At 43.7% G+C, this 72,089-nt stretch overlaps 1 protein-coding gene across 1 annotated transcript; it reads left to right on the top strand.

The window, feature by feature from the left end:
- The first annotated feature begins 26,321 nt into the window (after positions 1–26,321).
- On the top strand, positions 26,322–64,491 carry LOC138302177 (olfactory protein-like). Its single transcript, XM_069242526.1, has 7 exons — positions 26,322–26,485; positions 28,882–29,021; positions 41,802–41,869; positions 44,244–44,357; positions 47,907–48,008; positions 62,798–62,823; positions 64,313–64,491. Exons 1-6 carry the CDS (start codon positions 26,387–26,389, stop codon positions 62,821–62,823), a joined length of 549 nt encoding a protein of 182 aa, XP_069098627.1. The 5' UTR covers positions 26,322–26,386; the 3' UTR covers positions 64,313–64,491.
- Positions 64,492–72,089: the final 7,598 nt, after the last annotated feature.

Raw genomic sequence — 72,089 nt, 5'->3', positions numbered from 1 at the left:
GGATGATATCGTTATTTATAGCGAGACTTGGGAGGACCATTTGACGCATTTACACAAAATCTTTACAGAATTACGAAGGGCTGGACTGACAGCCAATGCCTCCAAAAGCAGACTGGCATTTAATGATATCTCTTACCTAGGCTATCATATAGGAAAAGGTATACTTAGACCACAAATGAATAAAGTTGAAGCCATCCTACGCATAAATACACCCACAACGAAAAAGGAGGTCCGTTCCTTTTTAGGCTAGTGGGATACTATCGAAGATTAATACCGCATTATTCCACCTTGGCCGCTCCCCTGACTGACCTCCTGAGAAAAGGCCAGGCCAAAAATATTACGAATCTAAACCGGCACAATCCCATAGTTACCATACCTTACAAAGATGTCTCACTACCCAACCGATTTTAAAATGCCCTGAGTTTGATATCCCCTTTCACCTTCAAACTGATGCCTCAGACGTGGGTCTGGGAGCCGTGCTTTTTAAGAAGGATGAAAGCAATATAAGCCATCCAGTGGTCTTTATTAGTCGTAAACTTTTTCACAGGGAACAGAAATATCCCATTATAGAACGTGAATGTCTCGCCATTAAGTGGGCGATTGAAAGCCTTCAATATTACCTCCTAGGGAGATCCTTTCTATTATATACAGATCACGCTCCTCTTACCTGGCTCTCGAGATATAAAGATACCAACAATCTCATTCTGAGATGGTTTATGGAGCTTCAACCTTTCTCCTTCCAGGTTTGCCATCTCCCTGGTGATCTTATGGGACAGGCTGACTATTTGTCCCGGTTCCCGGGACCTTTTGGTCTCGAACAGCCCCATTCGAGGGAGGGGATGTGTAACCGGACGTCTCCCGACGCCGGTTCCCAAGAGTGTACGACGGCCGCAGAAACATACCCCCGGGGCACCCGAGAGGGACTCAGGGGTATGACGTCAGACGCCTTCCGCGTCTGGACGGAAATAGAAAGAAAAGACGGACCCGGAAAAAGAGAAAGGGAAGAGACGGAAAGAAACACTCGGGGAACGCGACCCGGAGAGGAGGAACCACGAACGCCGAGGACCGACAACGAGGAACTCGCAGAAGAGGAGGAGAGCCCAGAGAAAGCGGAAAAGCTCAGGGGACCTTCCGCTCCTGTCAAAGAGAAGCCGGGAGACCACCAGAAAGCCGGCCGCGTCCCCGGAGGGGCGTGGCCACCTCAGGTACGTTCGTACCGCAACTGGGGGTTTGGCTCAGGGTGGTTATTAAGAATAAGTTGGGATAAGGGGAGAAGAGAAAGGTCCTGCAGGGAAGGGGAGATCTTATAAAGGAAAGCCCTAAATAACCCTAAACTCACAGAAAAACCAACAGCCAGAGAAATTTCTCAAAAGGAAGGGAATTTCGGAGAACACACGCGGGGAGAAACACAAACCAAAGAAAAGTTATCCCCTCACCTCCCTTCACTTCTACCTATTTCCCCACCACCCTACTAACCCTATATATATATATATTATATCTTATTCCCCACTTACCTGTTTTGTCCTTCTTCTTATTTTTTTGGGAGAACCTGGGCTGCTGACGTATGGGAAGATCGGATCCCTTTCCAAAGTTGGACCAGACCACACCCGGACTACCACAAGAACCCTGAAAGAGAAAAGGGATTTTATTTTTTGTGACTAAAACCGGACTATCATTGTGAACAAGAGATAAGAGATAAAAACTCCGTCTTAAAACAGAACACAAATAAATTAGTTAACCCCTCAATTCCTACGCCTGTCACGTTATTCCAATATCTCTTTCAATTGGGATAAAGAACCCACTACATTCACCTTTGCAATAAATGTGATGAGAAACTAAGGAAACTGTGTTTATGTGCTCCCCAGAAAACATTTCATTATTTGCATGTATCGACTTGGCTGGGCACCAGTCTAATTGGTGAGCTTGTGCGGAGCCATAATTATCTTTGCCCATGATTTGATGTCCACATATGTCTCATAAATTAAACTTGCATTCAGATTATTTGCAAATTATTCAGATTAAACCTCTGGTTGCTTGGCACAAAGCAGCCAGGCTTAAGTTAGAGGCAATATGTAAAGTAGTTATGCAGCATTTCAAACAGTATTAAGGTGAAAACACATCACAAAATCCCAAACCAATTCAGAAACATTTAGTAAAATGTAATAAATTATTTGATGACAAAACAACAAAAATCAGATCTGTAGAACCGGAGGTATACAATTTCAAAGTTTTAAGTAATAACAGTGCATAGAAGCCCTAAGCACCAACTGTAGTTATCTGATCCAAAGTGAAAAGTTTAGACTGGCCACGATGGAGCCTGTGCCAAATACAGGGCCCCATTTAGGCCTGTTGAACAAGAGTACCTTAAATCCTTGTGGCGGAGCATTGCGAGGTCCCACATCAAGGATGTGCCATGACGCAGTGGGGATGCAAAGTCCTGGTGTGGAAATGTGCCATGGAGTGATGGATCCTGGAAGCTGCAATGCGAGGTCCTGAGTCATCATTGAGGATGCCATCTATGAGAGGCTTTCGATGCAAAGTCCTGCGTTGAAGTTGTGTTGCACACCAGCTGGTTCCTGAGAAGTTGCGGGGCTTGCGATGTGGAGTCTGGCATCGTCGAGGATGCCATGAATAAGAGGGCTTGTAATGTGAAGGCCTCCATCAAGGCTGCGTCATGCAGCATTGGTTCTGATGAAGCTGCGCGTTGTGATGCAAAGTCTTGTCCGAGATGCATCTGGCAACGGTTTCGAATGGGAGGTTTGTGATTCAATATATCATGCTGCTTAGGCTCTGCTGAGACCACAGCTGCGCTGACAGAGCAATTTCAGGCCCACTTCCAAGGATCCAGGACTGGGGTGGCACCACTTTGGAGGGTAGGACTCACAGTAGACAGAGTCCAGGTTCTGGGTTTAAGGTGGTTGGAGCCTTCTGTCCCTAAGGCTCTGGTGAGGAGGCCTGCTAACTAATCTTTGGAGTCACTCCGGTGGTCCTGGATTCAAGCTGCAGGCCCATTCCTTCACTCAGGCAGCAGGACAGCAGAGCAGCACAGCAGTCCTTCTGAGTCTTACACAGGTTCAGAGTGTACTGAAGAGTTGGGTCTGACGGTCCAATATTTATACCTGGTGCTCACTTTGAAGTAAGAGAAGGTTCTGAATGTCTCTACCCCCGGGGCTGTTTGGAACTTACTGTCTCCCTGCCCTGGCCCTAGATTGTCTGGGTCACAATAAACAAGTGTAAAGCCCTTTGTGATGTGTAAGTATGGTAGGTGACATCTCCTCCCACTTATCAAGTCAGAGATGGCCCATCCTCGCAACACCTATTTATCCTTGTTTCAATGTCTGGGAGCAATATAAAAAGGCCAACTGCGAGCTACATCTAGTCATGTGACCCAGGATACAGGCAGCAGACACCAAGTGGTTAGGACAAGAAAATGGCTACTTTCTAAAAGTGACATTTTCAGTGTTGTGACGTAAAACCTGACTTACCACTAAGGGGTGCTTTAAATTACAATATTTTAGGTGCCAAACTTGACATTCTTACCTTCTCCCAATTATTAAATGTAATAATTTAGCCTAATGTTATCCTATGGGACAGACAGGCCTTGCAGTAGTGAAAAACTAATCTAAGAACTTTTCACTACCAGAACATGTGTAAGTTAAACGTACATGTCCAACCTTAAAAATACACTACACCCTGCCCTCTGGGTTGTGTTAGGGCCTACTCTAGGGATGACTTATATGTATTAAAAGGAAGGTTTATGTCTGGCAAAAGGCTTATTTTGCCCGGTTAAACTTGCAAATTAAACCTCACACATAGGCTGCAATGGCTACCTAAGAAGGTGGCACAATCAGTGCTGCAGGCTCACTAGCAGCATTTGATTGAAAGGCCCTTGATACCTGTTGTACCAATTTATCAGGGACTTAGAAGTAAAGTTAAAGTGCCAATTGGTTGTAAGCCAATTTTCAAGTGTTTAAAGGAGAGAGCAATTGCAATTTAGGACTGTTTATCAGTGTTAAGGTGAACAGAGTCTTTCTTAAGGCCCACAAAAACAAAATCAGCAAAAATAGATGAGGAAGTAAAAAGTTTTGGAGACGACCAGCCTAAGTCTGGCAGGCATAACAACATCTCATTGTCAGTGCTAAGATGCTAAGAAAGAGATAATTTATGTACATTTGATGACTGCTAGTTAATATATTGCACAGAGATGGCTACTGATCATAAGTAAATTTGTGATCAACTACCTCGCACACCCAACTCTACTTCATCTTACTAATATTTTACATGTATTTACCCTTTATTTCCCTTGTTAATGAAATGTTAATAAAATGTTATGAGAGAGTATGTTGGTAATGGTTTCTCCTATTTTTTCTATGTATTCTAAATGTTTGTGTAAAATATGTTATACTGTATGTGTACGAAATTGGGTTGTTGGTTGACTGGGGTATGAACCCGGGTCAAGCCACAACCACAGTCCTGGTCAGGGAAGAAGACAACCCTAAATTACCCTGTGCTCAATCCTCTGGTAGCTTGGCACAGAGCTGTCATGCATAGCTTAGAGGCAATGTGTAAAGTATTTGTGCAACACTTCAAACAGTAAAACAGTGAAGACAACCCACAAAAAAAAAATCTCTCACCAAGTAAGTAAAAATCGAGTAAAGTATGATAAATAAAACAAGACCAAAAAGACTGAAATCCAATCAGTAGAACCAGAGGTATGCAATTTTAAAGATTTTAATGAAAAAGAGGGCCTAAATACACGAGCAGCAACTGTGAATATCTGGTCATGCCAGACCGGGTCAAAGTCCTAAGTTCAGGCCTATTGTGTGGAGACCGGAAAGCGTACAGGGGACCCAGCTAGGCCCACTGAACAAAGTACCTTAAAACCTGGTTTGTGGAGCACTCTGAGGATCCATCGATGTGTCGGTTCCTAGATGAGGGGAGGCTGCAATGTGAGGACCAGCATCATTGTCGGGATACGGTAGATGAGACTTGCGATGTGAAGTCCAGCATCGAGGATGCGGCACATGGTCAGGGTGATGCATTGGTTCGAAGAGCTGTTGGGCTGTGACGAGGAGTCTGGCATCATAGAGGCTGTCGTCAACAAGTGATGCAATGGCCTGCACTGAGGATGCCTTGTCGGGGTCACACAGCGGTACCCAAGAGCTGCAATGATATGTGGATCTTTCCGATGGGTCCAATCCATGCAGAAGCAATGTGTCGGTTCTGCTCGGATTTGCGCCTCCCAGCAGAGGAGATGTGTTCGTTCTGCTGGATCTTCTGAGGCTGGTAAGCACCTTAAGCCCACTTCTAAGGCTCCAGGACTGGGGTGGAACCACTTGGCAGGGTAGGCTCAAAAACAGTAGAGTGCATGTATGCCTATCAGGTTGTTGGAAGCCTTTTATGTCTAAGAGTGTTCACAGGTCCAGAAATGTACTGAAGTGGTGGTGTCTGAGATCCAGTATCTATACCCAGTTGTTCCTTTAAGGTGAGATGAAGATTCTAGAGGCATGCCTTTGAAGTGTACAGGAGCCATGCCTTCCTGGCTCCAAACAAACTATAGGGGGTATGTAGCCCTTTGTGTGGAGCCACGACACAGCCAATTCAAGTGCAAGTGGGGCTGGGCCCAGCTCTTCCCTCCCATCCTGCTTGTGACACCCTATCCAGTCACAGCTAAGCTTATCATTGTGTGTGGCTGTCTAAGAGGAAGACACAAAGCTGAACTATCAACTACACCCAGTTATGAGACCCAGAGACAGAGTGCAGGCACTAATTGGATAAGACATGACTTTCTAAATGTGGCATTTTCAGAACTGTAACTTAAAATCCAACTTCACCAAAGTTAGGATTTTAAATTGTGATTCCGGAGACACCAAACATGACCTATTATCCTATACCTATTTGCAAATTACACTTATTATATGTAATAAGGTAATTCCACTATTATCCAACGGGAGAGGTAGGTCTTGCGGTAGCAAAAAAATAAATTTAAGAGTTTTTCACTACCAGGACATTTAAAACCTAAAAGTACATGTCCATCTTTTAAAATGCAAATCGTCCGCCCCCTGGGCTGTTCAGAGCCCACCCTAGGGATGACGTATATGTATTAAAAAGGGAGGTTTGGGCCTGGCATGAGGTTTACTTTGCCAAGTCGAAATGGCACTTTAAAACTCCACACACAGGCTCTGCTACAGAAGTGGGTGGCAAAATCAGTGCTTCAGGCCCAACATTTAATTTACATTTACAGACCCTGGGCACAAGTAGTGCCACTTTACCAGAGATTTATAAGTAAATGAAATATGCCAATTGGGTATAAATTTATCTAACATTTTTGAAGGCGAGTGCACAAGCACTTTAGCACTGGTTAGCAGTGGTAAAGTTCACGGAGTCCGAAGGCCAACAAAAATGGAGAGATGAAGGCAAAAAGTCTAGGAGTGACCCTGCAGAAAAGGACAAGTCCAACAGAATGTTTATGGAAAATATAATTAAAACATTTTTGATTGGTTAACGTGAAAAAGTCAAACAAGAGTATCAGTCTGAATTTTAATATAGTTTTTAGTTTAGCCTTTGTGTATGAAGTTGAATAAACTCTAAAAGTGCTTGTACAAATCATACCATGTATACTTTCAACACAGCTCCACTGATTACTCAGCTATATAAAGACTGTGTCCAAGCAACTTAACATTGTGCGGGAGCGATGTAATTTTATGATTTGGAGCACATTCTTGAGCAGGTAGTGCTTCATTTGTGCTTGTTGTTTCCGGTGCTTATTTTTGAGGGTTGGGGCTTATTTTTCTGCCTCAAGCATTTACTGCCAGCAAAACACGCATATGGGAAAGACGGAGGAAGAGAAAAAGCGTCACAACAGAAGAAAGCAGAAAGCTGCAAGAGTGAGCTGAAGGGGCAGGGAGTGGCTGTAAATGGATTAAAGAGGCCTGAGATGGCTTCAGGATTACGCTGCCTCTGTATTCCGTGTTCGCACTTTAGTTGCAACAGTGGCATGTTTAAGAGGAGCGCTTTGGGCACTGGCACTTTTTTATTTAAAAATTAAGCACTTCCCTATAGGGCATATTTGAAAAAAGTGGTGCTACACACAGTGCTGCGCACTTTTCTTGTGCCATTTAGCACCCCTCCCAATGCCACCATGTGTGCGTCATATTTAAAATAGGGCGCACCATGGTAGTAGTTTGGGGACTAGCGTCAGAATTTTTTATGCTAGTCTGGCGCTTTGCAGGATTAGCATGAAAAATGTTGACACTAAATCTGCAAAACACCCAGAGGCCCATTGTAATCAATGGAAGCCGCATTCTAATGCTTGCTGTGAGCAGGCATTAAAAGTGCTGGAAAAAAATGACGCAAAGACATCTATCAGATTTCTTTGTGCCATATTTTGCCCCCGCCCCCAACGAGGGGATGCTCCCATTGCAAACATTATGGCCTGGTGCAGTCATAATGTAGTGTAAAAGGCTACAAAGTAGCGCAATGCCTGCATTGTGCCACTTTGTAAATATGGTGCAGTGTTTTTGGCCTTTTAACGCCACATTAGCTTAAAAAAAATTACACCAATGTTGCGTTAGAATGGCACTAGGGGCTCTTAAAGATGCCCCTGCAGGACATATTTGAAAAAAGTGGCACTGCACCAACTGCTGCACCACTTTTCTTGCACCCCTTAGCGCTCCCCTAATGCCACCTTGTGTGCGCAGTATTTAAAATATGGCACAACCTGGAGGTAGTTAGGGGACTATTGTCAGAAGTTTTGATGCTAGCCTGGCGCTTTGCAGGATTAGCGTAACAAATGTTGATGTTAATCCTGCAAAGCACCACGAGGCCCATTGTAACCAACAGACGCTCAGAGCAGGCACTAAAAGTGCTGGAAAAAAATGGCGCAGATTTCTTTGCGTTATTTGTTTGGCCCTCCCTAATGGGGGAATGCCACCTTCACATACATTATGCCTGGGAGATCCACAATGTAGTGCAAAGGGGTACAAAGTGGCGCAATGCATGCATTCCGCCACTTTGTAAATATGGCACAGTGGTTTTGGCCTTCTAGCGCCACATTAGCAAAAAAAAATAATGGTGCTAATGTGGCGTTAGAATGGTGCTAGGGGCTCTTAAATATGCCCCTATATTTTATGTGGCTAGCTGAGTGGCTTAGTAAAGCCAGCCTTTACAAGTGCTTTAAAGCACATGAATGTATGTGAAAGGGGAGCGATGGAGAGATGAGGGGCACATTTGCCTGGTGGTAGTGAGTGAAACCGAGGAGGAGGTCATAGGGTGGGGGCGCCACAATAAATTGCAGCACAGGGCGCCACCAGTCCTAAAGCTGGCCTTGTTTGGGCACCTTTTATTTACAAATTAAGCACTGCACACTGGGTATTGGTCTCCAAGGGATTGTGTTTTGATGTAGTTTTACTAATCATAGTCTCTCACCTGGGAGTCACTTTACAACATGCCTTGCACAACAGCACCATAGTGTGCCTTAATCATCGAGGATTACTTGGGACTGTCTGCCACTTCCTGATCCAGTAAGTCTGCAACAGAACAGAAAGAAGCCGCATGATTTATCACTGCTAAGCACTCCACTGATAGGCAAAGAGAATGCCATTTCTTCATGGCTAATTGAATGACACGAAACGGTTGAAGAGCACATGAACGTCGTTGTAACCTTTTATTTGTCATTTCTTCGTGGCTAATTGAATGACACAAAACCGGCGAGGAGCACAAGAACGTTTTTGTAAACTTTTGTGCCTGCACCAGTGTAGCAAGATGTGTGCTAAGTCCTCAGCAGATCCTTATTCACAAATCAAAATCCGGGGTCGAAAGGAATTAATTGTCTGGTGTCTTAACTTCCAGAACTACCCCCCCTCAGCAAAAAAAAAAAAAAAATGTGAATCCTGATGCCACTGTGTGTAGGGGAGCATCATTTTCAATAAAATGAGAGTTTTTTGTTGGAGAAAAAAAAGTGGATGAATAAATTAGAGAAACGTATTTTTGCCTTGATAAAGGGATAGTCCCTGAAACACGTGCAGGCTGGCTGTACCGGTTGAGAATTTGTGGATGCAATTAAGTACACCTATGAAGAATAATTTATATAAAAACAAGACTAAAGAATTTAAGCTAAGATTGGAGTATGTTTGGATATATGAAGTCTGAGAAATCATTACATTACCTGCTGTAGGACACTAGGGGTGACATGTAGCAAACTTTTGCGAGTCGCAAATTGCCCAATTCGCAATTTGCGACCCCGCAAAATCGGAAATGGGATGCAAAAATCGGCCATTACCGACTCGCTAAATTTGCAACCCCATTTTGCGACCCGCAAATAGGAAGTCGCAATTTGCGAGTCGCAAACCATATGCAATAGCAACTCGCAAATTGCGACTAGTCGCAAAAAGCCCATTTTGCACTTCCAATTTACCACTAACTCAGAGCAGGTGGTAACCATTACCAAAGTATAAAAGGAGACCTGGGTTACTCAAGATGGCGGAGATATATGTGATAGCAGTGAGGAGGAGAGCCCACGCCGCCCAGCAGAGGAGGAGGAGGAGCCAGAGACAGTAGAAGATATACAGAACAAGGCAGACACTTTTCCAACAAACTGAGGAGGAGATTTATGATAAATATAGACTCAGCAGCGCAACTATACTAGATTTAATAGAATTACTCAAACCACAGCTACAGCGCCAGACTGTGCGCGGCTGCGCCATCCCTACGCATGTGCAAGTGCTATGCTCACTGCACCTCTTGGCCTCGGGTAGCTATCAGGGGGTCATTGCTGTGGCAGGTTCTTTAGGGCATTCCTAGACGCCTTTCTCACACACATGTCCAGTTACATATACCTACCCAGGAATGAGGCAGAAATCAACAGCACCAAGTTGGAATTCTACAGGATTGCCAACTTCCCCCATGTCATAGGGTGTGTAGACGGGACACATATACAAATATGCCCTCCTGCAAACCTGGAATATCTGTTCCGCAATAGGAAGTGTACCCACTCACTCAATATTCAGGTGGTATGTGACGCCCATTATGTCATCACTGACATGGTTGCTAAATTTCCAGGCAGTACTCATGACTCCTACATTTTTAGGCACAGTGGGATACACCAACGCCTAGAACGTGGGGAGTTTGGAGACGGATACCTCCTAGGTAGAGCTGATAACACCTTGCAGACATACACACAGGTCAATGTGGAAACCACCCATGCCCAGCTTACATTGTACTTTTTGTGCCAAACAGGTGACAGTGCATATGCACTACGACCATGGATACTAACTCCGTACTTAACACCCAGCAATGAGTCAGAGAGGCGATACAACAGTGCACATAAGAGGACCCGGAATATCATCGAACGTACCTTCGGACTGCTGAAAGCAAGGTTCAGATGCCTCCACCGAAGTGGAGGTGCCCTCCAGTATACCCCAATAACAGCTTTCAAAATCGTTGTCGCTTGCGCTATACTGCACAACATTGCCACCAGACGTGGGCTACCTCTCACCCCTGAAGCCCCAGATTCTGAGGATAAAGAGCAAGAGCTACCACATCGCCATCATGGGGATAGGAGCATCGCAAATCAAGGCAGACTGAGACGGGAACACATTGCAAACCAATACTTTGGAAGGTACATGCTAACTTTTACCATACTCACCAATGTAACACACAAAGAGTCCATGTGTTAAGTGGAAAGAACAAGTGATTTAATAAGTGCAAACACAAAAACTATTTACAATTGGAACAGTTCAGGGGCTTCAATAGTCCACCTGGCATGGGACACATTGATGTCATGTGCCCCAACCCCAGGACTGTGTGGAGCTCAAACCCTACGGCAGGCTCGGCCAGCATGGCTGGTACTAGGGGGGTCAGCAGTGCCCTGCCTTGTGCTTCCACTGCGAAGCACCTTGGTGTCACCGGCAGAGACACTGCTGACAGTGGAGCCCTCCTCACTATCCTGTGGCGTGTCGCCTGTGCCCCTGGCCACCTGGCGTGCCTCCATTAAGTCTACAGCGTGGCTGAGACGGCCCAGTCCACGTGCCACGTCACTGGCAAAGTGGCCCATGTCCACCTGGAGGCTGACCGTGCGCCTAGACAGATCTGTTGTGTTCACGGCCAGCCTTAGAATTGAGGATGACATCCTGTCTAGGTGGTTCAGCAGCTGGCGGTCCCGACGCCGTGCACTCTCTGTCTGCGTTAGCAGTCCTGCCACTAGTTGGCGCATGGAGAGTGGAAGGTCGCCCATGTGTGAACTGATCAGTTGCAACTCTGTATGTACCAGCTGCATGCTGTTTCCATGATTGCGCTCCATGCGCCGCAATGCCCCGGTAATCCTCCTGATTTCCTGTGTCTGCAGGCGCTGACCCCGTATGAGTGCGGCCTCAGTATGTGATATGGAGGCATTCCCTGACTCTGCCTGCCGCTGTGAGGATGGAGTTCCACGTCGCCTGCGAAGCGGTGGAGGCCCTGTGACGTCTCCTGTGTCACTTTGGCTGGTACCTGGTGCAGGCTCACACACCACTACTGCAACAGGTGTTTCATGAGGGGACATGGTGTCGGTGGTGCAGGTCGCAGTGGTGGCTGGTCCTGTTCCCTTGTGTGGCTGCTGGCTGACCAGTGGCCCCTGGCTGCATGGGCTGGTGGGGGTGTCTTGTGAGAGACCTGTGGGACATAGGGAACACACTGTCAGTATCTACTATCTGTTATCTGTTATCAACTTCCTAATAAACTGTTGCCTATGAACTGCCTACTTGACTACATTGCCCATAATGCACCATTCTGGTGTTTGATACTCTGAAATGGAACTATTTTGGTTGTGCATGCTCCTGTGTACAAGGTGGGTGGGGGTATGGCATTAATGAGGGTACATGCATGTCAAATGGTACTCACCGGTTGATGGTCCTGGCTCAGATGTGTCCAGATCTCCCATCCCGCATACAGCCTCAGGCTCAAGGGTCTATTCTACCCTTTCCTCCAGGGGTGTGGGTGGTGGTACTGTTGATGGTCCCCCTCCTGTGCCTCTCACTCTGCCACCCTCTCCTTGGTCCGGGAGCGCAGGTCGTACCACCTTTTCTTGAGTTCCTCAATACTAGGGAGTTTACTTTTTCCTGGATCTCCATCCACAGTCTCCTTTTCTCTGGCACGGTGAGGGCTGCCCTGCCAAACAACTGGTCATGGTGCTGACAACACTCCTCAGTCAACACCTCCAACTCTTTTTCTGCAAACTTCAGTTTCCTCTTCCTTGGGTTCTCTTCCATGGTTGCTGGAGCTCTGTGTGTTTGCAGTGCTGCAGTTGAAATGGGTGTGGTCCTCCCTCCTCCCAGGTGTCTTTGTAAACTTCCTGGCTGTGATGTCATCATCATGTGCCAGGAAGTGTTTTCCAGAGTGTTCTGCAGCACCTGCATTCAATTTTCGGCACAGTTGCAATTTGCGACACCCACTCGCAAATTGCGTGTCCGTTTTTTGCGCGGTCGCAAAAAGCGACCTCCCAAACAGCGGACTCGCTATCTGCGGTGCGACTCCATTTGCGAGTCGCAAATTGTCCTCGCACTTTCTTCCTGCATTGCAGTTAGCGAGTCGGAAATTGCGAGTCGCTAATTTTTCCCTACCTACATCTGGCCCTAATTTCCTAATTGATGCTACACATGTTACACTGCAGAGTGCCCATTGTGTATATTTGATTTCTGTGTCTAGTATGCTAGACCAGTCAAAGACAAACTAGAGCCTCCTCCTTGGATGGCTTACTGTTACTATGAACTTCTGAATGTCTGCCTGGTAATTAAAGATTTTCCTCCAGTGTTTCACCTTGAGCTGCACAATGCATTCCTACATTCCTGCTATTCCGCAAATTATGTGTAGTACGTTTTAATGAAGCTAATCCTTTTCTGAGGGTAAGTATCTACTAAAGCTTCCCTCCAGCATTTGTCAATTAGGAAATCAGTTGGGGTGGAATTCTTATAGTGACATAGTTTAGTAACTTCATGTTTGCCTCCAAGGTGATGAAGACTGTGTGAGGCTCCAAAACGGAAGGTAGAAATACCTGATGCAGCTGTAACAATTTTTGTACCAGCTTATATGACACTGTTTCAGATGTATCGCTGCTCATGGCAAGGTCCAGACTGGCAACATAATTTCAGAAAGCTGGAATATCCTCTCACCCACCCATTCTTCTAAAACCATTGTTTTGCTTTCTAAGGGCTGGAAATATCTGTTGTTGTTGATTTTACAGCCTAAGGCATGATTTCTTGAGAGAGGAATATCCCATTTCTTCTTCTCCAGGATAAGTGTCTTTCCAACCTGACATGCCTTTAATTGCTCATACTGCTAACAAGACATTTGTAAAATGTCTTCCTCAAACCTGCTTATTTAGTAAGGTCTGAGCAGGAGTTAGGTTTCAAGAAATGTCCCATTATGTCACAATGTATGCGTTGTACTGCCTACTTATTTTGCTCAAATGAGTCATAGTTTCTACTCCATTATGACCTCCAAAGAAATGTGGTTGATGTAGGACCAAACCAGATGACAAGAATCCCCAAATCAGCAGGGCATCTGTGAGATGTTGTGGTCATCATTGACCGGGGAACTAAAGTTAGAAAAAAGGATTAAATCTCCCTTCAATCCCTGATCTATTTGGGAGTTGAAGGTGTACTCTATTTGCCCTACCTTCATTGCTCTCTGGAGGCTTCCTTTCCCTCAAAACACTTAGAATGGAATGTAAATGTAGCGATACTTTTAAAAAATCTCTTTAAGTGTTCACAAACAGTGGGAGTGATTATTAAAGAAAAAAAACTCTATTTTTAGTGTCTCCTTTAAAGTGTTAATACTTTGTGTGGCAACACCATAGAATTGATTGTGAATCCCCTTTTTGGAAACATCTATGAGGGTTGTGGAGACCCCGAATATATTTATGCTGATTACACTCTTTAGGAATTAATGTTCTTAACTGTCATAGGTTATTAATGCTCACTACAGCAGGGGGTTATTGATGCTCATTAACATCTAGACCCTTTCATGGTCACTACACTCTGGGGACACTGGTCTTTGTTATTGCCATTGGCCAATAATGTTCTGTAATGCTGAGGTCAATGATGCTTCTTAATGCTGCTCTCATTAGCACTCATTACTAGTAGCCAGTGATGCTGCTGCCATTGGCACTCATTTCTTGTAGTCAGTGATGCTTATTACTGATCTAGGCCTTTCATATAATGGCTGGGACTATTGGCCCTTGTCAATGAGTGGAAAGATATACATGGCTACGACCCATATTAATGTTTCATGTTGGCATATCACATGCTTAGTCATTATTGCTTATGCATGCATGAGAACACTATGGATCATTCCTAAGGGATTGTTAAATTAGCACAGTGGAGTTCTCTTTTTAGGCACAAAAAACCAACACAATTAACTGGAAAAATGTTTGTGAAGGTTTATTTGAGTTTGACAGAAGGTAATTAATGCCTACAGGACATACCCTCAAAATAAAGGTGGTAAGTTGACTTTAATTCTCACTAATGCTGTTAAATCAGAAAAATATAAAGCAAGTGGCAATAAAAATCTGAGGGGGCATTTAAGTACAAGAAATTAGCCTGCATAAATACCCAATTGACGGTCTCTGTGACTGTCATCCCCTATTGAAGGACTTCTTGCTACACCTAGAGTTCTGTGCCAGCCTTGAAGGAATTTCTATTCTGAAGATGAATGGCAAACCGAGGTATAACAAATATGATTCTGGGGTGCTGCCATAATTAGGGCAAATGCTCGAATGCATAAATGATGGTGACTCTGTGGCAGATGGGTCATCACCTTTGATTGGCATTAGCTCTAGCAGTAGTCAATGGGTGGTTACCATGATCTAAAGGAGGAGTGGTTGGGAACCGTGAATTTGATGGGCTGGGAGAGTTGCTGATTTACTCCTGATTTGCTCCTTTAGTAATTCATTCATGAAATTGGTGGAATCACAAATTAACCAAATTGGTAACTACACAATTGCATGCCTATGGGGGGTACAAATGTTATTTTCCAAAAATATCTCATATTGACAAAATTATTCACATGTTTCTTGCTGTGCTCGTGAAATCTCATCCTTTGTTTAAATTACTTTTTATAGATGCTGGTATGCATTTATTTTGGGTACTGCAGGCTTGTGTTCAACGTTTTATTAATTTCTGAATGTGATTCTTTTTATTTGTGAAGATTAGTTTACACAGTTTATGGGTGTTATAATGTTGGAGGAAATGTAAATAGTATGGCCAGTTTCTGGATGTAAAAAATAATAAATAGCTGGAACAGAAGAACATTCAATCACTACTAAGTTTGAACAGATTAATATAATTGTATCATAACAATTCAACAGCACACTCAATGGGGTAATAATCAAAGTTCAAATATCCAGTAACTTGCTTTGACAGAGGTGTTTCTTGCAGGGGTGTAGCTATCATTTTAAAGCAGGTGTGGCAGCACAATTGAAATGGCATCACAGCACCCCCAATACTACTTTTGGTGTCGTGTGAGTGTGAATGACGAACCTTTTTGGCGCCTAAAGAACTCCGTAGAGCTGTGAAGTAAGTGTTAGAAAGTGACTGACTGAATACAGGTTTAGAATGTTGAGTTTGCCGTTACAATCAGAAAAAAAGAAGTGTAATACATAGCTCTGTGAGTGGCATATTCATTGGCGGGTATCCATGCTGGGGAGGATGGTACAACTGGCAATGAGATAGGGGGTAAGTAACCCGAAGTTTGACAGCACTCTTCCAGAGAGTTTGCTGTGGTCCAAGCAAACTGCTTGTGTGTGCCTCCGTCGAAGTGCAGAATCAATGTTTGGCGTGTGTGAGGTCAAAGCTCAACTCCAGTCGGTGTGAAGCGTTTGAAGAAAAAGAAAGCTTCACTGAGAAGTCTACGGTGGCCAAGAACCTACTAACAAGGTGTCAACATCAGGACAGTGCGCCCTCTACGGGTGACAAAAATGCAAAAACCCAGCCTTTATGCAAGAGCATAATTCATGCATTGTGTTTATATGCAGTATGTTAACCTTTTGCATTGCAGACTTTAACCTTGAAAAACACTATTCATGATGTTTGCAATAACTGTTCATTTGCAAGGTATTTCTGCAGACTTACTGAGTGTGTTAGGGTGTGGTCCCTTTCTAGGACCTTCTAGAAGCTTTCTCTGCAGCATGACTGGGTGTGGTTTGTGGGATGGGCCAGACTGTATATAAGGGAGCCAGCCCAGCTCCACGTGCTCACTATTCAGAGGTCCTGGTGCAGAGCAGCAGCAATTTCCTGAGCTCCTGTTCCGGAGGCCTACCTTGACGTTCCAGACCTGCCTGCAGTATCTTGGTGATCCTTGAGCAGGGTGGTAAGACGAGGTCGGGCTGGGCCCCCGACCCCGTTCTAAAAGACTCTTGAGTTTTGGGCCTACTCGTGAAACTTTCAGAGTACGCAAATCATTGCTCTAATGTAAAACTTGGTGTTCAGATCGGCAACAGCATGCGCGATCATTTCATGGCATTTGCATATTCTTGTTCGAATCGACAGTGTGCGCGATTCATTTACCGCATGTAAAACCTGGTGTTCAGATCGGCAACGGCTTGCGTGATCATTTCATGGCATTTACATATTCTTGTTAGAATGGGCAGTGTGTGCGATTCATTTACCGCATGTAAAACCTGGTGTTCAGATCGCAACGGCTTGCGCGATCATTTCATGGCATTTGCATATTCTTGTTAGAATCGACAGTGTGCGTGAATCATTTCCAGCATGTAAAACTTGATATTCAGATCGGAAACAGTGTGCGCGATCATTTCATGGCAATTAAAAACTTTGATGTGTAATGTTTGTTGAAGTGCACACATTTGGATTTTCAGTGAAGATGCAAAATTCTAAATTTGACTTTCTTTGTGCATATTAAGCCCCTAGTACAATTCCTATTGTTTTCCAGGGAATGTTTCAGATTGTCTTTTGTCCTCATGCTAAAGATGCAGTGTTTGTTCTGAAACATTATTCTAGAATGTTCTTGTATTTCTAGACACTTTGTGACATTTTATGAAAAGCTCATATGAAACATTGCATTAATCATTCTTGATTTTTTCCAGGTACCCAGAGTTCTTGAGGTCTAGTTAAAGTCACTTCTTAGGTTATCCATGGTTACAATAAGACAACGCTTAGAACCATAGTCTAGTGATAGTCAATGTGATTATATCTTGATATTGTGTTGTTTAACCTTTTGCTTCCTACAGGTCTCCTTCCCAGCTGTTCCCTACCTAATCTCCTTTTCCCCCACTCGGACTCTCTCAAGCTCTGTGATATTTCTATCAGAGTTTTGGAGCTGTCTAGTGGTGGACATGTTGGGAACGTGCGCAGGCCCCGAGGATCTGGTCTCCCTGAAACAAGGGTCCTACAGAGCGGTACAGCACTGCTACACAATATTAAGCTATACAGTGAACAGAGTGATAACTCTAAAGGTGACCACAAACACATACAGAAAATAGTGTTAGCTGACAGAACAGTTGATAACAAAGCATACTGTTGTAACACTTACCAGAGCCTCAAGCAGAAGAGCTCTACGACCTCAGTGGCGGGCGAAGAGACCCAAGAAGAAGCACAAAGCTTGTGCTCACTGAGCTGTTCAATGCCGGAAGCACCAAACTACCAAAACTGCTGGGTGGTAGCTCATCACAAATCTACAGAAAGTGAAGAGCTCCAATGGAGACCAAGAGAGAGAGGTCAGAGTTCTACCGACTTTCCAAGATGACAGAGATGTCAGCACATCAAAAGGCCTCAGAGATGGTGCGCATGAACAAATTCACCAAGATCAGCACGCGGAGTTAGAGAGAACTCCAATCCCGTTAACAGTTAGACTGCCACCGCCTTCCTGAAACAACCACCACCATTTGATACCACCAAAAAGCTAAATACTGGTGATAGAAGGGCTGCTTGGATAGAGACATTTGACAATTTAATACTTGTGCTAGAAGAAACAGATAACAAAAAGAATATCAGATACCTGAAGAATCGTGCTTGTAATGGTGTAAAAGAGGTAATAATGAAAATGTTGTGAGCTAATGGAGTTGCGTACTGTCAAATTAAGGAAGCCTTGAATTTCAAGTTCAATCCAATGCCGAATGTGGATTACAAAAGGTACATTCTCAGTCTAGAATAACAAAGAGTTGCTGGAACCATAGACTCATTTGTTGAGAGACTGGATGCGCTCATCAAACACTGTAAGTTCAATTAATTTAATGATGTGGAAGCAATATGTCTCAGAGGTATTGATGGATGTCTGTCAGATTTCTTCAGGCGACGAATGCTGAGAGAAACTCTCAGTCTGAAGCAAGTTCTCATGGCTGCCAGAGCTTCAGAACACGTGATTCGACAAGCTGATGACATGGAGGCCGGATGTGCACAAAGTCAGTCATGAGCATGAAAAGCAAGCAGAAACATAAAGCTGAAGGACACTAGGTAATATCTCAAAGGAAAAAAAGAAATTTTGTTTCAGGTGTGGATTGTCCTTTCTACATGAAGGTAAATGACCGGCTATTGGACAGCTATGCAAAGGCCGTGGAAAAGCAAACCATTTTGCAAAGGTTTACAAGGAGAAGGAAAAAGTAAGTGTGTCACAATGAGAAAACAAAATTGCCGACCAATTGTCTCAGAAGCAACATTCAGTGCAAGCCCACAAGGTAAGGGACAACATCAGTTGAGACAAATAAACAGCCAATGAAGTTCATCTCATCTGAGTCATCATCGAAAAGTTCACCATTATAAACATTAGGGGAAAGTGAATCAGATGGTTGCACAATGTTGATGTTCACTTTGGAAAAATGTGTGCATGCTGTACTGGCTGCATGTGAAGAAAAATACCAGTCAAAGAGAAGTCGGTATGAAAAAAGCACCAAAGTCATTCAAACACTGTGCGAATATTACTCTGAAAATGAACAGCTGTTCAATACCTTTCATTGCCAACAGGGGTGTGCCGATAAAAGTTATGCCTGAGGAGAAATATAATGAAATATCTTCATTGTTACCTTTGACGCCATCAATAACTAAAGCGTACACATAAGCTTCATCGATCCCTTGAAAAGTAAAGGTTTATTCATAGCAGCGATGAAACAGAAGCAAACAAAAGTGCTTCAAAGTATGGCATCAAGTACCTGTCTACTTATTTTCAGCACAGCTATTGATATGGGATGATCTCAGTGAACCATGCATGAATGCTCATCACAAAATAGTAAGTCAGTTCCCTTTGTTGTTTCACGGGTTAGGAAAACTTAAGACTATGAAAGTACAATTGCGTAATATTGAGGATGTCCGCCCTGTTGCTCAAAGGCACCAAAGAACTGCATTTCATTTACAAGAAGCTGTTAAAAGGATCTTGAATAATTACTTAAAGATGACATCTTTGAGCATTCTACTGGTCCAAAGCCATGGGTTTCTCCCATTGTGGTAGTGCCCAAAAAGGACAGTGAAGGACCTGTAAGCATCAGAATGGATATGCGTGAAGAGAACAAGACAGCTGAAAGAGAATGACATCCAGGCCCCCATATTGCCGACATGAATGCCATTAAATGATGCAAAAGTATTTTTTTGCCTACATTCAAATAAAGGATATCATCAGTTGAAACTCAAGGAGAAGTGCAGGTACATTACTACCTTTTCGATAAAAAAGACTAGGTTTCTGTATATCATCAGATGCAGAGATTTTTCAAGATGTTATTCAAAGTATCATACAGCCTGCCATAAATGCTTTCAAGTATAGCGATGACATATTAGTTTTCAGAGCTACACAGAAGGAGCACGATAAAACTCTCCGGCAGGAGTGTGGTTTACTTGTTGATGCAGGTTTTACATTGAATGCTGAGAAATGTGATTTCAATAAGACAAAGTTAAATTATTTGACCATATATTTTCTGATGGGGGCAAAACACTGGATCCAGCTAAAGTGCAAGCATTGCTAACTGCCAGTCTCCCACAAGATGTTCCCATTTTACAATCATTCCTTGGCCTGGCCAGTTACTGTTCCAGATACCTATGAGACTTTGCCTCTGTAAGTGCTCCATTGAAAGACTTGGCAAAAAAATAATTTTTCATTTCACTGGTCACACGAATGTGAGCAAAGGTTTAAGAGATTCAAACAAGCTATTTAAAATGCTACTGAAATGGCACAATTTTGATCTGAAGCCCCACACAGAAGTTGTTGTTGACGCTAGCCCGTTCGGGTTAGGCGCAATCCTACACCCAAATGCTCAACGGTGCACAGTGGACTCCCAAATGCTGAAAGAAGTATTTGGCATATGCAAGCAAATGTTTGCCCCAGACCGAATATCCTTATTCAAAACCTGAAAAAGAGATTTTAGCAGTGGTGTGTGGTTGTGAATATTTCCACATATTCTTTTACTGTAACCCTTTTACACTTGTGATAGATAATCAAGCATTGCTGACTATCCTTGACAATCCAAAGGCCAAGATACCTCCTCTAATTGAACGTTGTGTCCCATTAGTACATGAGTACAACTACACAATTTGACATCATCCAGGGAAGTATCAAAACCCTTCTTTCTCCAGAGTGCCTGTGGAGTGTCAAGGTACTCCTTCTAAGACAGCTGAAGCGTACATAAAGTTTATTGTGAAATCAAACATGCCTCCTACCATTTCATTGGAAGAAATTGTCACTGCCATGAGTCAAGATAGTGACATGTTAAAATGGAAAGACATTATTACACATCAGTCAAGGAATCAACAGACTCGGCAGAGAACACAAGACATTTAAAAATGTCAAAGAGAGGGCAATATCCTGAGGGGAAAAAGAATTGTCCTGAGAGTCTACGACAACAGATAATGGAAGTGCCCCATGAGGACCTTGTGGAATCGGTGCCACAAAACAGGCTCTCCAGGATTGAGTTTGGTTTCCTCATCTCAATGAAAGAGTTGAAAGAGAATTAAAGGCTTGCCATCTATGCAACTACCTGTCATCGAGAATTACTCATCACCACTTGAGCATGTCAGAATTGCCAAAGTATAACTGTGAAATAATTGCTGTTTACTTTTTCTGTTCACTTGACAAAGGACATCCCCGAAAGGTGATTGCGGATGAATACTCCTTTTTTCCATTTGTAGAAGATCTCTCATCTATCACTCAGGAAAGACTAATTGAGAGACCAGATGACATCTTTGCGACATGGGTCATTCATGCGATTTTAAAATCTGACAATGGCCCACTATTCAATAGTCAAGAATTCAGAGATTGTATCAATCTCCTTAATGTGAAGCGTCAGAAGATTACTCCTCTTTGGCCACTGGCTAACAGCCTTGTTGAATGTTCCATGAGCAGATTAAAGAAAGCTGTTCAGTGTGCTGCATTGGAAAAGCTGAACCTCAAGACTGTCTTGAATTCTACCCTACAAGCTTAGTATTCAACTCCTCACCCCACCACAGGTGAAAGCTGTTTAACATTGATGTTTGGGAGAGAAATGAAAACCAAGATACTTCAATGGACCAACACAAGACCAAGAACTGAGGAAGAAACTCATAGAAAAGACTTGGGTTGTAAAAAGAAAATTAAAGCCTATGCAGACAAGAGGCTACATGCAAAAGACATTGTCTTCACAAGGGGATATCGAGTGCTCTTTTATCAGCCGAGATAATGTAAATCCAATGCTCCATTTGATGCTGAGCCATTCCATGTGATAACCAGCAAAGGACACAAGGTGATTGCCTAACGTACTTAAAAATCCATTACGTGAGCTTCTTTGCATTTCATACATGTGAATCACCACTCGTCAGATGCTTGTGTCAATGTAGGGACTGGTTCAGAACAGACAATTGGAATCCCTATACTGCTGTTTTCCCTACATCACAAATACAGATCACAGACACTCCTGTTGCTGATTCACTGCTTCCTAAGACACGATTGCGACGAGTAATCAGAGCACCAAGAAGGTTCATTGAATTGCTATGATTGTGTATATTCTTATAATTTTCTTATTTTTTTTATTTAACAGAGGGGGAGATGTAGTGTTGTGGGAGTGTGAATGATGGAACCCTTTTAGCTCGTTAATAACTCCGTAGAGCTGTGATGTAAGTATTAGAACGTAGTGAAGTGAATGGAGGTTTAGAATGTTGAGTTCATCGTTACAGGCAGAAGAATAAAGACGTGCAATACATAGCTCTGTGAGTGGTATATTCATTGGCAGGTTAATAGGCTGGGGAGAACACTACACTACTGTCTTTTACTACTGAATAGGCAGTTGTGGTCCAATTTTCCTTCTTTGCATAAGGGCCCAAGGCTCCCTTGCTACACCAGTGGCTTTCAGCACCTATGGGATGACACCTCTTGGAAGAAGTACTGGTTTTTACTAGATTGAGCACATGTAAGGCAAGTTCAAATGCAATCTCAGGCTCAGACAAGGCTCAAGATTGGGCGTTGTTATGTCTGAACATGCAATGCATCCAGAGCAACCTTCCACACCAGAACTAACAATAAAGTTGTCTGTACTTTTGTTTTCCAATGTATACCCCTCTCCCCCCACCACCACCTCTCATCTGATCTGTGTTAACTGGTAGATGGACCAAGTAAAGATGGCGCCACAAGTTAAACTTCTTCCTATCTTTATTAGATTAGAAGTGTATTATCTCTAGAGAATAGCTGATCAAACCAACTTGAATGTCATTTCTCCCAGAACATCCCATGAAAGTTTTGGTGTGATAATCTGGAATTACATCTGAGAAGGCCAAGAGGCAGACTCTGTATCAGGCAATGAACAAGGGAAGGCCTGTGCCCCTGCCAGCAACTGGCAGTTATCAGATATGGCTAAGAAGAGCTGGATTACAATGTAGACACCAGGTAAAGAGATGTCCTCTGCTTCCTTGTGTATAACCCATACTGTAATGCTTTTAAAGGTATCTAATATCGATGATTGGGCTGGTCTCCAAAAGAGCTGAGCAAAATGCTTCTACTTAATAATGCTTTAACTACAGTAATTGATATTCATTAGAAGAACCTACACCAGCCATGGCTTCTTTGATGCTCTGATGTAGAAAACTATTCCCACCAAGGCCACGAAGACATAACTCCCATCCCCCAAACCCTTCTGAGATTAGACTGACAAATCAGCATAGCAAGTATTTTGGTGGTGGTGTGCCTGATCCCCCTTGGAATAGGAACATTAACAGCAGTACACTTAACAATGCTAGAAAATGTTTGTGGGAAAGGTTCTAATCCAGACGGTCTGTTCTAAACGACTGGTTGCAAAAGGTGGTAGCAAATTGCACACCCAATTTTTGCATTTTTTGCAATTTTGTGATGTGGCCTATGTACTAATAGGTTGCATCACAAAACGTCTGGTCACAGAGGGTCGCAGAATGATCTGCCTAATAAATATTAATTAGTCATATCAATATTTGTGAGCCAATGACACTGAGATAGTGGCTTGCAATGAACAGTAGAAAATCCTCCCTGTCTTTACATTCCCGAACAAGAAACATTATTTTTAAGTATCCATGTTCCTTAAAAGAACTGGTGCTGCTTAAAAAATATCCAGCTAGGGAACACAAATGATGAAGCAGGCATTGGTCGTGCTGACCACTACCTACTTCCCCTGACTGCCCCCAAAGAACGATTCCCAAAGGGTAGGCCACCTAATGGGGACAACTTCACCTTTGCAAATCTCTCACCACGTTATTTGAGGAGAGAGTAACTGCTACAATGATTTCCCACTACAATTGCAGCAAAGAACCAATGATATATAGCATGCAAAATATCACACTAAATGCACCTCCTTAATTATGATTCGGAATAGGTTGCTAAACACATTTTGTAAGTGAGAAATGCCTTTCAACGTGCAAAATTGTTTTCGTAATACCCAAAAGCTGTATGTCTATTTCAAAAGACGTGAATCACTGGGTTTGTGAGCACAACATGGCTTACACACCTGTGCTTGGTTTTCAGTTTCACAGAACATTCACCCTGCTTTTCGGGAGTCTTGCTTACAGCTTGTTCGAACCAGATTGCACTGATAGTTATACCAGGGATGGATAATGTTCGCCCACAAGGTCTGACACCGGGGCACAGTTTCATTAAATCTAACATGAATTCATTTGCCTGACAATTCATGTAAATAGCAATTCTTCAAATAGTCAGTAGATAACCTGAAAATCTAGCACTCTTCAAGCTGTTGTAACCCTAAGCTGGAAATTTGTGCTCCAGTCAAGCCACTTACCTGCTCGTTGGACCAGCAAATACTAAGAAGAAGACAGTGCCACATTACCTAATCAGGGGAAAACTGTGTAGAGGATCATCTAATGGGGGAAAACATTTGTGGGGTCAACAGATGACTGCATAGCTGTCCCTAGCCCACCCCCTTTATTGAGAGGGGAAGTGCATGTGATTCTGCTGAAGGATTGTGTATAATAACACACTGATCATAAGAGTCATGCAGGGGAACCTTGTGTTCAAGATATTTCCTGTTAGGAACCTAGTTTGTGGGATATAGTTCAATAACACCAACTGTGGAGCTCCACCACTTGTCAGGTGAAAATAGAAAAGCTTACTTAGGGAAGATTTGACTTCTATCTAAGGGGAAAATGTGTAGGCATGCCATATTCAATTGGAAGAATTGTAAAGGCCTAGCAGAACTGCTAGATTAAGTGTCAGAATGATGACTTCAGGGCATGGTGCAAAAATCAAAAGGGGCCCTTTTTTAACTGGCAGCAGTGATAGTCCCTTCTATCTCTTTCTCTCTCTCTCTCTCTCTTTCCCCTCTTTTGGAGGCTCCTTGCCTGGGCACCCTACCTGTCCACCGGACCTGAGCATCACATGTAACCTTTGGCCGCTATCAATTGATCAGCTTTCTTTTAAACCACAGATTATCAAACTCGTGCTGACCTGCTTTCCCTGTCGCAGAAGGAGTTATTTAATCCAGACTGATGTATGACAGGCATCCTGTATTGGATACCCAACTACCTTACAGGCCATCTGCAGGTGATCGGGAATGAAGTAATTCGACTCCTGAGTCTGACCTATTAGGAATCTGTTCATTTTCATCTAGCAAACGACAGTGCTCCCTTATTGCCAAAAGTCTGCAGTTGCAGTCTTTGTCTGTGTTATTGTGCCATTCTTAGCATCCTGCCACACTTTTGTCAAACACATTTCTCTTTTTACAGCCCAACATGTGCCCTCCAATCTACCTCATCATGTCCAAAGAATCAGGGGCGTAGCTTCCACCCCACCCCACCCAATAAGTGTATTTTCTGGTAAATAGTTGGGTGTGCTTTCAGTCGGGTATTGTGAGATATCACTTGGAATCTCACTCCTCAAAATATTGTGTTTTCTCTTTTAGTAGCCCTACCAATCCACATTCCTCTCCCTTTCTACTGCCCCTTGGTCACCTCTCATGCACCCTGCTTGTTGTATAATATATTTAAACATTATATGCCAGACTGATTGTCGGAAAATCTGAAGCTCACACCCCCCAATCTTTCTGACCAAGTTACACCCCTGCAAAGAATACTCTGCAAGACGCAAGACTTGCATCATAGATTGCTAATTTTCTTTTCTAGCATCCAGACTTTGTTAAAGTCTTTCTAGCTAGACTAATTAATTTATTTTTCAGAAAAAAAGTAACATGTTGCTTTTTTCTTGAGCCTTTTTCGCTATATATTTGCACTTGGGTCCTGCTGAGTAGTGTGCTGTGATGCCTCCTTTGGTCGATTTTGTGCTCTATAAATTCACATAACACTGCATTACAATGCCTGATGGAAGTGTTAATGCTGAGATGCAAGGGGAAACAGGTGCAGGAGTTTTGATCCAAGGCCCTTTCTAACTTAAATCGGATTGTTATTGTCCTCAATTGACCTTTGCAGTGGTTGCTGGGCCTGGCGAGAGATGCGCTGTGAAGTGAGTGATGGTCTTTTTGAAACTCACACGCTGCTCTCCTATGTTTCTTGCCGCGTATGCATGTGTCTACATTCGGCCGCAAAAATGATATTTACAGATCACAACATGACAATACAGTCAGCTTGCGCTTTACATGCTACCACAATTGGAGCAGACAAGCTGGAATGGCCATGTTTAAAAAGCAATAAAGGAAACTACTTAGCTGTATGACATCTTCTTATCTTAATCAGCGCATGCATCGAGTAAGTAAGCCAGTGTTATCAAGTAGGGTGACATTTCTGACAGCATCAAAGTGACATTAGAGCATCAAGCTATCTCTTGTATCTCCAGTGGTGCAATGTGTTGCATAAGAAAGTCTTGGCAGCACATAACCTTCCTGCTTTACTTCCTGTAGTCAGATGTATAAGTGTGCAGCACACTGCCCAGTAATCACCCGTGCCCCAGGAGACACAGAGCCCTACAGCCACAGGAGACCCAAAGTCACAGACAGTGTGAAACCTTGAAGACCATCATGTCTGTGATGTGGATAAGTCTTGGACTGCTCTTCACAGGCCTGCTTCAGGTGCAGGCTATGGAGATTCCAGTGATGGCCAACTTTGACACTGAGAAGGTGACAGTCATAACTCTGTTAATCTGCTGCACAGAAATCATGAGGCCTGTGAGGAATAATGGCGGTACACAGTATTTACTCTTTAATGTGCAACCTCCAATGCATGTTTAATCGAAATTGCATCACTATGATATTCTAGTGCAGCAATTTAGAACTTTATCTGCAGGGCAAAGCAACCCCACCCTCAGTCACCTTCAATAGTCTACTGTGAGATCTAATACATGTTTCCAATGATTACCACGTTGAGGATGTCAAGTCTAACCTGCACAAAACTTTAAAAAAGCTTCATCTAATTAGGGTCCTTCTAGGCAAGTTCCATGCTGATCCATCAAGTAGGGCCCAAGAAAAAGCAGGGGCTCCAACATTACCATCTGCCATCTTAATTCCCAGACAAAGTTTTGCTCTTTGACGCAGTAAATGCAAACAAATAGAATTCCACCAAATTGTGAACAAAGGTAGAACAAAGGTAGAACTTTATTCAAGGAAATTGCCTTTTTTCTTTTCGTGTAAATCTGTTTAGTAGTTTTTGGGAAATTAGTGCTTTAAGAAGAGCTCAGGATGTTCATGAATGGGTTTAATTTTAGAAGTAGGTAGAGTACATTTGCACATTTAAGGATCTGTGGATATCCCTGGAGCCAAGAATTCAAAAGATAATCCAAGGTTAAAGACCAAATGAGTGGACTCGTTTGGGAAGTCATGAAAAAGTTATGAAAGGGCACATCAGAGGTCAGGGCAAGCACACGCTGACCAAAGACAATGTGCGCTAGATAATTATCTTTATTAGTTATTTATTTATTGCAGAAAATGATAAATGCAGAATCACAAATTGCTGATACTCAGGTGATTTTCTTCATAGTACATATTAAATTGTATATTAAATCAAAACAATATTCTACTTCTCTGCCTACAGATGTTCCGTTTCAGAGACTAAAAGAAGTTTTAACACCTAATCAAAGAGATCTCAAATCAAAAGGAAAATAAAAGAATAGAAACACTCCTGCTCTCATGGATTAAACTTTTTACAGAGAAAAACAACTGGGCCATTAATCCCCCCAGTCCTTTATAAACAAATTTAGATTAACAAAAAATCCATGGCAGCGCTACAATGTCTTATTTACAATACAGGACCTCACTTTCACTTAAGAAGTACTTATAAGTATTTTGGGGAAATCAATTACATCTTTTAGTTTTGCACGTACAGAGGAAAATAGCATAGGATAAACTGTACATGCAGATGCAGAGAGTTTAACATGCAGTTTATTGCCATTGTTTAAGGAAGGGGATATTACAATTCTTGCATCTGCATAAATACTATGTATTGCAAGATTGAGTGTTGTTATTGCACAAAAAGCATTGGTATGACTATCCATATTTCACAAGGAGCTATAAAATATGGAACAAATGTAACCATTTACCAAGAAAAATGGATCTCATCAACATAATGACGGCACTAAACCACTTTTCGGAGCTTTATCATTGTCGTGTCTAGTAGGATTGTGGATCACGGATAATAACATTATTTGGCAAAGTTATTAAATTATGTGTCAAAAATGCAGCTTATGTGGATTTATCTCTGCCAGTATTGTTTTCATCCATTCCAGTTAGAAACCTAGAGCCTGATTCATTAACTTACGCTTTTGAGCAATTTACACTTTTGAGTAAGTTTGCCACGTTGTGGGCATTCACAAAACTATACTCTAAATTAATTTCAAATGTGAAACATACATGCCTCCACCACATTGAAGGGCCTTGGGGTATTAACAAAATGCAGATTTTATTCACAAAAGTAACAAACTTGTGAGTAATTTAGATGGGTAAATTACTTTTACGCTTTTGAGTAACTCTACTACTTTTGACTACTTACTAAATCAGAGTGTAGAATTACTCAAAAGTGTAAGAGTAAAGAATATGATGTGTATAGACTACATGATGGGAATTTGGGACCATATTATCACAGTTAACCATTACGTACCCTTTCCTTTTCTGCACCTGCCCCCCTCACTCACTTTTCCTCTCTCTATGTGTACACAATACAGTGACAGTGTTAGTCCCTTTAAACATATCGTTAGGTCTACTTTTCAATAACCTGGATGACATTTTGACAAATCTGCAGGGAACTCTAGAAATGCAATCCTTTTCTGATTCGGGTTCTGCATGGCAAATTTTGAGCAGATGCATCAACGTGGGATCATTTAAAGGTACTGTGAAAAAGGCAGATGTTTCTGGTGCTATTTTATTGAGCCAGTGCTCAGAGTGCTGCCAGTTCAGAATACTGCCATGCCCTTGGTTTGAAGCAATTTTCCTGCTTGTTTTATGGACACTGGTAGAGGTGGTTCTCATCCACCAGCTTTAGCATATCTTCATTCTGTAGTCATTTATTGTCCCTTCCCGTCTAGTTTCTAGGGCAGTGGTATGCTGTTGCAGTGGCATCAGACTGTCCACAATTTGTTCAGATGAAGACAATGATGAAGATGCCTATCACCATTTTCAGATTACTTGATGACGGGGACCTATATGCTGCCACAGGCGTCCCTGGGTAAGTGTTGGCTAAAGCACTGAACAGAGCTAGTAGCATATTGACAAGAAAGTGAGCTATGGGTATGAACTATACATGGGATAGGACGGTGATTTAGTTTAAAGCTTATTTTATTTTGGTTTAAGGCGTGTGCATACATGTCAAAATTAATTTTGCCCTACATGTGTTGGTGGACATTTCTGGGACCCGTTTTTACTCTGATACTTGAATAGTGATTTAACCTTTTGCCCTGAATACAGATTCAGAATTGTTAGGTTCATTTTCCGGTTTTTACATTTCTTATACCTGACCATATCCAATCTGCCTTTATGCTTAGCAGTAAACTACTGCTCCCCTCCACCTAAATGTTAACTACTTCACCATTTCATTGGAGACATGCAGGGTCCTTGTGATACAAAAGCAAAACAACCTGATATAGAAATCTGAGCTGGAAGTTTGTTTGCCTTGCAGGAAACAGTGTAGAAAGTGTTCTTAAGACACAATCAGATCAGCCTAGCAGCTCTCTTATGACAAATGTCTAGTTACCTTGACAAATGGTTACAATTCTACACTCTCCATCATCTTCAGACCTACAAAACAGCACACAAATCTCTGCATTCTACACTAACCCATCTACTCACTCACATTTACCACATGTGCTGCTTCCAGTCAACATCATCAGTGCAGAACTCTACCCTGCAGTCATCAGTTTTTTTAATTTTTATGGATAAAAAAAGAACAATCAAAGTATTTGAATAGACATTCCTTATTTTTCAAATTAATTGTTTGAAAACTAGATTTTACGTAATGGTGTTTTGCAAACATGGCATCTTCACGGTTATGCCTTTAGCAACTGATATATTGGTAGACACAAGAGCCAGGAAGACAGTGATTACAAGGCTCAATGAAGAGTTTAGATCAAAACATGAAAATAAAGTATTGTCTTTACCTTTAGATTACAGACTCAGTTGTATTGATCATTCCCTAGTGTTCCGTTATTGTGTGGGTCCCAATCTTAGAAAAATGCTTTCAGGAGAAATACTTCCGCCACACTCACCTGCTGAAGGGGTTAGCCCTAGTTGTTGGGCTCGCTCATTTTTTAACATAAGCAAATTTGGTAACATGTTGTTTTGATCTGATGCTAGTGAGCAGCACCGATACTCTGAATATGGTTGCAACACCACTGGGGTATAGGGACAAGACAAAATTATGTCTAAGGCGTTTCCCATGATGTGAACAGGCTCAGAAGAAACATGGTTCAGGATAGTTATGGTGAATGAATTGTTCATGTCTTGTGAATTGACCCTCTTTAGGATAGTCGCTCAAAACATTACTATCTCTTTCTCTCAATAACATCACCTGGGATGACAGGCCATATAAGGATTTCTCAAAAATGTAACATAGGACTGACAGAGCAGGATTCACAGTATAGTGCAGTGAGTGTTTAGAAATAGCTACTCTCTCGATCACAGTAAAAGCAGAGAGTATTGAAGTAGATATTTTAATTGAGTTATGCACGAGAAGAGAAACACCACCTCCAAAGGCTGAAGAATGGTGGGAATGTCTTATGTGAAAGCCAGTGGCTAGTGCTATGTCGGTAGGAGAGTCTGCCAGGTATGAGAAAAGGAAATGCAACTGATACTTTAATGAAAGTTACCTTCACAAAAGGAAAATAGGCTTTGCCATATCTGTTTTTTTTGTTAGTGAGAATGCAGCGGGATTCAGTTAGAATAAAGTGAGCCTGCAATAGGATATGGATAAGACTACAATAACTGGCAGCATTTGCACCACACCATCCGGGTGCGAATGTGTGTGGATGGGCTGGCCTTTGGCACGGTGGCCCCAGCATTTAATTTGTAAAAATTATAAGTGGCAGGGCCCTAGTCAGGAGACCGCTTCCACTTGCACCACCCGTTGCTGCTATCAGTGCTGCAACTTACCGTAACAACACAACTAATAACCACCATGCTCCTAAAACTGTGACAGTTCTGATAATTCCAGGTGCCCAAAGCTAAAAGAATGGCTCTGGCAACAGGTATTAGACAGTCATAGTGTAGGTTTAAATATGTAACAAATGTTATTGTGGTGGTCTCTAAATGAAACAAAAAGCTGCGCAATGTGGCAGACTATCATAAGTGCTGGTGCTGACAATTAAGTGCTGGTGCCGAGCACCGGAAACCACTGGCTCAAATCAAGGACTAAGTGGCAGCATGCCCGCTGTGAGCATCGGCTGTGCAACTGTGGTGGCAGGACTTTTAAGAAAGCCTTGTAAGTGATGGCCCAAGTCAGCTGATCCACCTCCAGTATAAAAAAGAAAGGCAAAGAACTATGACAGAGGTGGGGCTACTAATAAATCAGACCAGGGCCAAGATGAACCCTTCATCGACTTCTGCGACAAGTATTTGGAAACAAAAACATAACTAATGAACAGTAAAAATATAAACTGACAAGAACAAAACAAACTAAAATAACAGTGTGCAAAGCATGAGCTAATTGAAATATGAAATTAAAACAATGAAGGAGGCAAGCAGGAACTTGTCCCAACACATAAGACAGCATAACATTGTATTAAAGGAAATGTAAAATGGCCCACGTTAAACTCCTCTGAAAGAGGTTGGCACCCTGTCCTAATAGTGCATTTAGTAGACTCTTCTTGGTGTCAGTGCTAATTAGATAACTGACCTCTGGTGCAAGAAAGAAAGAAAAAAAAAGAAGGCTGTTTACCTACAATGTGATTTCCGCTGAAGGTATAAGCTTAAAAGTGTGTGTGTTGTCTACAGTTCTCTGAGACCCAGTCAGACATTACAAGGTACGCTGGAGGGGCACACATATAGAAAGACAGAGAGAGTTCCACATACATCCTTCCTTCTCACATCTCCCACATAACTGATTCCCATTTTCCAAGTGCCCAAAATGGTCTCCGCCCAAAAACATTTTGAAAGTTCCTTATTCAAACATATCTCACCTCCCTTTTCACTGCTCGCTGATCTCCTGTAAAAACCACATGCACATGCTCTGGGATTGTCTCAATATTGTTGTCAAAATATTTTTTGACTTAAATATTGTGTTCTAAATAGGCCTGGGAGAAATGCTAATAACAAAGGTGAAGTTCATGAAGCTTCTGTTATAAGAAATTAATGCCATTTCTCAAAATTACTCATTACAAGACATTTTTTTACCTGAGCATGTATCCCTCATTCTCAAATCTAGTGAAATACCAGCTAGAGACTGGCTCATAGACAAAGTGTCTCTCCAAGAAAGATTTTCTAGACAAAAGATTCTCCTGTCGGTATCTACGGTGCTTAATTTGAGCCAGTGGTTTCTGGTCCTCAGCACCAGCACTTAATTGTCAACACAGGCACTTATGACAGTCTGCCACATGCTGGTGCTGTTTGTCTGCTTTCAATATGAACACAACAATAGTTGTTGATTCATTCAATATACATTGAAAGTGATTAATACCAGCTGCACAGTTCATTCATATACCTTTCTGGGCCTGGAATAGTCCTAATTGTCACACTTGTAGGATTGTGATGGTTATTAGTTGTGTTGCCACTGTTATTTGCAGCAAAGGTAGAAGCAATGGGTTGTGAAACTTGCAGAGGCCTCCTGACGAGGACCCTGCACTCATTTTTTACAAATTAAGCACTGGACATTTTATAAGACTTGTAAAAGTGATGCGAGATACCAACCAATCACATTTCAAAACAAAAGCCCAATTTAATGATTGTTTTCATGGGATTTAACAAAATCTTGTGAGAAAACATTATGTAACATTGCTCAGCCCTCATCCTAAATATTGTTTGGATCCTGAGGGGTGAAGATTTTCTATTTTCAACTTCAGTAGGCTGGTATTTTTGCAAAGGTATTTAGGACACACCATTTATGCCAGACCATAGTCTGACAGTCATTTTGTGGTCCCATAACATCCGGCAAAAAACTGTCATTTAAAAAAAAAAAATAGAATGATCAGTGTTCACATAACATACTATTCCACAATACGATAAACCCACTGCAGCTCCATAGTCAGGAGCATGTCTTTAATCTCTCACCTCGCGCATCACAGTCAATTTACTCCAATTCTCATCCTTCTTGACCTCTTTATGATCTTCAATAACGAATCGCAATGCTATGCTTGCAACTCCTTCCATCTTAGCAATTGTCGGCTTGTGTTTGCATACCATCTCACATAAAGCGATTCTCAATTTCTTGCATACATCAATACAAGAAGTCTAGTGGCATCAACTTTGGTATATAGGCTTACAAAGATCTGAGGGTACAAGTATAGCAAAATGTAAAGGAGACTGATAAAATAAACATACCATGTGGACTTTCATATGTCAATTGGCAATTTATAAAGGTGAAAAGAAAGACAAAGAGATGTATCCATGCGTGTCAGTAGTAACTTATGTGCTTGCAATCAAAAATTATGGTAAACTTGAAAACACTTCTACCACTCCAGAGCAACTCCCACTATCAACAGAAACTCAAACCTTAACCATAGATAAAACCTATTCCATCTGACAATGACAAAGAATCATTAACGAGTTGGTGTCATTAGCGGACTATGCAATTGTCGGATGCGTCTCAGGAAACCTACCAAGGACCCTAAAATGAAGCAAAGAACTGATGACAAAAAGCTTGCTACTGTGAATAGTGTTGAACTCATCATGTATTTCAAACAGTTCCCCAAAATACTGCAGCAAACTTTTTAGTGCGGGTGTCAGCCACTGGCCGACGCCCACACTCCCTCCCTGGTGCGGGTCACGACCAGTGGCCGACACCAGGAAGGGTATTAATAAATCCTCAGGTGCGTCGCACCAGAGGATTTTTTATTTTTTTTTCTTACCCCGAGAGACACAGAAGCTTCTGTGTCTCCCCCCCACCCCCCACCCGCCCCTTTGTGACGTCAGCGGCGCCGCTTCCTGCTTCGATGGGGAAAACGGGCTTCCCCACGTTCGGGAAGGCCTCGTAAGAAAGGGGAAAGTCTCCCCTTTCTTACGAGGCCTTCCTGAAAGTGTTTCCTGGCCCCCCCTCGCAGCACAGCTGAAATCTTCCGTGTCTCCCCCCCACCCGCCCCTTTGTGACGTCAGCGCGCCCCAGCCTTGCGGCCGCTTCCTGCTTCGATGGGTAAAACGGCCTTCCCCACGTTCGGGAAGGCCTAGTAAGAAAGGGGAGAGTCTCCCCTTTCTTACGAGGCCTTCTGAAACAGTTTCCTGGCTGTTCTGCGATCGGGGTCCAGGAAACACCACTAGACGCCAGGGATTTCACTTGGGGGGGTCGGCCCCCTCAGAAAACAGGCCACCACCCCCCCCACCAAATCCCCCCCCCCCCCCCCCGGGGCATATAAAAAATTTTTTTTAAAAAGGTAGGTGCCCCCTGGGGGGGATGGGGGGTTGGCGCGATCGCCAGGGGAAATTTTATTTAAAAAAAATGAATAAAATAAAATAAAAATACAGGGGGTTGCCCGTGGGCAGGGTGACCCCCTGTGGGGGCAATATTTTTTTTAGATGATGTAGGGTTTCCCTGGGGGCCATTTTGGCCTCCAAGGAACCATACAACAACTAAAAAAAAATAGAACTGTATATAGATCTATATATATATATATAGATATATCTATGTAGATATATCTATGTACATGAATATATCTATAGATATATCTATGTAGATATATATATATATAGATAGATCTATATATATCAATCAATCAAAGAGATTTATAAAGCGCGCTACTCACCCGTGAGGGTCTCAAGGCGCTGGGGCGGGGGGAGCGAAAGGGGCTGGGAGGTTCACTGTTCGAAAAGCCAGGTTTTGAGGCCCTTCCTGAAAAGAAGTAGGTTTTGGGTCTTGCGAAGGTGGGTTGGGAGGGCGTTCCAGGTTTTGGGTGTAAGGTAGGAGAAGGATCTGCCCCCGGTGGTGGTGTGTTTGATGCGGGGCACAAAGGTGATAGAGAGGTCAGCTGAGCGGAGGTTTCGTGTAGGGGTGTGGAAGGTGACTCTCGTTGAGGTAGGCAGGGAGTGTTGTGGAGTGATTTGTGTGCAAGGATGAGGATCTTGAAGGTGATCCTTTTGTCAATGGGGAGCCAGTGGAGGGATTTGAGGTGTGGAGAGATGTGTTTGTGTCCGGGGAGGTCGAGGATGAGTCGTGCTGCTGAGTTCTGGATGCGCGTAGTTTGCCCTTGAGTTTTAGAGTGGTGCCGGCGTAGAGGGCGTTTCCGTAATCAAGTCTGCTGCTGATGAGTGCGTGAGTGACAGTTTTTCTGGTCTCTGTGGGGATCCATTTGAATGTCTTTTTCAGTATACGGAGTGTGTTGAAGCATGAGGAGGTGAGAGCGTTTATTTGTTGGGTCATCGAGAGGGAGGAGTCTAGGATGATGCCGAGGTTGCGTGCGTGGTTGGTGGGGGTGGGTGCAGGGCCTAGCGTGGTGGGCCACCATGAGGGGTCCCAGGTGTTTTTGTGTGGGCCAAAGAGGATTATTTCGGTTTTGCTTGAGTTGAGTTTCAGGTGGTTGGCTGTCATATATATATCACTTTTGTCAATATGTGTGTGGTTTCCCTGGGGGGAAAAGGGTCAGACTTGTTTAGTGGCAGTTTTAGTGCAATAAAGAAGCGCAAAAGGTTTATATGCCTACTGCAAAGAGCAAATCTGTATTTTATGTAAATAGCTGAGTACATTAGTAAAGTCAGCCATTACCTGCGCTATAATACCAATGAAATGTATGTGCGGGGTGGAGGGCGGCTATGGAGAGATGAAGGGCACTTTTGCTGGGTGGTAATGAGGGAATCCTACGAGGAGGGAGTGGGAGCACCAATAATGATTGTTGGACTGGGCGCAGGAGGTGCTAAAGACTGTGACGAATGGTATGTGACAAGGTGTTTTTTGAGTGTCTTGAAAGAACGTGCTGATTGAGGGAAAAAGCGCAGGTAAGGTGGCCTCTACTGTTGCACGTATCTCACACACACCATCGATTTTGTGACTGTCTACGTAGGCTAGTGTTTTAGAGCAACAGTTTAGCCAATAGCAGAGATGGCATCTTGATGGATGACTGCTGCCTGCACTCGGGTTATAGAGGACCGCTCTGACATAGGATCAGAGACTGAGACATCAGATACTGAGACAGCATCTGAGGGATAGGACAATGGCGCAGACTCTGGGAGTGATTTTTCAGTCGGAGGAGTCCCATTCGATAACTCCTCTTCCAGTACATTATGAGGGAGGTGATGAGGACAGTCCTGCTGTCCCTTCGCAAGCTGTGCAACTGGGTAATAGTGGGTTAGCCCAACCCAGAGAGCAGCTGAATGCGGTGGCAAGCAGAGAGAGAGAGAGTGCTCTCTTGGGAGCTCCCCAATTTAGTTCAGCCCCAAATTCCACCACCCAAATCGTATTGTGGAGACATCAAAATTATCTATGGCAAAACAATCTGGTTTTGTAATGCAGGCACCTGTGTTTTTGGTCCTGGATTCGGCGGCCATATAGAGAAACACACTAAACCCAAACATTTCTGGAAACTAGACATTCGGGGGAGTCCACAGAGGTATGACTTGTGTGGATTCCCCAAGGTTTTCTTACCCAGAATACCCTGAAAAGCTGAAATGTTGAATAAAAACTCTATTTTTCTCGCATTTCTGTCACACAAACTACAGGAATATGCTGGGATCCACAAAATTCCTACCACCCAGTGACTCCTCACCTGTCCTGATAAAAACACTACCCCTCTTGAGTGCCTACACCTAGTGCCAGCGTCAGGAATGGATCACCCCAGGGTCAACAGCTGCCTCATGTAAGGACCAACATTGACCGTTGTGTGATCTATTCCTGTCGCGGGCACCAGGCTTACCCACACAAGTGAGGTATCATATTTATCGGGAGACTTGGGGGAACGCTGGGTGGAAGGACATTTGTGGCTCCTCTCAGATTCCAGAACTTTCTGTCACCGAAATGTGAGGAAAACGTGTTAATTTAGCCACATTTTGAGGTTTGCAAAAGATTCTGGGTAACAGAACCTGGTCAGAGCCCCACAAGTCACCTCATCTTGGATTCCCCTGGGTTTCTAGTTTTCAAAAATGCGCTGGTTTGCTAGGTTTCCCCAGGTGCCGGCTGAGCTAGAGGCCAAAATCCAGAGGTAGGCACTGTTTTCTAAGAAAAAATTTGATGTGTCCACGTTGTGTTTTGGGGCATTTCTTGTCGCGGGCGCTAGGCCTACCCACACAAGTGAGGTATCATTTTTATCGGGAGACTTGGGGGAACGCTGGGTGGAAGGAAATTTGTGGCTCCTCTCAGATTCCAGAACTTTCTGTCACCGAAATGTGAGGAAAACTTGTTTTTTTAGCCACTTTTTGAGTTTTGCAAAGGATTCTGGGTAACAGAACCTGGTCAGTGCCCCACAAGTCACCCCATCTTGGATTCCCCTAGGTCTCTAGTTTTCAAAAATGCACAGGTTTGGTAGGTTTCCCTATGTGCCCGGCTGAGCTAGAGGCCAAAATCTACAGGTAGGCACTTTGCAAAAAACAGTTCTGTATTCTGTCAAAAAATGTGATGTGTCCACGTTGTGTTTTGGGGCATTTCCTGTCGCGGGCGCTAGGCCTACCCACACAAGTGAGGTATCATTTTTATCGGGAGACTTGGGTGGAACGCTGGGTGGAAGGAAATTTGTGGCTCCTCTCAGATTCCAGAACTTTATGTCACCGAATTATGAGGAAAACTTGTTTTTTTAGCCACTTTTTGAGGTTTGCAAAGGATTATGGGTAACAGAACCTGGTCAGAGCCCCACAAGTCACCCCATCTAGGATTCCCTTAGGTCTCTAGTTTTCAAAAATGCATAGGGTTGGTAGGTTTCCCTATGTGCCGGCTGAGCTAGAGGCCAAAATCTACAGGTAGGCACTTTGGAAAAAACAGCTCTGTTTTCTGTCAAAAAATGGGATGTGTCCACGTTGTGTTTTGGGGCATTTCCTGTTGCGGGCACTAGGCCTACCCACACAAGTGAGGTATCATTTTTATCGGGAGACTCGGGGGAACACTGGGTGGAAGAAAATTTGTGGCTCCTCTCAGATTCCAGAACTTTCTGTCACCGAAATGTGAGGAAAACTTGATTTTCTTTAGCCACTTTTTGAGGTTTGCAAAGGATTCTGGGTAACAGAACCTGGTCAGAGCCCCACAAGTCACCCCATCTTGGATTCCCCTAGGTCTCTAGTTTTCAAAAATGCATAGGGTTGGTAGGTTTCCCTAGGTGCCGGCTGAGCTAGAGGCCAAAATCCACAGCTAGGCACAGCTCTGTTTTCTGTCAAAAAAATGGGATGTGTCCACGTTGTGTTTGGGGCATTTCCTGTTGCGTCGCTAGGCCTACCCACACAAGTGAGGTATCATTTTTATCGGGAGACTTCGGGGAACATAGAATAGCAAAACAAGTGTTATTGCCCCTTATCTTTCTCTACATTTTTTCCTTCCAAATATAAGAGAGTGTGTAAAAAAGACGTCTATTTGAGAAATGCCCTGCAATTCACATGCTAGTATGGGCACCCCGGAATTCAGAGATGTGCAAATAACCACTACTCCTCAAAACCTTATCTTGAGCCCATTTTGGAAATGCAAAGGTTTTCTTGATACCTATTTTTCACTCTTCATATTTCAGCAAATGAATTGCTGTATACCCAGTATAGAATGAAAACCAACTGCAGGGTGCAGCTTATTTATTGGCTCTGGGTACCTAGGGTTCTTGATGAACCTACAAGCCCTTTATATCCCAGCAACCAGAAGAGTCCAGCAGACAAAACGGTATATTGCTTTTGGAAATCTGACATCGCAGGAAAAAGTTACAGAGTAAAACATAAAGAAAAATGGCTGTTGTTTTCAGCTCAATTTCAATATTTTTTTAATTCAGCTGTTATTTTCTGTAGGAAAACCTTGTAGGATCTACACAAATGACCCCTTGCTGAATTCAGAATTTTGTCTAGTTTTCAGAAATGTTTAGCATTCCTGGATCCAGCATTGGTTTCACACCCATTCCTGTCACTAACTGGAAGGAGGCTGAAAGCACCAAAAATAGTAAAAATAGGGTATGTCCCAGTAAAATGCCAAATTTGTGTTGAAAAATGTGGTTTTCTGATTCAAGTCTGCCCGTTCCTGAAAGGTGGGAAGATAGTGATTTCAGCACCAGAAACACTTTGTTGATGGCATTTTCAGGGAAAAAACCACAAGCCTTATTCAGCAGCCCTTTTTTCCCATTTTTTTGGAAAAAACGAGATTTTCACTGTATTTTGGCTATTTTCTTGGTCTCCTCCAGGGGAAACCACAAACTCTGGGTACCATTAGAATCCCTAGGATGTTGGAAAAAAAGGACGCAAATTTGGCATGGTTAGCTTATGTGGACAAAAAGTTATGAAGGCCTAAGCGCGAACTACCCCAAATAGCCAAAAAAGGGCTCAGCACTGGGGGGGGAAAATGCCCAGCAGCTAAGGGGTTAAGGACCACATGTACGAAGCATTTTGCACGTCGCAAACAGCGAATCGGCCCGATTGTGATGCGCAAAATTCAGTTCGGGATGTACAGACCCATTTTTGCGATTCAGAAAACTATTTACCGAATTGCAAAAAGGGGTTTTGACGCAATTAGGAAGAGGTATTCCCTTCCTAATTGCAAGTCGCAGTCCCACGTATGCTTGCTTTGTGACTGCAAATGCGGTCGCAAAACAATCTCAGTTAGCACCAGTTTCCCTGTGGGCCCCCTTCCCCTCTGTGAATGGCAGCAAAAATATTTTTTTTAGAGCACGCCGTGGTCCTATGTTCCACTGCCTGTTCTGAAAAAATGAAAAGTAAACTTTTCTTTTTTTGTTTTTGAAATGCATTTAATTTTGCCTTCAAGGAAAACGAGCTGCATTAAAAAAAAAAACTGCTTTATTTAAAAGTAGTCACAGACATGGTGGTCTGCTGTCTGCAGCAGGCCACCATCCCTGTGAGGGTGGCCATTCTCAATGGGGTTGCAAATTGGGATCTCCCTCATGAATATTCATGAGGTAGGTCATTTGCAAACCCATTGGGAATCGAAAGCAATGTCATGGACACAGTTGTACATCAGGTTTTGTGACTCGCAAATTGCGAGTCGCAAAACCTGAAGTTCGTACATGTCGCCCTAAATCCCCACACGGGAATTTCTAGGTGAACACTCCCTTTTTCTCTCCTGTGCAATATTTACCAGGCAAGTAGACATGGTGATCAGCCTAATGTTCAGAATGCAGCCCATTCCAGAGTTTTATCCATGGAATGGTACGTTTGTCCTCTTGGATTTGGACAGTCCTACCTATCTTATGAATCTGTGTTATGTTAGTGTCTTTCTTGCTTTGGGATTTTTTTGTTGTAAATATTTGTACTTTTCTTCTGCACTGAAGGCCGATGGCTGAAGAAGTGTTTTAAATGAAACTTGTACGTAGAGCTTTTTAGCAAGTATCATTTTCCAGAAGCATTACAAGTGCATACACCCTTTCAAGTTTCTGTATACTTGGTTCACCAAGTCTTCTAAATGATACGATTTAAAGTACTTCCGAACCTGCCCAGGTGTTGTCTGCGATACATGAAACATCTATGTCAATTGGAAATAGTGAGTTGGCCCAGATAAACCACATGCAGCGAGTATATGCACAAACAAGCATAAGCTCTAGGAAGAATGTGGCCACTATACTTTGCTATTAATAAGCATGGGTACTCTTAACCTCAGGTGCTCATGAGCAGATGCACAATTATTTTGTGGGATTTTTGAGACGGACATAAATATTTACTTAAATTAATGAGCACATGCACACATATCTACAGGTACTGATGGACCATGAACACGCTAATCCACTAAAGGTGGTGAGTAAGTGCTAATTTTCCCAATGTGATTAGTCAGCAAGTACACTAATACTTTTCAGGAGGACTGAGTAAGTGCATCAGGACCTGTGACCAGGTATATCTAGTATACTATTAACCACGGGGCACAATTGGCAAGTGCATACTTCTCCACTGTGACTATTGAGTACATGGAGATGTATTCACTGTATCATATTAGTTATCTCTAGTGAACCGGTGAGCACTCACGCGCTAAAACTAGCGACAAGGGGTCTGAGTATGAGTTTGGTGGTTACAAGACTGCCAGACTCGTGGTGGAGGTCAGGCTACTGTGGCTGTGGTGGTCTGACTGCCACACTATAAGTTTAGCACGTGTGCCAGGCAACAGATCGCTGTCTCCACCAGAACCCAAGATCCTGATGGGCTAACAACAGTCCAGGTTGCAATCAGCAAGGGTGGCTCAGAACTCAGTGCTGCCATGCTGATTACAACCTTTTTTTCTGCCAGCCTTTCAATGGCTGTTTCCCCACCATGAAAAGGCTGGCAGAGAACAGGTGCTGGGGGCCACAGGGGGGGCCCTTGCACTGCCCATGGCATGGGCAGTACAGAGCACCCCTGCCCAGCCCCCTGGGAATGAGTGGGCATTCCCAGGGTGCTGGTTGGCCCCCTCTGTCCTACGAGATAGCAATCAGCTCCTTTAAGGGAGCCGAGTGCTATCTTGTAGCACTGTTCCCACTGGTCTGGCCGTGGGAACGCTCCATTTAAAGGATTCTGCCGGTCAACCAGGTCACACCGTCAGAAATCTTGTAATAGGACGGGGGTGACGCCACCGCCATGGTGGTGGTGTCCTCCCCGTGAGTTTGGCAGTCCCATGTTGGGACATCCAAACTCATAATCAGGCCCAAGGTACCTACTTATTTATTCTTTAATTTGCAGAACAATATTTTGTTGAATAATATGCATGCTTATTTATGTCATTTTCCAGACCTTCAGGATGCATGACGATGGACATGGTCTACCATACAGTCAAACCTGGCCGTTACACTCAAAGTGGTAAATATCACTTGTAGGGTGTCTATTCTGAACTATGGGTGTGAGAAATGTGTGTAATTTCCTTTTGCAGAAATAGGCAACATTTTAGAAAAATTATATAAAACATTACACATAATCATGCATAATGTAAATCTGTCATTTAGAGCTAAATGTTAGCAAAAAAAAGGCATCTATGCTTAAATTTTTGAAATGAGGATGCATTTCGGACTAAAAAATTGTGCAGAAAATACAACTGCAATGAACAACAGCCACTCGCATTCTGGTTGCTTGAGTTGTTCCTGCACCATACTTTTGCCATGAACAGCAGCACAAATTTGCAATGTGGTGAAATTGTATACTTTTGGGAATTTTGTGTAAAACATAATGTAATTTGTTTTTAAAATGCAAATCGCGCAGTGTAATTTAAATTTCGTCCACACCAACTGCATACACTTTTGCATCCATCTGAATAGCCTGTTATTGGGGGTGGGGGATCAAACAGCATGGTCTCAAATTACTATGGAAACTTAAACATAACTGTGGCAGCCTGTGCTTCCCGATTCCCTGCATGAGTGAGCTAGTGCATGGAGTGATGTCAGTGTGTGGAATTTTCCACCAACCCCAGTTCCACCACAGGCTCTTAGTTAAAGCTTTGTAGACCTGTAAGCTTCTGCGGTGCCTCTGACTGTAACCTCATACAGGCTTGTCAGAAGCTTTTGAGCAGCCTGGATCATAAACATGCAGGCCCTGGCATACTGGTAGCATAAGCATGTTATTGTAAAAATAAAAAAAGTTGTCTTGGGACACATTTTGAGTCAACTTCAGCTTCTGGCACAATCTAATGGCAGCTGACATTGCCTGCTTTATCAAGAATCTATCAAATTAACAGACTAGGTTTTTGTAATACAAAATATGTTGAACAGGGACTGTGCAGAGCCCTGAAAAGAGCAGGTGGAGGCAAAAATAGCACCAGCTTCTCCCCCCGTGCCGGCACTGACCTAAACGTGAAGTAAGGTGAGGAAATCCATAACTGCCTCTGCGTAATTCGTAAAGTGGATTACAACAATACCACTATCTTTCTACAATCCTGTTATTGGATACATCATATCAACCCCCCTCCTTCTCTACCGCCACCCCCACCTGCATAGGGTCCTTTTTTAAGACGATAGCCCAAGTGTAGGGCCAGCTTGCTCCATTCCATAAATACGGCGCCCGACTGGCATTGTGAAATGACGCAGCCAGCGCAAAACTTTTTGCCACAAAACTGCGTTAGTACAAGTTTGTGGCAAAAAGTATAAATTTGGCCCATGGTTGTGCCAGTGACCCCTCGTGTCCAGTCCTTCAGATACTGCATTTAGTGCAATAACCATCAGTAAGTGGTTCATAACAGGAAGGGCTTTTATTAGTGTCATAACTTTATAAAGCCTTTTTTGTGCAGAGAGGTACAGGAAGGCAAGCTCAGGCATAGGATGACAGACATGTTTTTTCACCCCTATAGCCTTTGTACACGATGACCACAGAGCATTATAGTGTGAAAAGGGCTGCAGCTTCCATTTTAAAAAGTGAAATACAACTACTGATGATTCGAGTTACATTATTCGAATTCACTTTATTCTTAAAAGAGTGGCTTAATGCTGGGCATCCCAAGATTACATGTTTTATGAATTGATCATAAACAAGCATTTCAGATTGTTCGTTCGATTCCATAAGTAACGTTTGTCCACATGCACTAAGAACAGTTCATCTCAGGACCACCTTGGGTCTGTTTTCAGCTGAGGGCTGGTATATACTTTCCAACCCATTACTTCCACATATAAACTTTCTCCAGGTCAGCACCTAAAGCAGTTGCCAACCAGTAATTCAGAGGCCTGCTTAAGCCTTGCCTCTTCCATCCAGCACTGCCTCACTCATGCTCAGCTGAAATTAGTCAGAGCCAGCGGCTAATTAATACCTTTCCAGCATAAACTTTATCGGTGTCCTTCCAACAGCAATTTTTGTATAAAACAAGAAATTGTAAGATGCGCTTTTGGTTGTGATTGGTAATATATTTTCTACTTTTTCATTAAAATATACGGAGATTAATATAATTATAAAATAAGTTGAGTATATAATTGCTTGATGCCATTTTTGAACCTCAACACTATCCATGATTAACATAATGTTAGACTTCTAAAAATTCGCTGTCACCTCTCTAAATTATTTTTAGTTTCTGGTAGATAAATTATACTATTTTCAGCATGTTTAGCAAATCTGCAATTTTAATTCTGACATGCTAATTATTTTTTTTAACCTATTTTACAGATTTTTGTTTACCTTACAATTACTTTTTGTTTAATTTCATGAAATAAGTAACCATTTTCTCCGCACTTCTTACAGTTTGCCTTATTATTTTTAGATCCCGAGAAGAGTGACATCAGATTTGTTGAGGGGGACTCTGACGTTAGTCTCCTGGAGTACAGCCAAAGTGTCTCAGAAAGCGGTGATGCCTGCAAGATGGTGAGACTGTTTGGTACGTATGTTTGGAATCTTCTTAGGACAACACCCATGAACATTCACAGACCAATCAGACGGCTCTAAAGGCACACATAATGTAGACCAGACAAGATATAAAAACAAATGTCAAAGTTCATGTAGCCTGTAGGCATGTCTGATGTCAACCCCAGACTTTGTACTAGAAAGATATCCTTTCAGTACCAAACACTATGCTTAGTCATAGTTTAACACTTTTTCTATTTTGAGTTTGTGCTCTATGGTGCATCACACATGCACAGTTGGAAAGCGTTTGAGGAAAGTAAATTTTTCTGAAACTTTCTGCCTGCTTCGTGGAGGCATTCATTTTTGCTGTAAAGTCCGGTTTTGGTGGATAGGGCTTTAAGTCCAAATTCACGGGTGGTTGCATTTCTCATTATTATCCTTCACATAGTTCATGGAGATTCCCCCTTTACTTTCATCAATGCCACAGCGTAGTACTTTGAGCTGGTACTTTCAGGTATAGCAAGTGCATACATTGTTGTAGTTTTTAATTGCAGGTAACTTTCCATTTACAAGGGAAAGGTGTGCCAAGTTACATTTGAATACAAAATGGTGAAAATCTGGTATTGGCAATCTTAACAGCATCATAAACATAGTGATTTTCAAGGGTAAGTCAAATCATACAGAACTTTATGACCTTTAAGTATTTTTACGGTTTTGCTAGTAATATGAAGAGGTCATAAGAATTTTTTTTTACATCTTGCTCTTTGGTGTTTCTCCTCTCTTGATCAAATATGCACACCTTGTAGGGATCCTATCTCACCATACCAGCATCCATACCTTTATCTGTTGTTTTGACCAATATCTTACTCTTTCAAAGAAATTCTTACTTTTGCCAGCTATATTTTTAAGAACCACTCGCTAATCTGGTTGTCACGTTTTCCCACAATCACATTGTTACTTCTGTTCTATTCCCACCTCTTTGTTGGGTGATCCAGTATTCAGCCTTTGTCCTCACTTAGGTCAAAGCATTTTTTCGATATTAATTTCAACAGTATTAAATACACCCATTCCTTCTCAGCGCTATCTTACTTCCTACCCCATATGCCTTCACTGCTGTGAACACAGTTACTACCACACTATAATTCATCACCCTCTTATTATAAACATTTAAAATAAATACTTTTTATAAAAATACAGCATTTCTTCATTTTGCTACAACCCAACTAAAGAAAGAAGCAATCCTAATGATGTCTTTTGACTTCTAAAAAAAATCAAAGTAACCATTTTTTGGGTACAAGGCTTTAAACAAGGGCACAGGAGCTACCAGAAGTTTGCCAGCTGTAGCTTTCGGACATGGAGCTCAACCTCATAAATAATGCAAAGGATCTGGTACTTAGTGGTGCAACATTCTCCAAGGCACAGGAGTTAGCACTGCTGAGTTGTAGATCCTTGAAATGGCAAAAAGCCCAATCAATAACAAAGCTCCACGTCCAGTAATACACACAGCCATGGCACAGTCAGTCACACAGCCAGAGAAAAAATGATATTGTAACACTTACTATACTTGTTAGTCACTGAGAAAAGTAGCTTTCATTGCAGAAGAGGTAAAACCCCCACCTTAAACAATTTCCTCTTACACAAGATTAAGGCTTTTCTAAGGTAATTCTAGGCTGTATATTTAATTTGCTTGTAAACATTCAAGCTCTCCAAATATATGCAAACAATCAACTGTACTCGGCATATGAATTATGCCTCAGTTGTTTGTTGCTATTTGTTGTTGTATGCTGTCATCTCACAGCTGCTTCTTAACACTTTTAAATGTTTTAACATACAACAATGAAGGGTAGAGGTCAGAGGGCATGCGTTGTAGGTTACATTTCCTCTCAGTTCCATTGCATATCCCTTAGTCTTGAATTTCCATCATACCTAATTCTTCAGTCCCTTCATTCAACAGTTACTTCTCTGGCAGAGAACTATTATCTGTCTTTCCCCTCTAAATTCTGGGCCCTACGCACAGACTTTCACTTTACAATTTTCAAATGTAATCAAATGTTAAAGCTTAGATCAAACTCTACAATCTCCATAATTTCAAACTTGTCAAGCATTCATGAAATCTAACGAAATCCAAAGGGAGCATGCACATAAATTAGATTTCCTTGGAACACCCACACCAATGTATATGCAAGTGAATTTTCCATTTGGTAGAAATTCTACTTCGAATATGCATATCAGAAAGTGTATTTTAAGTGTTTTAAATGTCCTTGCTTGACTTAAGAATGCATATACTCCTGCATTTTGCAGTAGTAGTTTTGTGTTCTTTAGCAGGGTGGGACACTACCCACAATGTCTCTTTATTACAGTTATTCACCCACCCCTCCTGAAGGCTGCCTTGTTACCATCTACATCAACATATAAAAACATACATGTTTATAGACAAAATACTATTAACAAAAAAGTCCAGAAAAATAATGTGGCAAATCACCACAGTACTCCAATCTGCCTGTGTTATTTATGCTCAAAGTGGCTGTAAAGCAGTTTCGTAAGGCACAGTCCACATGGTAATGAGGTAGTTTGAACCACAGTTGGAAAAATATTCTTCCTTCAAAATCATTTGTTGCAGTTCATTCCCTTTTAATGTGTACTATTCATTTATTCTAACCAAAACTCCTCAAAATGTAAGTCGACGTGTTTCGGCCATTCAAATTAATGGCCTCATCAGGACACGGTAAGATAAAGATACAGTAGTATCTGTCTGCGGACTAACCCTGGGGGTTCTTTTTTAAATAGTGTGTATATATATATATATATATATATATACAGCTTCAAGATACTGTCCCATTTAATCAGGCACCTTAATTTCCGCTGCAAAAGGGCTCTCAAACCTCTGTATTATCCCACTATCAAAGCAAACGTCTTCTATGCAGCAAAGCAGGCTGGGGGACACAGTCCCACCCCAGCCGTGGTGATCTGGCCCCAGGAAAAGATGCAGACAGGTCTCCTTTGGAGAGCCCTTTTGTTCCAACTACCTCAGCACTATGTGGGCTGTGCTTTACGAAACTGCTTTACAGCCACTTTGTGTATAAATAATGCAGAAAGATTGGAGTGCGGGTGTGATTCCACTATATAGTTTTTTCTGGACTTTTCTTATCAATAGTATTTTGTCGATATACATATATATTTTTATATGTTGATGTATACTTTGTATTATATCCCTTATACGTTGATGTATAATTTGCATTGTACTTTGTATGTGTAATTGTTTATAGATTGAAGGGTAGGACTGTGTGAGATAACAATAAACTGTGTAAAGAATTCTAGATAAAAATAATGATCAGTTTCCAGTGATCAATTTAGGATCTCACTGATGTAATAAATTACATATATCTTTCCATATTGTATGCCATTTCATATGAAATGCGGTTTATAGCCCAGGCTCAGTGGGGTTACAGGGACTTTCCCTGGTAAGGTGAGGTTGTTACCATCTAAGACAAGTAAACTGGTGTTAAAATATGTGATAACTGGACCTTTTGGGACTGAATCCCATTCTCACTGTTTGTTTTGTCTTCATGATTTGTGCGTGCAGCCAGGAAGCCAGAGATCCCTGCTGAAGCCGTACCACACTTCAAGATGCTGATAGCGGCAGTCGGGCTCGCAATAGGGGATGCCACACACCTGCCAAGAGACAGTAAGCACAATGCATGCCGGTCGTTTCATTACGGCCATTGCATGATTCAAAGGAAAATGCCATACAATCAAGAAAGATGGCTCTTTGAAGGCCAACACAACCCCTCATTCTTTTGAGGATGGTGAATTGGGCACTCTATTCATTATTATGCCTCGACATAGCAACTATAGGAAAAATGTTATTAAAATACAGGTTTAAAGCACTGAAGCCAATTACTATATACAACAATCGGACACTTGCGGTTAGGGAAACATAACAAGAAGATAAATGGATAAAGTGCAATCACTTATCATATAAATGATGCGGCGCACTGCACTACAAATGCATTTTATCTTACATATTCTTTTAAATCACTAGACGCCAGGTGAGCAGCTTTAAGTAAATAGTCCGACAAAGACAACAAAATGCCTCTTCAAAAGTTCAATTTTTTTTTTTCTGATCTTTATTTTCTGCTGTGTTTATTTTCTGCTGCGTAGGGAGATTTCAGATCACAAGTATATTCAATACAACAGTTAGAGAAGCTTCCATTTGCCACAAATCAGTTTTACTCCATACATGGATCCAAGATATCTGTCAACAGTATAACAAAATGAGAACTCCACATCAGAGATCACCCCACATTCTGCCATGGAAAACATAGAGTGTGACGGTCCGGTAACAGAGAATACGTGGATGGGATGGCCAAGGGAAGGGACAGAGCAAGAAAGAGAATGTCAGTTCTGTCAGACTTAAGGCACAGTTAACTGACCTGCAAGCACTCTTATCAGTGGTGTAGTTTCAGTGGGGGTGGTTTATTGCTTCTCACATGATGAATTTTAACAGCATGAATGTCAGGTAAACGTGAAGCTCACACCTCTCACTGTCAGTCTTATGGCACAGCTAGATGCCCACCAGGCAGCATTAAGGAACAGCTAGATGACTTCCAAGCAAACTGAATGCACAGCAAGATGTGATTCTGGTACGCTTAAGAGACAGCTAGCTGTCTTCTAAGCAATGTTAAAACACAGCTAGCTGTGTACCAGGCAGCATCAGCTTTAAAGCTCAAGTAGCTGGCCTCCAGGCATCTCTAATACACAGCTGATTGTCTTCCAGACAGCCTAAGGTACAGCCAACTTACCGCCAGTCCACCTTAAGACACAGCTAGCTGTCCTTCATGCAATCTTTAGGCATAGCTACCTATTCTCCAGGTATAATAAAGCGCAGGTACCTCTCTTTCAGGCAGCACTGGACAGTTCTATCACCAATGTCTCAGCCAAGATCAAGATCTTGAAATTGTCTCCATATACATGACTCTTCAGACCACTTCCTTACAGCAACTAGGCGGCCAATCGTTATTTACATATATGTAGTATATTGGTGTGAGAACCAACCTCTGTGAAACCCATGACCCAGGGTTTTTTTTTGCAGTAAATGGCTACTGAGTTTAATCATGCAAGGTCTCCAAGTAAAAAGATGACTTACGTAGCCCAGGAGTGTTTCATTGATACCAATCAGGCTTTATAGATTCAGATTCAGGAAATAGTTTATTTAGATTGAACGTCTCTAAAAGATACTATATAAACACTTTATAACCAATACATAGATAAAACACAGAACTTAACATTCCAAACTGTTTAAAATCATTACATCTATAGAACATTTGCTCAAGAAAGGAATATATTACAATAAAATATTTATGCTTTTGTATCCCGTTTAAAACTTGAAACACTGCACATACCCTATCTGAAGAAAACATATTTTATTAAATAGTTTTAGGTGCCTCCTGTGCTCTCCTTCCTTTTTTAATTAAAACTGGTTTTAGATAATGAAATATGAGAGCCCTTAAAAATAAACAATCAAACAGAATATGTTCTGAAACATCTTTTTTGTTTCTAGTATTGCATAAAAAAATAACCTCTCTATCCAAAATGTGAGAATTTATGTCCTCAACTCTTAGAAAAAAGGCGATTGAAGGTATATACTGCATCCATTTCCCATAAAACACTAGAATTGATGACTGCTTTGAATCAAGATTCACTATAAATATTTACTATGAACACACATTAAGAACAGAGAGTGAACAGCTGTTCTTTGCAGTGCACTTGTTTAAATGCATCCTGGAGCCAAAAATTGATGCAAGGATGTATTTCACATTAACATATAGCACAAAATGGGGATGCGGAGCTAGCCAGCCGGCAAGATGGCCGTCACAGCGTGAGGCTCTGGTGGACTTGTGGCTAACATTCTTAATTTCTCCTGATTCGGAGGTGCTGGAGGTGCTCCCCCCGGCCAGAGGCCTTTGCGAACGGACCGGGTCCCCCCTGGTTCGTGCATTTGCTGGCTCGCTGCCTTGGGAGCCGGTGGGGTGCTGAGTGCCCTGCCGGTGTCTGGCCAGGCCAGAGGCGGAGCGGCACGCTCGGAGCTGCTGGGCTGCCACAAAACTACTGTGGGGGCCGGGGAGGGGTTTTCCCTGCGGCCCCGTCGGCAAGAGGTGAGGGGCGGCACTGGCTGGGGGGGCCCTTGGCAGTCTTATTGGACCATGGCCCCGTGAGGTTGTGAGCCCGGGCTGAGCCTGGCCCGGGACCACACGGCTTCTTTGCGGCACGCGGCTGCCTGTAGGCGCGCGATGCGGCTACAGGGCCTTCCCGCCTTGGAGATGGCTGCGGGGCCCGGGGGTGAGTTCCCCTGCGGCCTGTCGAGTAAGGAGGAGAGGCCATCGGCGGTCTTGCTGGGCCGCAGCCCCCCACCCCTGTGAGGTAGTGGGCCTGGATCAGGCCTAGCTTGATGCCGCGTGGCTGCCTGGTGTCGCGGTTGTGAGGCCTTTTCCGTCTTGGAGATGGGACCGGCAGCAGAGAGGCCCGATTTGGAGGACGTCCGCTGGGGCCCTCAGGGCAGTGGAACCTTTGCGGTGCGGGCCCCCTCGAGATGCAGGCTGGAGAGGTCCCACCTTCTGTGGCCTAGTGGGAAGCGGCCTTGCTTTGGACCTCGGGCAGTGGGCCCCAGCTTAGGGGGCCTGCACTTCATTGTCGCCGGCCAGATCGGGTCGGATAGGAGCCTTGCGGGGGCCTTTCTTTTGTTCGGGCCCGCATGTGGAGGTGGTGTGTCTACTGCTGTTGTCTACTGCTGCCTATTGTAGGTGCTGGAGAGCTTCTGTTTCCCTTCTCCTTGGTACTTGTGGAGAGCTGAGGAGGAATTTGGGTTACCCCACGTGCACTTGAGAAGATGACTGTTGGTGCTGCGATTGCTGGACAATTACCTCCGGAGGAGTGCGGCTGTCAGCGGGTGTGATCTGATCAGTGCCTGGAGAATTCCCAGTGAGTTGTCGGCTGCCCTTTGCTTGCTGCGGGCCCGCCTGCCTTTGGGTACCTGGTGGAGGGTCTGGGGCCGGGCTTTCCGTGGAAGCCGCAATGGGTAAGGCGGAGCAGCGAGGGCGGTAGGCTGAAGGGAGGTGCTGCCGCGCTGCATTCTGGTGAGGTGCAGATGGAGGATGGGCCTTCTGAGGCTTCTGTCAAATCCATGTTCATGGATCTTAAGAGTAGCTTAGCCGGAATAGACGCAAAGTTGGACCATTTGGCAGAGCAGATAGACCGCATTAGGGCTTGGGTGGACGAGCATGATGCTCGGTTTGAGCAGCTGGAGTCGCGCACTTCAGAGATGGAGGATCAGCGGCACGGTGAGAGAGAGCGCGTGTTGCAGATGGAGCGAGTGCTGGAGGTCATCAGAGCCAAGAACGAGGACTTGGAGGCGAGATCCCCGCGAAATAACGTTTGGTTGCTCGGCCTCCCTAGACCACGGACATGGGCAGGATGGAGGATTTTGTGGAGCAAATGCTTGCTGAGTTGTTTCCTGGTGAGCTTTCTCGTATGCTAGTGGTGGAGAGGGCTCATAGGTCCCTGGGCCCCTGGCCCCCTCTTGGGACCCCGCCGCGACCTGTTATCTTTCGTCTTTTGAATTATCGTGACCGCGATGCTGTGCTGCGTCTGGCTCGGGACCGCCGCACGGTGGTGTATAGAAACACTGAGCTGCAATTTTTTCTGGACTACACTCCAAGTGTGCACGCGGCGCGTAAGGCGTCCTTGTCGGTTAAGCTCTCTCTGAGTCTGACTGCAGCTTGTTTTTCGTGTATCTACCTGGCTAAGCTTCTGATACAACATGGTGAAACATTGCATTTCTTTACGGATCTGAAACTGGCGGCCAAGTTTGTCAAGACGCTTCCTCGGTGTTCTGCAGCTGAACAGTCTTGAGCTTCGGGCTCGGAGCTGGCACTCCTCAGTGACACTGATTGACTGTTCTGCAGTTGTGATGACGGCTGGCCCTGAATCATGGCGGGTGCCATATCAGTGGTGCCTCTCACTTCCTTTTCAGCGCTTCTGAATCAGTTTATCTGCTTTTTTTATTAGCCCTTTGTACCTTCCAGCCTTCTGTTCTTCGAATGGGCTGGATGGCTAGCCTTACGACCCCTGGATGAGTCCTTTTCTTCTGATGTGGGGTTCAGATCTTCTCTGTTTGGGGAAGGGGGGGTTGTTCTGCTTCGACCCGTTTGGGGGATCCGCGTGGGTGGGGGTGGGACTGGGTCCTGATTTATTGTATTTATGATGTTAGACTTGTATTACTGTTCTGTGGTGCTGGACGGAGCTGGCTGGGGGTGGTGTTCGGATCTGTAGCGAGACGCCTGGAAATGGTCCTGGGAGGATGCTGGGGGCAATGACGACGGTTAGTTGCCTTACATGGAATGTGCGTGGTTTGAATGATCAGTGGAAAGGTGCGTCATGTCTCTGCTTACATCCAAAGGCATCGTATAGATGTGTGTCTGCTTCAGGAGACTCATTTGGTGGCGCTACGCTAGAGGAGTGGTGGTTTTGCTGCGCAGGGGGCTGCAATGGCGCATGCATCGTGTGATAGTGGATCCAAATGGGCGGTATGTGCTGCTGGGTGGGACATTGCTGGACAGGCCCTGCCGGTTGGTGTCAGTGTACGGGCCAAATGTGGATGACCCTGGCTTCTTCTGCGAGGTGTGGCGTTTGGTGGAATCATTGGGCAGTGGCGCTGTGATCGGGGGGGAGATTTTAATGTGGTTCTGGATCCGGAGGGGGACCGGGAGAGTTCGACTAGGCCTAGGTATTCTGCTGCTGCTGCTTTGAAGAATGTGATGAGTGATGGTGCTTTGGTCGATCTATGGAGAGCTAAGCATGGAGATCTGAAGGAGGGCACATGCGTTAACTTTGTCCATAATAGCTGATCTTGTCTGGATCGCTGGCTGGGGACCAGGGACGTGGAGATGTGGACGCATTCGGTGGAGCATCTGGCCCGGACCCTTTCGGACCATTCTCAGGTGAAGCTGCAGCTGTCGATACCTGGGGCTCCGGGGGCCGCGTTTGCTTGGCGCTTGCCGCAGGGAGCTCTTTGAGATGAGGTGCTTCGTGAGGAGGTGCGGGAGCCATTTTGCATTTCTTTGCTGAGAATCATGGGTCGGTGAACTCGGCCAGAACACTGTGGGAGGCCTTTAAAGTGTTTATTCGGTGTGCTTCATGCCTTGTGTCGGTAATTAGCTGAGCTGGAGTCTCAGAGAGTGGAGTTGGAGGTGAAATTGGCGACGGGCTGGGCTGGTGGGACGTTGGTGGCTTTGCGGGATGCGGTTTCCCCATATGAAGAGGCATCTGACCACGGGGTGTGTTTTTGGGGGAAATATGCCAGGGGCCGGTGCTATGGGGAGGGCGACAGGGCGGGTCGTACCTTGGCGAATATGCTGCGCAAGCCTTGGGTGAGCGGGTATGTCACTGAGATAGACGGGCGGGAAGGACAGCGGGTAACAGGAATGGCAGGGATTATGCAGGTCTTTGCACAATATTTTGAGGATTTGTACTCGGCCCCTCCTGAGTCGAACCTTGGTGTGGCGCAGGCTTACTTCGCTGACATCAGTCTGCTCTGGTTTGATGACAAGCATAGAGCCTATTTTGATGAGCCCTTCTCGATGGAGGAGGTCAAGGCAGTAATTAGTGGATTGCCTGGTGACAAGGCTCTGGGTCTTGATGGCTTGACCCCTGCCTTCTAGAAGGAGTACTCCGATATTCTGGCTCCCTACCTGTTGGAGTTCTATGCTGAGGCGTTGGAGGCGGGCTCTCTCCCCGTCTCCCTGCGGGAGGTGCTGATCGTTACAATACTTAAGCCGGGCAAGGATCCTTGCAGCTGCGATTCGTACCGCCCGCTCTCCATGATTAATGTTGTCAATAAAATCTTGGCTAAGTTGATTGTGCTTCGGTTGCAGCCATTGATGCGGCGGCTGGTGCTCCCGGATCAGTCTGGTTTTGTGCCGGGGCGTTCGACTGCGCACAATTTGTGCACATTTTTTACGGTGTTGGGTAGCCTCACGGCGGAAGATGAGGCCGCTGCAGTGTTTTTGGATGCGACAAAGGCGTTTGATTCCCTGTCCTGGCCCTACTTATTTGCGCTGCTGGGCAGGGTAGGTATGAGTGTGCGCTTTATAGGGTTGATTCGCTTGCTCTATACGGATCCGGTTGCGAGGCTCCGGTTGAATGGATGCATCTCGGAACCCTTCCCGATGGCCCGGGGAACTCAGCAGGGGTACCCTCTGCCCCTGCTCCTTTTCGCTATTGCGATGGAGCCCTTGGCGGCCTATTTGCAGCAACGTCACAACCATAGGGGACTGCAGTTTCGGAAGCGCCCGATTTTGATCTCTATGTACGCGGATGATATTGCGCTGTAAATGTGGGAGCCGAGTGGGAACTTGGATATTTTGCTCACTGAGGTTGTCCGCTTCGTTACCTTCTCTGGCATAGTGATGAACTGGTCTAAGTCGGTGGTGCTTCCTCTTACTAGTCGTACGGCGCGCTTCCCGTCGCGTATCCTGTTGAGTGGGCAGAAGGCCCAGTCCATTACCTAGACGTATGGCTCAGCTGTGATGTTGAGACCCTGTGGCTTGCCAATTATGGTAGGCTGGTGGCCTGGTTGGAGCACAGGCTGGAAATGTGGCGATCCTTGCCACTTTCGTTGATTGGGCGCATTGGCATTGCCAAGATGGTGGTTTTACCTAAATTTCTGCATATTTTTGTTAATCTTCCGCTGGTGCTGCCCCTGAGCTTTCTGCGGAGACTTCGATCAGCTTTGGTGCAGCTGGTGTGGGCCGGCAGACAGCCCAGGATCGCGTGGGAGAAGCTGACGCTGCCATTTGAGCTGGGTGGGCTTGCCGCCCCAGATCTGGAGTTGTATTATTACTGTGCTCAGGCCCACTTTGCGTACTTTTGGATCCGCCCGGTGCGATATTTACCTCATCTTGCGGCAGAGAGTGGTTCTGTATGGCCGGACCGGCTGCCGAGAGTGCTTGGATGTATGACTCGGACTCACCCTAGGGGTGTGAACACTGTCGCGTGTACGTCTGGGGTCTGGGCTGCTCTGTTGCGTTGGTCAGGTGGATGTGAACCTTTTGTCCCTACGATGCCGGTGTTGGAGGCTGCGGAGGAGAGAATGTCCAGTGATGTGCAATTGCTGGACTTCCTTTCTGCTTCTGGGCTGTCTCTGCTGGGGGACTGGTTTGTGAATGAGCGTCTGCGGTCGCCTGAGGAGGCGCTACGTGATGGGGTTGATAATGCGCTGCACAGGCTGTACTTGTTACGGGTGTACGCTATGATCCGGGTGCGATTTTCTGGTCTTCCGACTATGCCTCAATCTTGTCAGGCGCTTGAGCTGCTTTCGCGCGTGCAGTCCCTGGGTCAGCTTATCACCAAACTGTATAGATGCGCGCAGGAGCAGCGACGGGTAGTGGTGGAGGCTGCGAGAGTCAAATGGGAGAGAGATGCTGGGGAGGAGATCACTGATGCTATGTGGGGAAGCTGCTGTGCACACAAGAGAGCACTGTCGCCCAATTATAGACTGCGGCTCATACACTTCAAATTCTTACACCGCTTGTATTATACACCCCTCAGTCTACGGGCTATGGGGTTGCGTGATGATGCGCGTTGCGAATGATGCTTTGCCCCGGATGCTGATTTTCTGCATTTGGCGTGGACTTGTGAGGCGGTACGGGTCTGTAGGAAGTTGGCTCTGTATGTACTATTTCAAAGTAAGAAATAGCATGCACAGAGTCCAAGGGTTCCCCTTAGAGGTAAGATCGTGGCAAAAAGAGGTAATTCTAATGCTCTATTTTGTGGTAGTGTGGTCGAGCAGTAGGCTTATCAGAGGGTAGTGTTAAGCATTTGTTGTACATACACACAGGCAATAAATGAGGAACTGTAGGAAGTTGGCTCTGTATGTACTATTTCAAAGTAAGAAATAGCATGCACAGAGTCTAAGGGTTCCCCTTAGAGGTAAGATAGTGGCAAAAAGAAATAATTCTAATGCTCTATTTTGTGGTCGAGCAGTAGGCTTATCACAGGGTAGTGCTAAGCATTTGTTGTACACACACAGGCAATAAATGAGGAACACACACTCAAGGACAATTCCAGGCCAATAAGTTTTTTATAGAAAAATATATTTTCTTAGTTTATTTTAAGAACCACAGGTTCATGATTTACAATCAATACTTCAAATGAAAGGTACTTTACTTAGGTATCATAGGAACTTTGAATCAGCAAAATAGCACATATAGTTTTGGCAAAAATGGCAATAAGCTATTTTAAAACTGGACAGTGCAAATTTCAACTGTTCCTGGTGGGGGAAAGTATTTGTTAGTTTTGCAGGTAAGTAAACCTCCTACAGGGTTCAAAGTTGGGTCCAAGGTAGCCCACCGTTGGGGGTTCAGAGCAACCCCAAAGTTACCCCACCAGCAGCTCAGGGCCGGTCAGGTGCAGAGGTCAAGTTGGTGCCCAAAATGCTTAGGCTTCAATGGAGAAGGGGGTGCCCCGGTTCCAGTCTGCCAGCAGGTAAGTACCCGTGAATTTGGAGGGCAGACCAGGGGGGTTTTGGAGGGCACCGGGGGGGGGCACAAATCAGCACAGAAAGCACACCCTCATCGGCACGGGGGCGGATGGGTGCAGTGTGCACACAGGCGTCGGGTTCGCAATAGGTTTCAATGGGAGACCCTGGGGTCTCTTCAGCGAAGCAGGCAGGCAAGGGGGGGTGGCTCGGGGTAGCCACCGCAAGGGAGAGGGACACCTGGGGGTCGCTTCTGCACTGGAGGTCGGATCCTTCAGGTCCTGGGGCTGCGGGTGCAGTGTCTTTACCAGGCGTCGGGTTCTTTACAGCAGACAGTCGCGGTCAGGGGGAGCCTCTGGATTCCGTCTGCAGGCGTCGCTGGGGGGGACTCAGGGGGGTCAACTCTGGCTACTCACAGGGTCATGGTTGCCGGGGAGTCCTCCCTGTAGTGTTGGTTCTCCACAGGTCGAGCAGGGGGCGTCGGGTGCAGAGTGGAAAGTCTCACGCTTCCGGCGGGAAACGTGTGGTCTTTAAAAGTTGCTTCTTTGTTGCAAAGTCGCAGTTTCTTTGATGCAGGGCCGCTGTCCTCTGGAGTTCTTGGTCCTTTTAGATGCAGGTTAGTCCTCTGAGGCTTCAGAGGTCGCTGGACCCTGGGGGACGCGTCGCTGTTGCAGTTTATCTCGAAGCGAGGAGGCAGGCCGGTAGGGCTGGGGCCAAAGCAGTTGGTGTCTCCGTCTTCTCTGCAGGGCTTCAGGTCAGCAGTCCTTCTTCGTCTTCAGGTTGCAGGAATCTAGTTTCCTAGGTTCTTGGGAGCCCCCAAATACTCAATTTAGGGGTGTGTTTAGGTCTGGGAGGGCAGTAGCCAATGGCTACTGTCCTTGAGGGTGGCTACACCCTCTTTGTGCCTCCTCCCTGAGGGGAGGGGGGCACATCCCTAATCCTATTGGGGGAATCCTCCAAAATCAAGATGGAGGATTTCTAAAGGCAGGGGTCACCTCAGCTCAGGACACCTTAGGGGCTGTCCTGACTGGTGGGTGACTCCTCCTTGTTTTTCTCATTATCTCCCCTGGACTTGCCGCAACAAGTGGGGGCTGTGTCCAGGGGGGCGGGCGTCTCCACTAGCTGGAGTGCCCTGGGGCATTGTAACATGAAGCCTGAGCCTTTGAGGCTCACTGCTAGGTGTTACAGTTCCTGCAGGGGGGAGGTGTGAAGCACCTCCACCCAGAGCAGGCTTTTGTTTCTTTCCTCAGAGAGCACAAATGCCCTCACCACATGGGGTCAGAAACTTGTCTCTCAGCAGCAGGCTGGCACAGACCAGTCAGTCCTGCACTGAACAATTGGGTAAAATACAGGGGGCATCTCTAAGATGCCCTCTGTGTGTATTTTTTTAATAAATCCAACACATCAGTGTGGGTGTATTATTCTGAGAAGCTTGATACCAAACTTCCCAGTATTCAGTGTAGCCATTATGGAGCTGTGTAGTTCGTTTTTGACAAACTCTCAGACCATATACTTAATATGGCCACACTGTACTTACAATGTCTAAGAATAGACTTAGACACTGTAGGGGCATATTGCTCATGCAGCTATGCCCTTACCTGTGGTATAGTGCACCCTGCCTTAGGGCTGTAAGGCCTGCTAGAGGGGTGACATACCTATGCCACAGGCAGTATTTTGTGAGCATGGCATCCTGAGGTGGATGCCATGTCAACTTTGCCTTTTTCTCCCCACCAACACACACTCTCTGCAATGGTAGTGTACATGTGTTAGGTGAGGGGTCCCTTTTGGTGGCACAACATATGCTGCAGCCCTTGGGGACCCTCCCTGGTCACAGGGCCCTTGGTACCACGGGTACCTTTTACAAGGGACTTATCGGTGTGCCAGGGGTGTGTCAATTGTGGGAACAATGGTAAATTTTAGGTGAAAGAACACTGGTGCTGGGGCCTGGTTAGCAGGGTCCCAGCACACTTCTCAGTCAAGTCAGCATCAGTATCAGGCAAAAAGTGGGGGGTAACTGCAACAGGGAGCAATTTCCTTACAGCATCTTTTGGGGTGAAGTGATGCGTGCGATAACTGGCATGACTGGCTTGGATCTGCCTTTCTCTCCTGTGGTGGCATTGCTGGGCCTGCAGGATGGGGTGCGGTCGGAGTGGAGACGTCTCGTGGGGGTGTTGCTCTTGTTGGAGAAGAGAAGAGTGGCGGTCTGCTGGGGGAGGGGCAGGGCTCCGCAGAAGGATGATTGGCTGCGGGATGCGGCATTCTGTCAGGAGCAGCTGTCCATCTTCTGGGAGTTGGCTCGGACGCTTTCTCACCCTAGAGACATCTGGGCGCCTTTTTGCTCCTTTATGGAATCCACTGGTTAAAATTGAGAGAATCCTTGCGATGGGTGTGAGGTTACGTGCAGAAATGTTTGGATCGAATATTGCCCCCGCATGTGTGGAAAATGATGCTTGTTGGACGTTCCTGCTGTGTGGATCTGTTCGCCCACCTCCGTCCTTCTGATGTTATCTGCAATTTCACATAAGTGTTCAATACTTTTGCATAATTACACAAAAGCAAATAAGGTGAATTTTGCACAGCCCTACTAATTACTCAGTCACCAAAACATTACGCCTCACTCCCATAATTTGTTTTCCTATACCCTGATACCATTTTAGTTTGCACTTTAAATCCTCATTAATACAATAATTAGCATTCTTAATTGAGAAAAACAAGGAGCTATTTCCTATATATCAATGGTTGAAGGATGGCTCTATGTTACCAGGAAACTAATTTTAATTCCACAATTACGGCAAGCACCATTTTCATTATGAAAAGACAACATAGATTTAAGGCAGCGTTCCTCTAGTAGATCCCAAGGCCTTTTCCCATTTATACAGGAGACTTCTGATTATATAAAACCTGAGATTTAACCATCACATCATGTACCTTTAAAAGATTTGTCAATGAAGATCCACCAAAGTGTTTGGTAAACTCCTTAAGTACAGCCATTGTTGAAACAGAATAAATCCTAACCTGTTCAGCACGAGTATTGCATATGGAAATTTCTGGACGTTCATACCTATATATCTCATATACTTTTTATGTTTGGATGTACCACTAAAATGGCTTATCTTTAGACCAAAATGCAAAGATTTTAGTTTTTTTCCATATTTATTTTTTATGGTTGGACTCATTTTCAGAGATAACAATATAGGCTTTAAAAGGGTCTGAAATAATCTGCTGTGAAAAAGACAAATAAATTAGGAGCCAATACACAGCCTTGTCTTAACCCATTTTCAATGGACTATTTCCCGAGAGCGAACCTCCTATATCGGTTTCTACCCTTTCCAAATTAGACCTATGTATCGGTTTTAGAATGTACAAAAGAACCTCAAGCTGGGACAAGGGCACTAAAGAGCAGATCTTCATGCAGCTTATGTTGCTTCCTGCAGGGCTATGTGTCATTAAAATGCGAAAACATACTGTGCTCTAAAAGTTTGTTTAGCAGTAAGTGGAGTTGTAAGTGCAGCTGTTGTTGTGACCCAGGCACCATCCATTGGTGACTCCTTTGCCAGATAATCTGTAGATCCCAGTTACACAAGTCATACCTTAGTGTGTGGAAGGGGCTCCACAAGTGCCTGCTCCAGCCTATGCTCTGCTACCCTAGATTTTGCATGTTGTCCCCATGCTTTACGTCCTTTATTCCTACTCGGGCGGGCCTTTTAGTGTGGGTGCTTGGTCTGCTCCCTTTCTGCAGCTATGAAGGCAGATTCGTAAGGCTCACCTGTTCAACTCCATACCTCTCAGGTCTCCTCAGCGGGATGGTATTAGAAGTCACCACACCGACTGTCCCTACATTGTAGCCCACCATATCGTCATCAGAACATTGTGGGACATTAAATCTTCTGGAGGGTGGAAACATCACCCCTATTTATTTTTTTAAACAGAACTTCATTTACCTAAGTAGCCCTCCCCTTATTTCATCATCGATTACCCTTATGTAGAGCTTATGTGTCTTACTTCCTTCTAACTATGTAACATCCAACAATATCATTCTCCATGATGTAATAGTGGAGTACAATTATTTGCCTCCTCACTTACAAACAACCAATACATCTATGTTTCATAGATTATAAAGCTCCTTTTGACATGCTGGACTGGGAGAATCTATGGCACAAACTAGCTAAATGGAATATTCTATCGAGACTCCTAAGGGCAATACAAATGCTCCACAACAACATGTGCGTCCGGGTAAAATTGAGGCACAGCTCTCACCTATTGAGAGCTATAAAAACAATGCAGGGTGTAAAGCAGGGCTGCATGCTTGCACCCACCTTTTTAATGTGCTCCTCTCTGATTTTTCTTCAGCACCAAATAAGATCAACAGCCATGCCACACAAGTGGGAGGAATCATACTTTCCAACTTACATTATGCTGATGATTTGGTGCTAATCAGTAGAAAGAAAGGTGGGTTTATGAAAACTTTTGGATGTAGCTCTAGCTTATTTTGAGTGTAATGGGATGATAATCAACACAAAAAAGACCAAAAACTAACCATAAACAAAAAAGTGTTGAAACATCATACTTGGCATCTCGGTAGAGATATGCTAGAGTCCGTCAACGAGTATATATACCTATGGGTATTCAATGCCAATGTCAATAGTTTCTCAATGCCAATGGAAGGTTTAGCAACAAACTGGAAGATATCAAAATGAGGGCTACACTCTCACAGCAGGATTGGGAGCTTTGCATAGACAACTGAAGAGCCCACCCCCAATACTGTCTCTATAAGTCACCCGAACAAAGATCTCTCCCACTCAGATTTATGGAGGTGAGGTGGGACAGTATCACTATGGATAAAACAATAACTAAAATTTATAGTATCATCCGTAAACTAACAACATACACGTCTCTTGCCCAGATTACAATGAAATTTGGTATTTTTAAGCAATACCTGGCTCAGCAGGCAGCCTTTGTGAACTGCTGCCACAACCTTGAACTAGCAAGCGTGGAAAAGGCAGGGCCTGATCACCAGCATGATTAACTAAAAGACTTAAGCAGTGTTTGTTGATTTGCGATTAACTCCTGCTCTGCATGATCCCTTTTATGCGTAACCTCACTGATGCAGTTAAAGAACCACTTGCATGATTAGCGCTAGGAGGACACTAGGCACTAAAGCACTTTTTCTATTGAGATTAAGGGGGTTATTACAATTTTGGAGGAGGTGTTAATCCGTCCCAAAAGTGACGGTAAAGTGACGGATATACCACCAGCCGTATTACGAGTCCATTATATCCTATGGAACTCGTAATACGGCTGGTGGTATATCCGTCACTTTACCGTCACTTTTTGGACGGATTAACACCTCCTCCAAAGTTGTAATAATCCCCTAACTCTCACTTTGAAGGGCTCTCTTTTGCTTAATGTCACTTTATACTAAATATTATTGTCTATTGAACTCGAAAGCGATCTAGTCAGACCCAAGAATGATCCGCTATTGAATCCTGTGCTGCCTGTAGTGCTCGCATCACGAAGGAGCAGGACACAACTGCGTGTTACTGGTTCCACAATGCGTACTGGCATTGCTATGTTTATAAAGGTATTATGGCCCAGCTTATATGTCTTTGCATTACTTGTATTTCTTGAAGAAAAAAAACTGGTAAAGATTTTATCAGTGATCATTGTGGGGTGATATGTGTTTTATCTGTTTTACAGAGGTTTTTATTAATCAAGCAAATAAATAATTATTATTCTATGGGTAACTTGCAACACATTACCACACATGCTTCATGTTCGCACCCTCCCTCACAGCCATGCTCAGGAGACTCTTCTCAGTCTCACCCCCTGCACACAGAGCATCCTCTTGGCGGAAATATCCCAGGTACTAACTATGTGTTTGAAAAGTGGAGAGGGTGATAGAGACAGAACACTCCTAACGCTGCTGCTCTTTTTTCTTTCAGTGGACTGTGTCCCTGGAGAGTTTTAGGTAAGTTCATGCTACATGGCAGGTGGCGCTATACTGGATTTCACCTACGAAGCACAAGTAAATAGAAACAGAACACCCAAAGCTCAGGCATTTGATCTGATTCTTAACAAACTAGTAATGATGTATGTAATTGACATAAAAAATTATAGCAGGCATTGATAACAAAGAACTAGCATGTTTAATCAGGACTGATGGTTAGACAGAACTGGCACTGGTAGATGCAACTGTAACAAGCAATGCCCTCTCTTTGCCAGTAACAGCTGGGTAAGTAAATTTATTGAAAGGAATGAACTATAAGCAAGAATAAACAGATCCGTTATGGGTGGGCTCAGTTGCAATGATCATGCAGAAATGGCACAGGTGGGCAGAATTCTCAGAGGCAGAACTGAAAGGTGTGTAGAACTGGTGTAAGTAAAAAATGGTCCGGGTAGGAAGTGCTGGCATAGGTGTTCCCCTGGGTAGGCAGAATTGCCAGGAAAGGGCAGGAATGTAATACGCATATGTGAAATGGGTGAAAGACTTTCCAATTTAAGGACTCTGGTGCCAAAATGGCATTGAAACTGGTAGGATTTCCTCTGAATTAAGGCAGAGATTTCTGGCATGGATTGTGCCTGAACATGAGCACAAGCATACATGACACTACAAAGTAGCAACACAAGGGCAGAGGTGCTGGGTGGAGAAAGGACATGCAAGAATGAATCAATGCAAGTCGAATAGTGCACGCCTAGAACTGTAGCACCCACAGCACCTCTCATGCACCTCCGTCCTGACCTGCAACCCCCACTATTATGAGATCTGGATTTAACAGCCTAAGCGTAACTTCCATGACATTGCTTGGAGACGGGTCCATTTGCCAGTGTACTTGATTTTAAACTCTTGCTGAACTGCTGTGGAGAATAGGTCGGTTCAGTCCAATCGCCTCTCAGACCTGCCAGTTGGTGTCCTCAATCTCTTTTAGTCTGTTGAAACCGTAAAAGGTCCTCTCTGCCTTTTGCTGTTTGTAAGCTAATGCCAAACAACCACTAGCAAGGCCACTTGTTCCAGCTTGCATTTTGTGTCCATACCAGAATATTAAAACACACGGCTACAATAGAAAAAAATACAATTGTTGCTTTCTGTATATGGTGCATATATGAGAGAACAAGTTTAATGTGAGACGTTAGTGTACTTTTGAGATGAAAAATAGTCCCTCCTGTTTGCAATCTAAGCACTCATAAGTGGTGTAATGATACACCAAACAGGCAATAGGGAGTGAGACAGAAATAATCCTCTTGAAGGAGTCTAGATATATTTTAAAGAATTGGAAACAAAGGTCTGCAGACGCCTGCACTGTCAAAGTAGAACTAAATGCCTGCATGCTGGAATTAGATTCACTAGAAACCATTTCTAATCATATTACATGAATCTCTCCAGCAAATTCACTGAGACACATTGAGATGAGGGGCTTAGCTATGCACATTGCACTAATACCAACATATTTCTTTTGCAGAGGATATACAAGAGCCAAGACCTTCATCCGCTGAAATGAGTCATCTAGTGTCCACAAAGGCCCTTTCCAAAACACCTTGCTTGCTTTTCCTGATGCTGATAACGTCCAGTATGCACACTTTATTTTAGCATATTTCCTGACGGATATGTCTGCTCTGTGCTCACAATAAATGCATTAAAATCAAATGTGCTACTCTGTGTGTGATTCAATAAATGAATGAGTAGTCCTAAATTGCAGCCATGAATTAAGGCACAATAGAAAACATCTCAGATAGATACAGCGGACTGACAGACAAACAAACATTGCTGGAGCTGTGAAATACTCAGTTTTCTTCCTAAGTATCACTCTCAACTCAGCACTGCTGAGTCTCCCTGATCCATGTGTGACCAGTTGCTCCAGTTCTGGCTGTTTCTTTTATTTCTGGGACATGTAGTATTGTTTATTACATTGTAAAACTGCACATTCCAAAATGCAAAGAAAAAACTTGCACAGGAGAAGCTCATCATGCGTAGACATGGGAAACTTGGTAGCTATATCAACTGTAAAATGCTCTCTTTTCCTCCTGCCCCTTATGAGAGAAAATACATCTCAGCTCCAGTGATTTATCAAAAGCATAAGGCAAAGCGTGAGAAAGAATAATCATTATTCTTATTATCATGCTGAGGAATTCAGAAAGCACTCTGTGTGATTACTCCGAGGTAGGGAGCCGATGTGCAGTTTTCCAAAAAGCAGACAAGTGGAGTGGGCAATCCTGAGAAGACAGTGATGTGTCCTATCTTAAAAAATGAAACAAGCAGGGACGGCATTGGCTTAAATCAGATGCACGAGGGTGAGGGGAGAAGAGGGCCGCATTTTAAATGAGGTCTTCTGTCCACTGCAGCACATAAGAAGGATCTGACTGCTTTGCTGTAACTACAAATGAACTAAAAAAAGAAGCATGATTGTGCTTTCCTTCCACGGGCCAGCATAACACAAAACAGATGGCTGCAGCTTTTCACTCCAAAAGCACTTTGGAATAAATGGCCCTATTAGGGTAAACTCTGCTATTCCAAGAAAAAAAACAAAAAGTGTTCAAATTTTGCAGATTATATATGGACACAGAAAACAAATAAATAAGTAAAATAGCTTTAAAAAGACAAAACATGCTGCAAAGAGAGAGAAAAGTGATAGTTTTAGGAAGCCCTGCCGATGCACACAGAAATAAAGCTATACAGAGAATACAGAAACACAGAAAGCAAATAAATAATTCCATACAGAAATTAAATAAAGTAGACTGCAAATAGAAAGGAAAGATATTTTTAAAAATAGCTATAAATAGCAAACATACACCGCCTTGCAGTTGCAAACGGAAAGCAAAATAACAAGAGGTTTGCTTTACAGGTGGCACACAAATAAGGTTAGGCTTGCAGAAACACTTGCAGAAAGCAAAGAAAAAAGTGCCGAAAGACGAACCTACAAGCAAAAAGTGTAAGGCTATAAGTAATTGGGTTCTGCTCCATGGGAAGGAACAACACACGAAAAGGAGGTACATTTACAAGAGAATGAGCACATACAAGCAAGCATTTACAAATGACACTCGGAATAACAAATTAAAAGGAATGGGTGTGCTATAAGCTCACATAGTGTATACAACATGTCTCAAAGAGACAGCACATGTGCTGTCTCAGAGCGACTTAAAAATAGGCTCCTTGAGCCAACGGTGATTGTAAAACGCAGCCATATTTTGGGTGCTGTGAGCCCATTACATCCACAGGCCTGAATTTCACTTTACCTGTTGTAATAATTGTAGCTACTGGTCTCCAATTTCCTTACTGTATCAGTTTTTTCCTCTCTTCTCTTTAACTCCATCCCTTTCTCATGCCCATCCTTCTTTCATACACCCTCCTCTCTCTCCCGTCCTCTGTCTCTCTTTCTTTCCTTTTTCTCACTCTTACTTACTGCCTTCCTTCCATTTTCTCATCTAGCTCCCTTTAAAACGTGTCCTCTCTCTCTCTTCCCCTTTCATCTCTCCTTCAATGCACCCTTATCCTCCCTCCTATCTGTGTTCCATCCTTAGGTCCCACAACATCTTCTTAATCTACCTGTTTTATCTCCTTCCTCTCTTACTCTCACAACTTTATCTCGTCATCACTTCACCTTCTTCCATCCTTTCTTCTCTTAATTTGTTCTTTCCCTGATATCCTCACTTCTGCCCTTTTCTCTTATTCTTCCTTATCCCCTCTTGCGCACCTTCATTTGTGTTTTCCTTCCTGTCAATTTTCCTCTCCTTTCTATCCGTCTCATTTTCTTTTTCTTTAATTCCTCTCAACTCTCTTCCCCATTCCTCTTAAATCCTCTCTCCTCTAAAGCCTTTCCACTCTGTAATGAAACTGAATACAGAGCCAGGCCCCAAGCAGTGTCTCTGTTTAAAGCATTCAGAACACTATCTGTAGCCTGTGAAAGGCAAACTGGGACCCCTCCCGCCTCAGAGCCCTAGTACCATTGAACCAGCAGCACCACTGATAGCTACACTGTTGGAATTAAGGGGGTGAACAAACGTTTCATCAGGAAACTCTGTCTTCTAGTGGTATCATAGTTATCTTTCAAGATGACTCTTTTCTTGTTACGCATAATTTTGCCAGCAAAAAAAATTACTTTGTGTCGTGCTCTCACACTCCCAGGCAGAAGGTAATCAACCACAAGAAAATAAATTACCACTTTTAGGAAATGCAGCTTCTAGCTATTCAGTCCCAAGACCCCCACTGCCAACGTGTGACACCAAACCAAAAAGAAACAAGTAGAATATAAAACTGATCTGTGCTCCCAGTGCTCAAACAGCAGATTGAAAAAGATGTATATGATAACATCCAATTTGTTAATACAAAAGAGTCACAGTGTAGTGAGATGCTCTATGCCTTTTTTACAACAGCACAATAACCTTACTTTCTCCAAGAACAATAAAAAACATCTGTGACGTAATCGCAACAAAAGTTCCAGTGATAAAAAATAGCAACTGTCCCATCTTATCCAAAAGGAGATTGTTTTCCTCCATTATCTGTAGACCCATACAGCAAGTGTTCAGGCTTGGAAAAGGAACTCCTGCCAGCAGTTCTTTGTAGACTGGGCTTCTGCTATGAAAGTGCCACCTTCTCAAGGGCTTTTACCTTCAGAATCGGAAGTGCAGTTAATATTGTGCTGCCAAAAAAGCCAAAATCAGACCTTCTAAAGCAGACAACTGCTTTCTCTTTCCAATCTTCATCATTCCTCCAAACATTTGGAAAAGTTTATTATTACTCAGTAACAACATTTCTCTCTGAACAGTTACTACTAAATACCCACAAGGGAGTAGTCAGAAAAATAAAAAAATAAACACTTTGTACCATGTCCCATATAGCGCTGCATAAGAGGATCAGGCAAACAAACCCAGCGTTCATTCAGGGGATTGCTCCACATGAGGGAAACTTGAAAGTCTTAAATTTCCTTTCTTCCTTCTGTCCACCCCCATTGATTCTTTCACCCTTTATTCTCTCAATACTTCATTCTGTGTTTTTCTCATTTTGCTTTCCTTCTTTCTTTCCATCAGTTTTGTACACCCATTAATTAATCTGTCTTTTCTGTCCAGCCATCCTTAATTCCCTTCATTGTTCTTTGTCTTTTCCTTCCTTCCCTATATATGCAGACATCCATCCTTCCATCCACATATCCATCTACCTGTCCGTTCATCCATCCATTCATCCATCCGTCCATCCATCCATCAATCAATCCCTCCATCCATCCATACACATTTTCTTTCCATTTATCACACTATCATTTCTCTCCCTCCATTCCTCCTTCTCTCCATCCAACCATCATTCGTCATTTTCTCTATTCATCCATCTCTTCTTTCTATCTATCCTCCATCTATCCATCCTTCTTTCTTTCATCCATCAATGTATCCTTTGTTTCTATCCATTCCTCCTTTTTTCCATTTGGCTATTATCCAACATTGTCTTCATCCAACCTTTTCTCTATCCATGCTTTCAACCTCCTCTCCATCTCTGCATGAATCCAATCTCTCTATTATCCATCCTCCATAGATACTTTTCTTCAACCAACCTTCTCTCAATTCATCACTCCACTTTTTTCTCCAAATAATGGTCATCCATCCTTTTCCTCATTTTGTCTTTTCTGCATCCTCTCCATCCATCTCTGTATGCTCTCTATCACCCCCCTCTCTCCTTCCATCCCTCTCTCAACCCATTTTTCTGATCCTTCCTTCTACTGCACAAGATCATGTTTACAAGCTTCTTGGAAATCAGAGTCTCTGAAAAAATTCAAACAAGCCATATGCAACAACATGCAAGTTTCATATCACATGGAGCTGCCCAGTGGCAACTCCCCGTCCACTCAAGTTGCTACAGTATGGGGTAATGACACCCCTAACTACCAAAATTCTAACTTCTACCTGAGGAGATGTATCAAACCAGTTTTGGTCTGTGTGGTGAATAACCTCAGTAGACTTGTGGACAGAAATGGTGCAGTTGCCCTGGTCCTTGAGGGACTCCCAGTAGCTCCTGAGACGGTCATTTACAACATTCTGTAGGTTAATATTAGATATGTCACCCAACAGGTATCTTCCCTATATTTATTGTTTCAACCCCTTCCTTTATCAGTTCCATTGATTCAATAGTTTAGTTTTCTCTCTAACTGCTATAATGACGATTCTCTTACTTTAAAATGCAATTTTATTTGCTAATAAAAAACTGAAGGACATTTACCAAAATTCAACATAATGTAAAATGTAAGTCCTAGTCATAAAACTTATGGTCTACACATATCACAACCTTATGAAATGAAGCAATATTAACAATAACATTTCACATGTCTTTTGCTAAGAAATTAACTCCATCTATTGTAGATAGTTTTTTTCTCCAATTCAATAAGTGAGTTGCTTCTCCCAATCTGTACAAAACAAAAGCAAATGTTCAGCAGATTTGATATCATGGCAATCACTGTTGTTGAAATCTTCCTCATAAACCGCTATGATAATAATAATAATAACTTTTTAATCGGTATGAAAGAATTCATCCATTACAACAAATAATCAACAATACATTTGTTAATATAGCAGTAAAACCATATAATAAAAACACCCATCAAGAATATAAGCATATAAAACCTCATTCATAGAAAACAATAAGATAGAAAAATTCATTCTAAAAACTCTACATTATTACGTCAAGTAATAGCTCCCTTCAGGAATGATCCCAGGCCCTTCCACACCAATACATCTGAGGCCATTTGCACCCACATAAAAGCATGATGATATTGCATGAAACCCTTGGGCCTTAGGAGAGGTAATAAAAATCGAGTTCTAAACGGTGCATAAAAAACACAAAACAATGTAAAATGGGACAAGGTCTGTTGGGACACCCCATCACAGGGGCAGTGTCTAATACATTTTTCCCCATACTGACCTAGCGGGAAACACAGATTACTTCTGATGACCCCCAAACGGAAACGGGTTATAAGAGACCTTTCTCTCACATCCTTTATCTCTAAGAGATAGCGCTCAGGACCCACCCACATCTTTAGCATGATGAAATCCCTGATCGATTTGTTCCCTAAAGCCTCCCCCTCCCTCTTGGTCTCCTGGATTCTCAGAAAATTATCCTTAACCCATTTCTTATCACAACTAGTCAGGCCCTCAGGATAGTCAAACAATTCAGGACGCTCCAAATCATGAGCCATCTTCCTTATGTGCATCAGCCAGGGAATATTCTTTACATTGTTGCAAGCCAAACAATCCCTTAAGATATCCCTATTAAGAGTGGCATGTTTGTTACTCCAAATTGGGATCCATGGCAGAAGGGGAGCCAACTGGATAGTTTTCTGCACAAACTCAAGCTCCAGTTCCAGATGAAGGTAAAAACCAGGGATATTTTGTCCAACTCCCAATAGCCTTCTACAGAACCGATTTTCTTCCACCGTAAGGGCTCGGGTGCCCCTATACTCCCAAAGTGCTGCACCATACAGCAGGACAGAGAGGCATTTCCGCCTATAGATTTCAAGCAAAGGCTTGATAGGTTTACTACCTACTCTTACAGCAAAGTCAAAAGTCACACCAACTGTTGCATGAAAAAGCACACCCCTTCTGGCAATACAGGGTTTCCAAGATCCTTTCTCATCAAAAATAACCCCTAAGTATGGAAACTCATGGACCCTACTAATAATTTGATCCTCCATCCTTAGCTCCCCCACCCTGCTCAAGGGTCTTCCACAAACCATAAAATGTGATTTCTTAAAATTGACCTCTAAACCCAAAGCTGACATAAAGGAGGCATAAGCTCTAACTATTTCCCGGAGACCATTCATAGTGCGGGCCATGAGGACCGCGTCATCCACATATGTCAGCACAGGGATATCAGTACCATTCACCCACATAGGTTGGGAGTTGGTGAGTGCCTACAGCTTCTAGTTCCTTAATTAGAACCCTGCCTCTGGAGTCCTGCAGACCATCCACTAAATAATCCTCACAGTCACAGATAAAGGGATTAACCACAGTACTGAGCCTTCCCAATTTAGCACTAAAATCTCCAGAGACAATAGCACAGAATTCTAGCCCCACCTCCTCCATTCTGTATTTCAGAACCTGAAGGACGGAGAACAGGGCCCCAATTTGGCACCCCACATCCCACACAGCGTAATAGAAGTTTACCAGCAAAATATTAAAGTTATTGGAGAAAATTACCCATACCAGGAATGTACCTTGGTGATTGCAGTTGATTTGAAAAGCACCCACTATCTTAGAGAGGGAAATTAGGGTAACCAGGCCACCTTTCGAGGGGCCACCAAGAGACTGCACAGCTGAAATTGCAAATCTGTCATACCCGTCCCACACAGACAACCCCTCCGACCAGGTTTCTTGAAGCATGATCACATCATAGTTAACCTCACACCTAATCCACGCCTGATCAGATAACTTAGCATCATAGCCCGCAATATTCCATGAAATAAGATTCCACTGTGGGGGCACCTCTTCCTGTATAGCCAGGGTCTCGGCGCATTGTCAGTCCACCCCTTCCAAGGATAAATTACTGTTGGTGACAGTTCTTCTGCTGGTTGCCTGGAGGCTATTCTGACCCAGGGGGGGGTTCCTACCAGAGCCAGGAGACACCCCAGCACTCAATCGCATTTGGTCATAAAAATAACCCAGAGGGACCATACCTATTGTACTAGCTCTAAGAACAGCAGGACGATAAGTAGAAAGGAGCCTTTGATTCAGGGCTGGATATCTAACATTTATAATAATACAATCTTCATTCCCCACCTTATTTTTGGGCCCGACCCAGCCAATTCTTCTGGCAAACGGAATATCCTTGGAATCCTTACATGAAAAATCACAGTTCTTACTCAACCAATATCCAACCTTATTTGTGAGTTGGGCTGTAGACTCAGTTACCCCAGGAGCAAGAGCAGGTACATTCGTCAACACCACCACATAGGGGGCACAAGCTGGGGGGAGATCCAGACAGGCCAATGAAGGCCTGGCCGTCGGCGGATTCAAATTATCGTTCCCGTCCAGCTGTTGGCCAACCCCTACATCTGCCACTGAATCAGGATCAGGCTGCCTACTACAGCTAAGCCTATTGACAGTCCTATCCGCCCTTAATAGAGAAGTCGGTGCAGCAGTAGGAATCTCAACACAAGCGCCCTGACCCCCAGAATTTCCAGGATTAACCAATAGCTGAGATGATTTTCCCAGAGGCCCCAACGACCCCGCAGCTTCCTCCGGCAGGAACAACTCCTCACTGGGATG

Source organism: Pleurodeles waltl, chromosome 6 (genome assembly GCF_031143425.1).
Source record: "Pleurodeles waltl isolate 20211129_DDA chromosome 6, aPleWal1.hap1.20221129, whole genome shotgun sequence".
Taxonomy (NCBI): domain Eukaryota; kingdom Metazoa; phylum Chordata; class Amphibia; order Caudata; family Salamandridae; genus Pleurodeles; species Pleurodeles waltl.
The sequence above is the reverse complement of the archived record's forward strand: the minus strand, read 5'-3'. Positions and strand labels throughout refer to the sequence as shown.

Coding starts and splice junctions, on each gene's coding strand:
- LOC138302177 (XM_069242526.1), top strand. CDS start 26,387: ATGTCTGTGATGTGGATAAGTCTTGGACTGCTCTTCACAGGCCTGCTT. Junction 26,486..28,881: donor CCAACTTTGACACTGAGAAG/GTGACAGTCATA, acceptor CTTCCCGTCTAG/TTTCTAGGGCAGTGGTATGC. Junction 29,022..41,801: donor GCTGCCACAGGCGTCCCTGG/GTAAGTGTTGGC, acceptor GTCATTTTCCAG/ACCTTCAGGATGCATGACGA.